We start from the raw sequence: 72,089 nt of genomic DNA, 5'->3' as shown, positions 1-72,089 counted from the left end.
CTCAGGTAGAAGCACTGAGATATCAAATCACATCCTATCGGAAGGGTCTCGGGTTTGGTATTGGAAGAAATGAGATTTCAAATCTCAGGCTGTGGGAATGGTCTAGGCTAGGGTATGGTATTGGAAGGGGTGAAAAATCACATTTCATGTTACAGGAAGGGTCACAAGTTTGGAATGGGAAGGAGTTGGATTTCACATATACTACGGGAAGGGCCTCAGGTTTGGTATTAGAAGCATAGAGATATCACATCTCATGTTATAGGAAGGGTCTCGATTGGAATGGGAAGGAGTTGGATATCACATCTCATGTTATAGGGAGGGTCTCAGTTTTCATATTAGAAGCATTGAGATATCACATATGCTATTGGAAGGGTCTCAGTATTGGAATGGGAAGGAGTTGGATATCACATCTCATGTTATAGGGAGGGTCTCAGTTTTGATATTAGAAGCATTGAGATATCACATATGCTATTGGAAGGGTCTCAGTATTGGAATTGGAAGGAGTTGGATATCACATATGCTAAAGGAAAGGTCTCAGGTTTGGAATGGGAAGGAGTTGGATATCACGTCTCATGTTATAGGAAGGGTCTCAGGTTTGGAATGGGAAGGAGTTGAATATCACATCTCATGCTAAAGGAAGGGTCATCAGGTTCGGTATAAGCATTGAGATATCACATCTCTGCTATCGGAAGGGTCTCAGGATAGGAATGGGAAGGACTTAGAATTCACATCTCATACTATAGGGAGGGACTCAGTTTTGATATTAGAAGCATTGAGCTATCACATCTCATGCTATCGGAAGGGTCTCAGGATTGGAATGGGATGGAGTTGGATATCACATCTCAAGCTATCTCAGGATTGGAATGAGAAGGAGTTTGATATTTCATCTCAAGCTATAGGAAGGGTCTCAGGTTTGGAAAGGGAAGGATTTGGATTTCACATCTCATGTTATAGGATGGTTCTCATGTTTGGTTTTAGAAGCATTGAGATATCACATCTCATGCTATCGGAAGGGTCTCAGGTTTGGAAAGGGAAGGATTTGGATTTCACATGTTATAGGATCGTTCTCAGGTTTGGGTTTAGAAGCATTAAATTATAACATCTCATGCTATAGCAAGGGTCTCAGGTTTGGAATGGGAAGGAGTTGGATATCACATCTCTGCTATCTGAAGGGTCTCAGGATTGGAATGGGAAGGAGTTGGATATCCCATCTCGTTATAGGAAGGGTCTCAGGTTTGGTATTAGAAGCAATGAGATATCACATCTCATGCTATAGGAAGGGTCTAAGGTTTGGAAGGGGACGGATTTGGGTATCACATCTCATGTTATAGGACCGGTCTCAGGTTTGGTATTTGAAGCATTGAGATATCAAGTCTCATGGTATAGGACGGGTCTCAGAATTGGAATGAGAAGGAGTTGGATATCACATCTCAAGCTATAGGAAGGGTCTCATGATTGGAATGGGAAGGAGTTGGATATCACATCTCATGTTATAGGAAGGGTCTCAGGATTGGAATGGGAAGGACTTGGATATCACATCTCATTCTATAGGAAGGCTCTCAGGGTTGGAAGGGGAAGGAGTTGGATATCACATTTCATGTTAGAGGTAGGATCTCAGGTTTGGTTTTAGAGGCATTGAGATATCACATCTCATGCCATCAGAAGGGTCTCAGGATTGGAATGGGAAGGAGTTGGATATCAAATCTCATGCTAAAGGGATGGTCTAAGGTTTGGAAGGGGAGGGATTTGGACATCATATCTCATGTTATTGGAAGGATCTCAGGTTTGGTATTAGAAGCATTGAGATATCACATCTCATGCTATCGGAAGGGTCTTAGGTTTGGTATAAGCATTGAGATATCACATCTCTGCTATCGGAAGGGTCTCAGGATTGGAATGGGAAGGATTTGGATATCACAATTCATGTTATAGGAAGGGTCTCAGGTTTGGTATTAGAAGCATTGAGATATCACATCTCATGCTATAGGAAGGGTCTCAGGATTGGAATGGGAAGGACTTGGATATAACATCTCATGTTATAGGAAGGGTCTCAGGTTTGGTATTAGAAGCATTGAGATATCACATCTCATGCTATAGGAAGGGTCTCAGGAATGGAATGGGAAGGACTTGGATATCACATCTCATGATAAAGGAAGGGTCTAAGGTTTGGAAGGGGAAGGATTTGGATATCACATCTCATGTTATTGGACCGGTCTCAGGTTTGGTATTAGAAGCATTGAGATATCAAGTCTCATGGTATAGGACGGGAGTTTGATATCACATCTCATGCCATGGTATGGGTCTCAGGTTTTGTAGAAGCATTTGGATATCACATCTCATGCTATCGGAAGGGTATCAGGATTGGATTTGGAAGGAGTTGGATATCCCATCTCATGCTATAGGAAGGGTCTCAGGTTGGAATAGAAGGAGTTGGATATCACATCTCATGTTATAGGAAGGGTCTCAGGATTGGAATGGGAAGGACTTGGATATCACATCTCATGCTGTAGGAAGGGTCTCAGGTTTGGAAAAGGAAGGAGTTGGATATCACATTTCATGTTAGAGGTAGGATCTCAGGTTTGGTATTAGAGGCATTGAGATATCACATCTCATGCTATCAGAAGGGTATCAGGATTGGAATGGGAAGGAGTTGGATATCACATCTCATGCTAAAGGGAGGGTCTCAGGTTTGGAATGGGAAGGATTTGGATATCACATCTCATGTTATAGGAAGGGCCTTAGGTTTGGTATTAGAAGCATTGAGATATCACATCTCATGCTATAGGAAGGGTCTCGGGATTGGAATGGGAAGGAGTTGGATATCACATCTCATGTTATAGGAAGGATCTCAGGTTTGGTATTAGAAGTATTGAGATATCACATCTCATGCTATAGGAAGGGTCTCAGGATTGGAATGGGAAGGATTTGGATATCACATCTCATGCTATGGGAAGGGTCTCAGGTTTGGTATAAGCATTGAAATATCACATCTCTGCTATCGGAAGGGTCTCAGGATTGGAATGGGAGGAGCTGGATATCACATCTCATGCTAAAGGAAGGGTCTCAGGTTTGGAATGGGAAGGATTTGGATATCACATCTCATGTTATAGGAAGGACCTTAGGTTTGGTATTAGAAGCATTGAGATATCACATCTCATGCTATAGGAAGGGTCTCGGGATTGGAATGGGAAGGAGTTGGATATCACATCTCATGTTATTGGAAGGATCTCAGGTTTGGTATTAGAAGCATTGAGATATCACATCTCATGCTATCGGAAGGGTCTTAGGTTTGGTATAAGCATTGAGATATCACATCTCTGCTATCGGAAGGGTCTCAGGATTGGAATGGGAAGGATTTGGATATCATAATTCATGTTATAGGAAGGGTCTCAGGTTTGGTATTAGAAGCATTGAGATATCACATCTCATGCTATAGGAAGGGTCTCAGGATTGGAATGGGAAGGACTTGGATATCACAGCTCATGTTATAGGAAGGGTCTCAGGTTTGGTATTAGAAGCATTGAGATATCACATCTCATGCTATAGGAAGGGTCTCAGGAATGGAATGGGAAGGACTTGGATATCACATCTCATGATAAAGGAAGGGTCTAAGGTTTGGAAGGGGAAGGATTTGGATATCACATCTCATGTTATTGGACCGGTCTCAGGTTTGGTATTAGAAGCATTGAGATATCAAGTCTCATGGTATAGGACGGGAGTTTGATATCACATCTCATGCCATGGTATGGGTCTCAGGTTTTGTAGAAGCATTGGTATATCACATCTCATGCTATCGGAAGGGTATCACGATTGGATTTGGAAGGAGTTGGATATCCCATCTCATGCTATAGGAAGGGTCTCAGGTTGGAATAGAAGGAGTTGGATATCACATCTCATGTTATATGAAGGGTCTCAGGATTGGAATGGGAAGGACTTGGATATCACATCTCATGCTGTAGGAAGGGTCTCAGGTTTGGAAAAGGAAGGAGTTGGATATCACATTTCATGTTAGAGGTAGGATCTCAGGTTTGGTATTAGAGGCATTGAGATATCAGATCTCATGCTATCAGAAGGGTATCAGGATTGGAATGGGAAGGAGTTGGATATCACATCTCATGCTAAAGGGAGGGTCTCAGGTTTGGAATGGGAAGGATTTGGATATCACATCTCATGTTATAGGAAGGACCTTAGGTTTGGTATTAGAAGCATTGAGATATCACATCTCATGCTATAGGAAGGGTCTCAGGATTGGAATGGGGAGGAGTTGGATATCACATCTCATGCTATGGGAAGGGTCTCAGGTTTGGTATAAGCATTGAAATATCACATCTCTGCTATCGGAAGGGTCTCAGGATTGGAATGGGAGGAGCTATATATCACATCTCATGCTAAAGGAAGGGTCTCAGGTTTGGAAGGGGAAGGATTTGGATATCACATCTCATGTTATAGGACGGGTCTCAGGTTTGGTATTAGAAGCATTGTGATATCACATCTCATGCTATAGGATGTGTCTCAGGATTGGAATGGGAAGGAGTTGGATATCACATCTCATGCTATAGGAAGGGTCTCAGGTTTGGAATGGGAAGGAGTTGGATATCAGATCTCGTTATAGGAAGGGTCTCAGGTTTGGAATGGGAAGGAGTTGGATATGACATCTCTTGTTATAGGGAGGGTCTCAGGATTTGAATGGTAAGGAGTTGGATATCACATCTCATGCTATAGGAAGGGTCTCAGGTTGGAATGGGAAGGAGTTGGATATCACATCTCATGTTATATACAGGAAGGGTCTCAGGATTGGAATGGGAAGGATTTGGATATCACATCTCTTGCTATAGGAAGGGTCTCAGGTTTTTTATTAGAAACATTGAGATATCACATCTCATGCTATAGGAAGGGTTTTAGGATTGGAATGGGAAGTATTTGGATATCACATCTCATGCTAAAGGAAGGGTCTCAGGTTTGGAAGGGGAAGGATTTGGATATCACATCTCATCCAATAGGAAGGGTCTCAGGTTTGGAATGGGAAGGAATTGGATATCACATCTCATGTTATAGGAAGGGTCTCAGGTTTTTTATTAGAAACATTGAGATATCACATCTCATGTTATAGGACGGTTCCCAGGTTTGGTATTAGAAGCATTGAGATATCACATCTCATGGTATAGGAAGGGTCTCAGGGTTGGAATGGGAAGGAGTTGGATATCACATCTCATCCAATAGGAAGGGTCTCAGGTTTGGAATGGGAAGGAATTGGATATCACATCTCATGTTATAGGAAGGATCTCAGGTTTGGTATTAGAAGCATTGAGATATCACATCTCATGCTATAGGAAGGGTCTCAGGATTTGAATGGCAAGGAGTTGGATATCACATCTCATGCCATAGGAAGGGTCTCAGGTTTGGTATAAGCATTGAGATATCACATCTCTGCTATCGGAAGGTTCTCAGGATTGGATTGGGAAGGAGTTGGATATCCCTTCCCATGCTATAGGAAGTGTCTCAGGTTGGAATGGGAAGGAGTTGAATATCACATCTCATGTTATAGGAAGGGTCTCAGGATTGGAATGGGAAGGATTTGGATATCACATCTCTTGCTGTAGGAAGGGTCTCAGGATTGGAATGGGAAGGAATTGGATATCACATCTCATGTCATAGGAAGGATCTCAGGTTTGGTATTAGAAGCATTGATATATCACATCTCATACTGTGGAAACAGAGAAATTGACATGAGGCCGGGAAGCCCAAAAGGAAACACACCAACACAGGTTACAAAGGACATACAAAGCGCTTTATTTCAAAGTTACAAAGTTACCAAAGTCAATTGACATGCGAATAGCTATTCGGCCCTCTGACTAACACACGAACCTTCAACGTTAGGTTCGCACTGAAAGTGGGAGAGACCGTTCCTCGGGATGCTTGGGTTTTTATACATTTCGTACTGCATTGGCCAGCCCTCTTGCAAGTTAACCATTCTTGGAACCATGGCTAGGGTTCGTAGCCAGGTCGAACACACAATTTCCATATATTAGATCAGTTCCGCTGATACGGTTACATATTTACACGTGGGTTAAAGAAAGGACAGGGTCTTAGTTCATGACCCTAACAAGTAGCCTGCGGACATATTATTCATTCACGTGTGCGGAGGTCACCATGGCCGAAGTCTTACTCGAAATGTCATTCGGCCTCCATTTTGTGATTCAGGGTGACTTCCACACTGCAAGAGTACCTAAAATGGCGGCTAGATCCAAGATGGCGGCTTACACGATACATTAAGGTCAAGACCTTGCCGCGGAACCTATGTACATAGTATTCTTTAGACAGCTTGGCGTAGGCCAATATACATTTAAACAATGCGATTGGGGTCACAATATTATATCGATTTCCACAATGCTATAGGAATGGTCTCAGGATTGGAATGGGTAGGAGTTGGATATTACATTCTTGCTATAGTAAGGGTCTCATGTTTGGAATGGGAAGGAGTTGGATATCACATATGCTATAGGAAGTGTCTCAGGTTTGGAACGGGAAGGAGTTGGATATCACATCTCATGTTATAGGAAGGGTCTCAGGTTTGGTATAAGCATTGAGATATCACATCTCTGCTATCAGGAGTGGCTCAGGATTGGAATGGGAAGGAGTTGGATATCCCATCTCATGTTAAAGGACGGGTCTCTGGTTTGGTATTAGAATCATTGAGATATCACATCGCATGCTGTAGGAAGGGTCTAAGGATTGGAATGGGATGGACTTGGATATCACATCTCATGCTATAGGTAGGCTCTCAGGTTTGGTATAAGCATTGAGATATCACATCTCATGCTATAGGAAGGGTCTCAGGATTGGAATGGGAAGGATTTGGATATCACATCTCATGCTATAGGAAGGGTCTCAGATTTGGTATAAGCATTGAGATATCACATCTCATGCTATAGGAAGGGTCTCAGGATTGGAATGGGAAGGAGTTGTATATGACATCTCAAGCCTTAGGAAGGGTCTCAGGTTTGGTATAAGTATTGAGATATCACATCTCTGCTATCGGAAGGGTCTCAGGATTGGAATGGGAAGGAGTTGGATATCCCATCTCATGTTATAGGAAGGGTCTCAGGTTTGGTATTAGAAGCATTGAGATATCACATCTCATGCTATAGGAAGGGTCTCAGGATTGGAATGGGAAGGACTTGGATGTCACATCTCATGCTATAGGGAGGGTCTCAAGTTTGATATTAGAAGCATTGAGATAACAAATCTCATGATATCGGAAGGGTCTCAGGATTGGAATGGGAAGGAGTTGGATATCACATCTCATTATAAAGGAAGGGTCTAAGGTTTGGAAGGGGAAGGATTTGGATATCACATCTCATGTTATATGACGGGTCTCAGGTTTGGTATTAGAAGCATTGAGATATCAAGTCTCATGGTATAAGAAGGGTCTCAGAATTGGAATGGGAAGGAGTTGGATATCACATCTCAAGCTATAGGAAGCGTCTCAGGATTGGAATGGGAAGGAGTTTGATATCACATCTCATGCCATAGTATGGGTCTCAGGTTTGGTAGAAGCATTGGGATATCACATCTCATGCTATAGGAAGGGTCTCAGGATTGGAATGGGAAGAAGTTGGATATCACATCTCAAGCTATAGGAAGGGTCTCAGGTTTGGTATAAGCATTGAGATATCACATCTCATGCTATAGGAAGGGTCTCAGGGTTGGAATGGGAAGGAGTTGTATATGACATCTCATGCCATAGGAAGGGTCTCAGGTTTGGTATAAGCATTGAGATATCACATCACATGTTATAGGAAGGGTCTCAGGATTGGAATGGGAAGGACTTGGATATCACATCACATGCTATAGGAAGGGTCTCAGGATTGGAATGGGAAGGACTTGGATATCACATCTCATGCTATAGGCAGGGTCTCAGGTTTGGAAAGGGAAGGAGATGGATATCACATTTCATGTTAGAGGTAGGATCTCAGGTTTGGTATTAGAGGCAATGAGATATCACATCTCATGCTATCAGAAGGGTCTCAGGATTGGAATGGGAAGGAGTTGGATATCACATTTCATGCTAAAGGGAGGGTCTCAGGTTTGGAAGGGGAAGGATTTGGAAATCACATCTCATATTATAGGAAGGATCTCAGGTTTGGTATTAGAAGCATTGAGATATCACATCTCATGCCATCGGAAGGATCTCAGGTTTGGTATAAGAGGCATTGAGATATCACATCTCATGCTATCATAAGGGTCTCAGGATTGGAATGGGAAGGAGTTGGATATCACATCTCATGTTATAGGAAGGATCTCAGGTTTGGTATTAGAAGCATTGAGACATCACATCTCATGCTATAGGAAAGGTCTCAGGATTGGAATGGGAAGGAGTTGGATATCACATCTCATGCTATAGGAAGGGTCTCAGGTTTGGTATAAGCATTGAGATATCACATCTCATGCTATAGGAAGGGTTTCAGGATTGGAATGGGAAGGATTTGGATATCACATCTTATGCTATTGGAAGGGTCTCAGGTTTGGTATAAGCACTGAGATATCACATCTCATGCTATAGGAAGGGTCTCAGGATTGGAATGGGAAGAAGTTGGATATCACATCTCATGCTATAGGAAGGGTCTCAGGTTTGGTATAAGCATTGAGATATCACATCTCATGCTATAGGAAGGGTCTCAGGGTTGGAATGGGAAGGAGTTGTATATGACATCTCATGCCATAGGAAGGGTCTCAGGTTTGGTATAAGCATTGAGATATCACATCACATGCTATAGGAAGGGTCTCACGATTGGAATGGGAAGGACTTGGATATCACATCTCATGCTATAGGCAGGGTCTCAGGTTTGGAAAGGGAAGGAGATGGATATCACATTTCATGTTAGAGGTAGGATCTCAGGTTTGGTATTAGAGGCATTGAGATATCACATCTCATGCTATCAGAAGGGTCTCAGGGTTGGAATGGGAAGGAGTTGGATATCACATTTCATGCTAAAGGGAGGGTCTCAGGTTTGGAAGGGGAAGGATTTGGAAATCACATCTCATATTATAGGAAGGATCTCAGGTTTGGTATTAGAAGCATTGAGATATCACATCTCATGCTATCGGAAGGATCTCAGGTTTGGTATAAGAGGCATTGAGATATCACATCTCATGCTATCATAAGGGTCTCAGGATTGGAATGGGAAGGAGTTGGATATCACATCTCATGTTATAGGAAGGATCTCAGGTTTGGTATTAGAAGCATTGAGACATCACATCTCATGCTATAGGAAGGGTCTCAGGATTGGAATGGGAAGGAGTTGGATATCACATCTCATGCTATAGGAAGGGTCTCAGGTTTGGTATAAGCATTGAGATATCACATCTCATGCTATAGGAAGGGTCTCAGGATTGGAAAGGGAAGGATTTGGATATCACATCTTATGCTATAGGAAGGGTCTCAGGTTTGGTATAAGCATGGAGATATCACTTCTCATGCTATAGGAAGGGTCTCAGGATTGGAATGGGAAGGAGTTGGATATCACATCTCATGCTATAGGAAGGGTCTCAGATTTGGTATAAGCATTGAGATATCACATCTCATGCTATAGGAAGGGTCTCAGGATTGGAATGGGAAGGAGTTGTATATGACATCTCAGGCCATAGGAAGGGTCTCAGATTTGGTATAAGCATTGAGATATCACATCTCATGATATCGGAAGGGTCTCAGGATTGGAATGGGAAGGAGTTGGATATCACATTTCATGATAAAGGAAGGGTCTAAGGTTTGGAAGGGGAAGGATTTGGATATCACATCTCATGTTATAGGACGGGTCTCAGGTTTGGTATTAGAAGCATTGAGATATCAAGTCTCATGGTATAAGAAGGGTCTCAGGATTGGAATGGGAAGGAGTTTGATATCACATCTCATGCCATAGTATGGGTCTCAGGTTTGGTAGAAGCATTGGGATATCACATCTCATGCTATCGGAAGGGTATCAGTATTGGATTTGGAAGGAGTTGGATATCCCATCTCATGCTATAGGAAGGGTCTCAGGTTGGAATGGGAAGGAGTTGGATATCACATTTCATGTTATAGGAAGGGTCTCAGGATTGGAATGGGAAGGACTTGGATATCATATCTCATGCTATAGGAAGGCTCTCAGGTTTGGAAGGGGAAGGAGTTGGATATCACATTTCATGTTAGAGGAAGGATCTCAGGTTTGGTATTAGAGGCCTTGAGATATCACATCTCATGCTATAGGAAGGGTCTCAGGATTGGAATGGGAAGGAGTTGGATATCAGATCTCAAGCTATAGGAAGGGTCTCAGGTTTGGTATAAGCATTGATATATCACATCTCATGCTATAGGAAGGGTCTCCTGATTGGAATGGGAAGAAGTTGGATATCACATCTCATGCTATAGGAAGGGTCTCAGGTTTGGTATAAGCATTGAGATATCACATCTCATGCTATAGGAAGGGTCTCAGGATTGGAATGGGAAGGAGTTGTATATGCCATCTCATGCCATAGGAAGGGTCTCAGGTTTGGTATAAGCATTGAGATATCACATCACATGCTATAGGAAGGGTCTCAGGATTGGAATGGGAAGGACTTGGATATCACATATCATGCTATAGGCAGGGTCTCAGGTTTGAAAAGGGAAGGAGATGGATATCACATTTCATGTTAGAGGTAGGATCTCAGGTTTGGTATTAGAGGCATTGAGAAATCACATCTCATGCTATCAGAAGGGTCTCAGGATTGGAATGGGAAGGAGTTGGATATCACATCTCATGCTAAAGGGAGGGTCTCAGGTTTGGAAGGGGAAGGATTTGGAAATCACATCTCATATTATAGGAAGGATCTCAGGTTTGGTATTAGAAGCATTGAGATATCACATCTCATGCTAACGGAAGGATCTCAGGTTTGGTATAAGAGGCATTGAGATATGACATCTCATGCTATCATAAGGGTCTCAGGATTGGAATGGGAAGGAGTTGGATATCACATCTCATGTTATAGGAAGGATCTCAGGTTTGGTATTGGAAGCATTGAGACATCACATCTCATGCTATAGGAATGGTCTCAGGATTGGAATGGGTAGGAGTTGGATATTACATTCTTGCTATAGGAAGGGTCTCATGTTTGGAATGGGAAGGAGTTGGATATCACATATGCTATAGGAAGTGTCTCAGGTTTGGAACGGGAAGGAGTTGGATATCACATCTCATGTTATAGGAAGGGTCTCAGGTTTGGTATAAGCATTGAGATATCACATCTCTGCTATCAGGAGTGGCTCAGGATTGGAATGGGAAGGAGTTGGATATCCCATCTCATGTTAAAGGACGGGTCTCTGGTTTGGTATTAGAATCATTGAGATATCACATCGCATGCTGTAGGAAGGGTCTAAGGATTGGAATGGGATGGACTTGGATATCACATCTCATGCTATAGGTAGGCTCTCAGGTTTGGTATAAGCATTGAGATATCACATCTCATGCTATAGGAAGGGTCTCAGGATTGGAATGGGAAGGATTTGGATATCACATCTCATGCTATAGGAAGGGTCTCAGGTTTGGTATAAGCATGGAGATATCACTTCTCATGCTATAGGAAGGGTCTCAGGATTGGAATGGGAAGGTGTTGGATATCACATCTCATGCTATAGGAAGGGTCTCAGATTTGGTATAAGCATTGAGATATCACATCTCATGCTCTAGGAAGGGTCTCAGGATTGCAATGGGAAGGAGTTGTATATGACATCTCAGGCCTTAGGAAGGGTCTCAGGTTTGGTATAAGCATTGAGACATCACATCTCATGCTATCGGAAGGGTCTCAGGATTGGAATGGGAAGGAGTTGGATATCCCATCTCATGTTATAGGAAGGGTCTCAGGTTTGGTATTAGAAGCATTGAGATATCACATCTCATGCTATAGGAAGGGTCTCAGGATTGGAATGGCAAGGACTTGGATGTCACATCTCATGCTATAGGGAGGGTCTCAAGTTTGATATTAGAAGCATTGAGATAACAAATCTCATGATATCGGAAGGGTCTCAGGATTGGAATGGGAAGGAGTTGGATATCACATCTCATTATAAAGGAAGGGTCTAAGGTTTGGAAGGGGAAGGATTTGGATATCACATCTCATGTTATAGGACGGGTCTCAGGTTTGGTATTAGAAGCATTGAGATATCAAGTGTCATGGTATAAGAAGGGTCTCAGAATTGGAATGGGAAGGAGTTGGATATCACATCTCAAGCTATAGGAAGCGTCTCAGGATTAGAATGGGAAGGAGTTTGATATCACATCTCATGCCATAGTATGGGTCTCAGGTTTGGTAGAAGCATTGGGATATCACATCTCATGCTATCGGAAGGGTATCAGTATTGGATTTGGAAGGAGTTGGATATCCCATCTCATGCTATAGGAAGGGTCTCAGGTTAGAATGGGAAGGAGTTGGATATCACATTTCATGTTATAGGAAGGGTCTCAGGATTGGAATGGGAAGGACTTGGATATCATATCTCATGCTATAGGAAGGCTCTCAGGTTTGGAAGGGGAAGGAGTTGGATATCACATTTCATGTTAGAGGAAGGATCTCAGGTTTGGTATTAGAGGCCTTGAGATATCACATCTCATGCTATAGGAAGGGTCTCAGGATTGGAATGGGAAGGAGTTGGATATCACATCTCAAGCTATAGGAAGGGTCTCAGGTTTGGTATAAGCATTGAGATATCACATCTCATGCTATAGGAAGGGTCTCAGGATTGGAATGGGAAGACGTTGGATATCACATCTCATGCTATAGGAAGGGTCTCAGGTTTGGTATAAGCATTGAGATATCACATCTCATGCTATAGGAAGGGTCTCAGGGTTGGAATGGGAAGGAGTTGTATATGACATCTCATGCCATAGGAAGGGTCTCAGGTTTGGTATAAGCATTGAGATATCACATCACATGCTATAGGAAGGGTCTCAGGATTGGAATGGGAAGGACTTGGATATCACATCTCATGCTATAGGCAGGGTCTCAGGTTTGGAAAGGGAAGGAGATGGATATCACATTTCATGTTAGAGGTAGGATCTCAGGTTTGGTATTAGAGGCATTGAGATATCACATCTCATGCTATCAGAAGGGTCTCAGGATTGGAATGGGAAGGAGTTGGATATCAAATCTCATGCTAAAGGAATGGTATAAGGTTTGGAAGGGGAGGGATTTGGACATCATATCTCATGTTATTGGAAGGATCTCAGGTTTGGTATTAGAAGCATTGAGATATCACATCTCATGCTATCGGAAGGGTCTTAGGTTTGGTATAAGCATTGAGATATCACATCTCTGCTATCGGAAGGGTCTCAGGATTGGAATGGGAAGGATTTGGATATCACAATTCATGTTATAGGGAGGGTCTCAGTTTTCATATTAGAAGCATTGAGATATCACATCTCATGCTAACGGAAGGATCTCAGGTTTGGTATAAGAGGCATTGAGATATGACATCTCATGCTATCATAAGGGTCTCAGGATTGGAATGGGAAGGAGTTGGATATCACATCTCATGTTATAGGAAGGATCTCAGGTTTGGTATTGGAAGCATTGAGACATCACATCTCATGCTATAGGAATGGTCTCAGGATTGGAATGGGTAGGAGTTGGATATTACATTCTTGCTATAGGAAGGGTCTCATGTTTGGAATGGGAAGGAGTTGGATATCACATATGCTATAGGAAGTGTCTCAGGTTTGGAACGGGAAGGAGTTGGATATCACATCTCATGTTATAGGAAGGGTCTCAGGTTTGGTATAAGCATTGAGATATCACATCTCTGCTATCAGGAGTGGCTCAGGATTGGAATGGGAAGGAGTTGGATATCCCATCTCATGTTAAAGGACGGGTCTCTGGTTTGGTATTAGAATCATTGAGATATCACATCGCATGCTGTAGGAAGGGTCTAAGGATTGGAATGGGATGGACTTGGATATCACATCTCATGCTATAGGTAGGCTCTCAGGTTTGGTATAAGCATTGAGATATCACATCTCATGCTATAGGAAGGGTCTCAGGATTGGAATGGGAAGGATTTGGATATCACATCTCATGCTATAGGAAGGGTCTCAGGTTTGGTATAAGCATGGAGATATCACTTCTCATGCTTTAGGAAGGGTCTCAGGATTGGAATGGGAAGGTGTTGGATATCACATCTCATGCTATAGGAAGGGTCTCAGATTTGGTATAAGCATTGAGATATCACATCTCATGCTCTAGGAAGGGTCTCAGGATTGCAATGGGAAGGAGTTGTATATGACATCTCAGGCCTTAGGAAGGGTCTCAGGTTTGGTATAAGCATTGAGATATCACATCTCTGCTATCGGAAGGGTCTCAGGATTGGAATGGGAAGGAGTTGGATATCCCATCTCATGTTATAGGAAGGGTCTCAGGTTTGGTATTAGAAGCATTGAGATATCACATCTCATGCTATAGGAAGGGTCTCAGGATTGGAATGGCAAGGACTTGGATGTCACATCTCATGCTATAGGGAGGGTCTCAAGTTTGATATTAGAAGCATTGAGATAACAAATCTCATGATATCGGAAGGGTCTCAGGATTGGAATGGGAAGGAGTTGGATATCACATCTCATTATAAAGGAAGGGTCTAAGGTTTGGAAGGGGAAGGATTTGGATATCACATCTCATGTTATAGGACGGGTCTCAGGTTTGGTATTAGAAGCATTGAGATATCAAGTGTCATGGTATAAGAAGGGTCTCAGAATTGGAATGGGAAGGAGTTGGATATCACATCTCAAGCTATAGGAAGCGTCTCAGGATTAGAATGGGAAGGAGTTTGATATCACATCTCATGCCATAGTATGGGTCTCAGGTTTGGTAGAAGCATTGGGATATCACATCTCATGCTATCGGAAGGGTATCAGTATTGGATTTGGAAGGAGTTGGATATCCCATCTCATGCTATAGGAAGGGTCTCAGGTTAGAATGGGAAGGAGTTGGATATCACATTTCATGTTATAGGAAGGGTCTCAGGATTGGAATGGGAAGGACTTGGATATCATATCTCATGCTATAGGAAGGCTCTCAGGTTTGGAAGGGGAAGGAGTTGGATATCACATTTCATGTTAGAGGAAGGATCTCAGGTTTGGTATTAGAGGCCTTGAGATATCACATCTCATGCTATAGGAAGGGTCTCAGGATTGGAATGGGAAGGAGTTGGATATCACATCTCAAGCTATAGGAAGGGTCTCAGGTTTGGTATAAGCATTGAGATATCACATCTCATGCTATAGGAAGGGTCTCAGGATTGGAATGGGAAGACGTTGGATATCACATCTCATGCTATAGGAAGGGTCTCAGGTTTGGTATAAGCATTGAGATATCACATCTCATGCTATAGGAAGGGTCTCAGGGTTGGAATGGGAAGGAGTTGTATATGACATCTCATGCCATAGGAAGGGTCTCAGGTTTGGTATAAGCATTGAGATATCACATCACATGCTATAGGAAGGGTCTCAGGATTGGAATGGGAAGGACTTGGATATCACATCTCATGCTATAGGCAGGGTCTCAGGTTTGGAAAGGGAAGGAGATGGATATCACATTTCATGTTAGAGGTAGGATCTCAGGTTTGGTATTAGAGGCATTGAGATATCACATCTCATGCTATCAGAAGGGTCTCAGGATTGGAATGGGAAGGAGTTGGATATCAAATCTCATGCTAAAGGAATGGTATAAGGTTTGGAAGGGGAGGGATTTGGACATCATATCTCATGTTATTGGAAGGATCTCAGGTTTGGTATTAGAAGCATTGAGATATCACATCTCATGCTATCGGAAGGGTCTTAGGTTTGGTATAAGCATTGAGATATCACATCTCTGCTATCGGAAGGGTCTCAGGATTGGAATGGGAAGGATTTGGATATCACAATTCATGTTATAGGGAGGGTCTCAGTTTTCATATTAGAAGCATTGAGATATCACATATGCTATTGGAAGGGTCTCAGTATTGGAATGGGAAGGAGTTGGATATCACATCTCATGTTATAGGGATGGTCTCAGTTTTGATATTAGAAGCATTGAGATATCACATATGCTATTGGAAGGGTCTCAGTATTGGAATTGGAAGGAGTTGGATATCACATATGCTAAAGGAAAGGTCTCAGGTTTGGAATGGGAAGGAGTTGGATATCACGTCTCATGTTATAGGAAGGGTCTCAGGTTTGGAATGGGAAGGAGTTGAATATCACATCTCATGCTAAAGGAAGGGTCATCAGGTTCGGTATAAGCATTGAGATATCACATCTCTGCTATCGGAAGGGTCTCAGGATAGGAATGGGAAGGACGTAGATTTCACATCTCATACTATAGGGAGGGTCTCAGTTTTGATATTAGAAGCATTGAGCTATCACATCTCATGCTATCGGAAGGGTCTCAGGATTGGAATGGGATGGAGTTGGATATCACATCTCAAGCTATCTCAGGATTGTAATGGGAAGGAGTTTGATATCACATATCAAGCTATAGGAAGGGTCTCAGGTTTGGAAGGGGAAGGATTTGGATCTCACATCTCAAGCTATCTCAGGATTGGAATGGGAAGGAGTTTGATATTTCATCTCAAGCTATAGGAAGGGTCTCAGGTTTGGAAAGGGAAGGATTTGGATTTCACATCTCATGTTATAGGATGGTTCTCATGTTTGGTTTTAGAAGCATTGAGATATCACATCTCATGCTATGGGAAGGGTCTCAGGTTTGGAATGGGAAGGAGTTGGTTATCACATCTCATGCTAAAGGAAAGGTCTCAGGTCTGGAAGGGGAAGGATTTGGATCTCACACATCATGTTTTAGGACGGGTCTCAGGTTTGGTATTAGAAGCATTGAACTATCACATCTCATGGTATAGGAAGGGTCCCAGGATTGGAATGGGAAGGAGTTGGATATCACATTGAATGGGAAGGAGTTTGATATCACATCTCAAGCTATAGGAAGGGCCTCATGTTTGGAATGGGAATGATTTGGATTTCACATCTCATGTTATAGGATGCTTCTCATGTTTGGTTTTAGAAGCATTGAAATATCACATCTCATGCTATCTGAAGGGTCTCAGGTTTGGAATGGGAAGGAGTTTGATATCACATCACATGTTAGAGGTAGGATCTCAGGTTTGGTATTAGAGGCATTGAGATATGACATCTCATGCCATCAGAAGGGTCTCAGGATTGGAATGGGAAGGAGTTGGATATCACATCTCATGCTAAAGGGAGGGTCTAAGGTTTGGAAGGGGAAGGATTTGGACATCACATCTCATGTTATTGGAAGGATCTGAGGTTTGGTATTAGAAGCATTGAGATATCACATCTCATGCTATCGGAAGGGTCTCAGGTTTGGTATAAGCATTGAGATATCACATCTCTGCTATCGGAAGGGTCTCAGGATTGGAATGGGAAGGATTTGGATATCACATCTCATGTTATAGGAAGGGTCTCAGGTTTGGTATTAGAAGCATTGAGATATCACATCTCATGCTATATTAAGGGTCTCAGGAATGGAATGGGAAGGACTTGGATATCACATCTCATGATAAAGGAAGGGTCTAAGGTTTGGAAGGGGAAGGATTTGGATATCACATCTCATGTTATTGGACCGGTCTCAGATTTGGTATTAGAAGCATACTCCTCTGACTGCCCTCACAACTCCGAAGAAACCCAAGAAGGTAACTTGGACCGACGAGTGTGAGAAGGCCTTCAATGGCTTAAAAGACTCCTTGTGCCAGGCCCCTGTCCTTAGGGCCCCGGATTATCAAAGACCTTTTATCGTGCAGACGGATGCCTCTGACACTGGGATAGGAGCTGTACGATCACAAGTAGATGAGAAGGGTAAGGAACACCCTATCGGTTTTATTAGTCGCCAGCTTAAGGACAGAGAGCTCAGATGGTCCACGGTAGAGAAAGAATGTTTCTCTGTTGTGTGGGCCCTAAGGAAGCTGAGGCCCTACCTCTATGGGACCCACTTCACTGTGCAGACTGACCATAAGCCGTTAAAGTGGCTAATGAACATGAAGGGGGAGAATCCAAAGTTGCTTAGGTGGTCCATAAGTCTACAAGGCTTCGACTTCACTATTGAGCATAGGCCAGGTGTCCAACATAGCAATGCTGATGGGTTGTCCAGAATGTTTAACCGACCTGAACAAGAGACTCATCCAGGGGTGGATTAGTTCCCCCTGTCCATAGTCTGGGAGGGGCGAGTGTTAGGAAAGATTTCGTAATTGTAGGGAATTTTCCTTCCATGTGGCAACCCCTAAACTTTTTGCTATTGTTTTTAACCTTGTTCTTGACTTTGCCAGAGAAGTACAGCCTTCTGCCGCACTTCTCTGGGCTTTCGCTCCTTTCTTACGGGGAAACTGACATGCCCTTAAGGCAGTCAGTACCGGGGAACGCTGTTTCCCGTAGTTTCTTTTATCATGTTGCGGCTTTAGTGCAACATGACACAAGAGGGCACTGTAAGCTAAGTTACAGCTCTCTTGGGTCTCTAGCCTTCTACAGGCCCTAGATACTCTTTTAGGATGGTATTTGATCGGTGCAAGTCATTCAGGGACTGGAATGGTGGCAGCGATCGTTTTGTTTATTTTGAGCTCCTTTTGGCGTTCTGAGCACGTTTTCGCACTGAACCCAAAATGGTGGCCTGGCTCCCAAAATGGCCAGACCACGAGGCTCCTTTGTCCTGTCCACTGACCGTCTTGCTCCCTTCACCTTCCCCAGGTCGGGCGACCCGGGGCCTTCCTTATTTGGGCATGTACTTTCCCGCGAAACGTGGTTGCTTTCGCGGGCTTCTACATGTCGTTTGTGTGCCTCCAGGGTGGGGGCTGGGATGTCTGGTCCCAATACACATCCTGGGTGCCAGAGAGTCTAGGGTGGTGTGAATGCCTGGGACCACCGTGGTCCGTGATTGGTCCACGTATGGCATGTGTGTTGATGAGCGGATCTCCCATTTGCTCCCCTCCGTTTTGGCGCGAAGGGAACCGTGGATAAGAGGGAGCTGGAAACACCACTACCAGGTCGATCTCCTGAGTTCTCACGAACGAAGGTAAAACACTGAGCCTTGTCCAATCTGGCATTTACTAGCCTTTATGGTAAGTGTGCTTTCTGAAGAGCCTGGAGCACAATCCCGAGGTGTTTCACATGGTCTTCCCAGGTGGCACTGAAAACTGCTATATCGTCCAGATATGCAAGACAGAATTCGTCCAACCCATTCAAAACATGATGCACAAGCCTCTGGAAAGTGGCAGGTGCATTCTTCAACCCGAACGGCATTACCCGGAATTGGTAAAGGCCGTCTGGAGCAGAAAACGCTGTCTTCTCCTTGGCATGTTGTGCTAAAGCTATTTGCCAATAGCCAGCAGTGAGGTCTGTAAGGATATTTGGCGTGTTACAGTACACAGTACAGCAATACTGCACAAGTAGCACAATTTTTTTTGCAGCACCACCACCACAAGGGTGCGGTGCATTGCTATATGGGTTAGCAGATTAACAAGGAAAGACAGACTATTCAGTAAAAAACGATTTTAACATATAAGATGCAAATCTATTTTTACAGTTAAAAGCACACGTGTTCATTTAAAAATGCACACTATTTTTCACCTGAAATGCCTATATTGCTAGAGACACATTTGAAAATTAACAGCTAACCTATTAACCATTAACCTGACTAATAAAACCTTATTTTAATATAACCCACTAATAAAATGTGTTCTCTACTGCAGAATTAGGCATACTCTGAAAACCATTTAAATGAGTGTGCAGATTTTTTTTCTTCTCTTCTCTGCCTGATTATCCGTGTTGTTGTGCACAGTAACGGCAGGAAGGAGGAAGTCAGATTTGCAACAATTGCAAATGTATAAGCGAAGCTATTGTTGAAGAGTAGGAGGATGAGAGATGATGGATTTAATTGGGACACGTCATAAAGAGGGCTGAGAGGAAAGTTTTAGTGGGCAGTAGCAGGGAAAAAGACAGGCAGACATCTTTCTGCACTACTGGGGAGAAGACCTGGCTGTGGGGTCCTGACTGAATGCAAATTCCGGTGTCCTGCTGCAGTCGAGACTGGGAGAGCTGAAAGAAAAACCTTTCCACTGGCTGAGGCATTCCTATCTGAAAAAGCTGAGAATTCCAGGCAATGACCCCGGCTTGAGAAGGCAAGCGTTCCTTTTTGCTGGAGTTAATCCAAGAGAGCCACATTCACAAAGAGAACAACTGAAGAACACTCAGATAAGGTAATTACCTAAGCGTGGGAGCCGGGTGTGTGCACGAAATTATGCAGTCAGTGTAGGATTCCTGTGCGTGTCTTAATCAAATACCAATGTTGCAAGTTGAATTCTGTTCTCCGCCACGCTCTTTGCAGTGTGTCATAGAAAATGCTTTTACTGTACCATTTTATTTATTTCTGTAAAGAATGAGATCATGTCTAAATGCAACTTTTATAATACAGAAAATATTTGAAAACAGACGGGTGGTTTATTTTCTATTTACCATTACAATGCCAATGATGTGGGGAGATTTTTAAACAGTGCAATGGTCATTTTAAGACAGATGTGTGCATGTCAGAATCAGTATGAATAATTGTGAGTGACTGTAGTATAACTTGTTGGAGGTACATGAGCCAACGGGAAGAGAGACTCTCTGAACATAGCTCCCTACCGTATATAAGGTAGTGGAAATTACCACAAAACTACCACATATAGCTCTCTGTCGTAAATAAGTCAGTGAGTTTGCCCATGGTGGCGCACCAACACTATCACTGGAAAATGTGGTATCCCTAGAATGCAGGTCTGAGGTCTCTCTAGTGATCACACGAAAAATCTAAGCGAAGATAAGGGATTCTGGACATTGGGGCCACAAATAAAACAAGGGAATTATGCTCACCAAAATACCACCAACCACGTATACCAAATATGCAGGTCTGGGTGCTGAAATAATGCATGTCCATTGTATTATTGTTGCACATGGCCAAATCTGAATACAAAGAGTGATTATTGCTAAGTTATTTTTCGGCGGTAATAAAATACCGTCAGGCCCCAAATCTCCACAAAATACCCTACATATTTATGGTGCGTTGCAGGCCGGGAAAGTGATCACAGAATACCTACTGGGCGTGGCAAGCGTGTCTCACACTGCCATTTGCACATTAAAGGGAACCCATTTTATAATAGCAGTGTGCCACTAAAAACGAATTTCAGAATGTCACAAAGGGAAACCACATTCTCAGATCTAGTGCAATATTTAGAGGCAAAGTTATTTGCACATGGGAATTGGTCTTCGAACAGTACCTTAGAATGGAGTAACCGCATTCAGGGTGAGGTGCAGAAAGAAAAACTAGACAATATTTTTGCAGAAGGCAGCATAATTCAGGTCTGCCTTACAAGATTATTGAATGCAGCCGATAAAAGTGCAGAGAAAGACTGTTTAATACGGCTATGCGGCAAAATATGGTTTATTTTAAACAAGTCACTGCGAATGCAAGAGAATGATACTCAGCTAATTAACAGGTTAAAGACTGAATTAGATGGGGCAAGTAAAAATCAGGAAATGTTGAGAGCAGAATTGGATGTATGCCAAAAAGACATGCAATTAAAATGCAGAGACTTTGATACTCAGTTATCCAAAAGCAAGAAACAATTTGAAGATAGTGAGCAAGAATTGACACACTTAAAAGCCTTAGTGGATCACATTAGGCAGGATAAAGATGAGATTGTTTCAGAAATGCAGATTTTACAAAAAGAACATTGCGAAAAAGAAGGTGATCTCCAGGGTGTAGAACAAGAAATGATTAAAATGATTCAAGAAAGAGACAAAAGAAATAAAGAGTTCAATGAATGCCAAATGCAAATGTGTGACATGCAGGAGGCGATTAATAAAATGAGCGATGAAAATAATTATTTACAGAATGAAGCAACCAGACTCCTTAAAAAGTGTAAGGACTTAGAACAGCAAATGTGCATTCCCAGGTCCCAGGAGAGGCGGCAGGGTACCACATTCAATGGAGTGGAGGTGAATTCTAGCTCTGCCCAAAGAGCTAGTGCCCCAGTGACAGGGCCGGTGACTGAACTTGGTTGCAGCGCCCTTGGGGGATTTGATACTCCCATTGGGGGCAGCCACCAATCTCATACACCTGAAAACAGGATTGACTCACAAAATAGTGCAATTCCATGCATTGCAACAAGTAGCCCCATAAAAATAATGAAATCCATTAAAGCCCTGATCAAACCATTTAAAAAGGGAGGTGAATGCTGCATTGAGGATCACTTAGAAGCGGTGCATGACATTTTTAAAGCACTCCAGATACCTAAGGAACAGTACAGACAATATTTTCATTTAACTTTAGATGCCCCGACGGCCAGCATCATAAGGGGATTAAATGAACAGCAGAATATGACATGGCTGGAGTTTGAAAAAGAAATTAGGCGTCATTTTTCTCCTTTTCAGTCATTGCAGGAGGCAAAGAAAGTCGCGTACACTATTACTGCTGGACCTAATACATCACCTCGCCAATTTTTACAAGACTTAAAAAGAGCATTCTCTCGCTTTGATGTATCTTTTGACTCAAATTCCAATGAGTTTAAAACCGCATACTTCTATGGGCTACAGAAAGACATCATATCCCAATTGGTCCGTGAATTTGACCGTGACAAGTCCCTTGAATGGATTGTACATCAAAGCACCAAGCTATATGAGGTACTCTATTGTCAGGGTAGAGAAAGTGATAAAATGAAAGATACTAGGCCTAAATCTAAAGAACCCTCAGCCACAGTAATGGAAATCAGGTCAGCCAAAATGTCCCTTGAGTCTGCTCAAAGCCAAGGTAAAAATAATGTGACACCTGAACAAAGGGGTAATCAACAAAGATCGCCATTTCCTGTACCAATGTTCCAATCACATGATCCTAGTAATAGAGAGAGCTACATCAGCCCTAGATATTTAGGAGATAGACCCCGGGTAAGATACCGGTCTGATATGGCAGGTATGAACAATAACCAGAGATAAAATCAAGATCAAAGAAATGATGGTCCCTACCAGTCATTGGGGACACAGAGCAGATTTGATCCCAGCACCATGATATATGGTAATCAGGATAGGCCCCGATATGTGGATCGATTTACTGATAATGGAAATCAATATAGGGGCCAGTACCCACAATCTGAGAGACAGGACATGAGGCAAAACGTGAACTACAGTCCACGCCAGTACAATGATTCCCCACCAGGGGACTATAATCAAAGGATGGGTGCAACCCGCTCCCCTCCACAAATGAATCAAGAGTTCAGAAACCATCCCAACCGGTATCAATCACCTGAGAGGTATCAGAATAGATCCAATCAGGGGGAAAACAACCAATATCGACCTAGGCCACAGAAAGAGGATCCTAGAGAGGTGGAAAGGTTCCAATGCCTTGAGGCCCAAGTGAAAATGTTAGCTGAGCAAATAGGAAAGCTCTATACAGCGCAAAAACAACCTTCCAAAGAGGGGGCTGATGGCCATAGCAATGACCGGGGGGCTTCCGAAAAGTGACTAAGTACTCATGATAACTGCAGTGCCAAAATGACAGATTGCTCTGATATAACTTTGCATAACGACTCTGAGATGACTAATGGATTAAAAATGAAAGTACCAGTAAATGAAATTGTGATAGAAAGTGCAAATACTTCTAAAAAAGAGGTACGGTTTAACTTAGAGCTAAATAAAACAGTAAAGATTTGCACAAATGAAAAAGAAACATTAGGAATTCCAAAAGAACAAAGGGACAGATTTAAGAAAAATGACTCATGCATGGGGAATACCAGTGAACAGGGAGTAAGTGGGGATGCCATAGCTCCTTCCCTGGGCAAGCAAAACAATGACCAAACACAGACAGAAAAAGGAAATACTCACAAGGAGGGTACAAGTCAATCACCTGAAGAATTCTTTGAGCCACATATTTTTGAAGAGGCTGAAAGGGCTGGTATTACACTAAATGATCACAAATGCACAGAATTAAAAAATGACAAATTGCTGAATGATGTTGTTACACATGTTCAGTTGGAAGGTTGTAATGTGGTCTCTGATGTTACCCAGATGGATGGGCGAACGGTGGCCACACTCCAAAAAACCTCTGAACATGGAGAAATGAATAAAATACCTCGCACAGAAATGGGTAAAAAGGAGGGAAAAATGTCTTTTCATTTACCAATGTGCTTAGCCAAAAGTGAAAAAGACCTGAGAAAGGTGAGCCCTGAAATCAGTAAGAATTCACATTTCTTATGTGTATTAGAGGAAGTTGAGGACAGATATTATGCACCCATCACTGTAGAAGAAAAATGCCACACCTTTGCTATGATTGACACTGGCGCACAGGCCACAATTATGTCCAAGGAGCTGGTAAAGAGTATCAATGAAGGGAGGCCTCCACAGAGTCAGATCACAGTGAAGGCAAATCAAGGCCCAGTGCATAACTTTAATGGGGAGGAGGTGCCCATCATAGGTGTAACTGAGGTTGACATAAAAATAGGAAAGCACAGAATGAAACAAGAGGTATTGATCACATCTATTTGTGAAATTCCATTTCTGATGGGGACAGATTGCCTGAAAAGATTGTCTCCTCTCATAGATGGGGTGAATGGAGTGCTGTGGTCCTTAACCAAAAAACCATTGAGGCCTAAGAAACTAAAATCACAAAACAGCAATATAAAAGAATGTCACACCGTTGCCAAAACAAATGATGCTGTGGAGGTATATCTCCAGAATAGCTGCATACCTAGTGTCACTGTTATATTAATGTGTCAAGACAAAGATCAAAGCGACAATGAAAAACTACCTGTACAAATATACTTGGACCCAAGGAAAGATTGGCAGACTGCTATAGATGAGCACACATTACGTTTTTACTTAAAAGAGAATACATGCAAACAGAATATTGTTCCTAAAACAGATTCAGAAAAACACATTACCACTCTGGCAGAGATACACATGGAAGATGAGCAACCATGGGTTCACGTTGGTATAAATGATTATCTTAAAACAATAAAAGCCACTTTAGCGCTTGAACATGAAAGGAGTTTCATTAATGAGAAATTGTTGCAAAAAATTATGGAGAGGGAAGAAATCCCGAAATTTAGGATTAAAAACCAATATGTTTCTGGGTTGGACAGTCCAAACTTTGAAAACCGAATTACAGGCAGATGCATGCTTAAAATTAGCATTGGGCAGAAAACAATTTACCATAATGTATGGATAGTGAATGGAGCACAAAATGAATTTTACATGGGCAATGACATCATGCACAGAATGTGTATGGTGTTAGATTTCCTTAATCAAAAAATATGGTCACGCCTAGGTGGGCCGGCGCCTGAATTTGAAGACAAAAGAAGGGCTTATCATTGTGCACAACTAGTTCCTTATGCAGTCGAATTACAGATGAGGAAAAATACTATTGTTCCTGCATTTACAAAACAGTTTGCAATAACACTGAAATGCAAAAATGGACAGCAGATGAAAGGCTCTGATGCATTTGTATGCCTGAATGAATCCATAAAACAGCAAGGCCTGGATTATGAATACATTCCATTGGTAGACATTGGTGAAGGATCTGTAAAAATCATGGTAAATAATAAAGGTTGTCAGGACATTCATTTAGAGGAAAACTCCCCATTAGGAATGGCCATACAAAAATCACATTATACGGCAGATTTAAATAACATGGTGATTGGGAATATTCCTGAAAAATATGTAGATGCCAAGGGCGAGTTGCCAGAACACCTGGACTCTCAGCCCAAAGGAATATTTAAAATTCATTCTGTGTATCCTTATGATTCAAATGAGACAGTGTGCTGCCATCAAGAGGATTGCATAATATTTAATTTAAATGAAAATGAAACAGGAAATCAGCCCATTGAAGTGGAAGCTGATCAGCCAAAATATTTGAAAGTGGCAGCTCTACAAAAAGACACAGCCACACAGTTAGAGGAAAGCGCTGAGATTCCTTTACCAGAAGAGTTTCCAGAATTTTCCAGAATGGTAGAAGAGCAGATCTCCTTAGCGGATGCATGTGACAGCGATGAGGATTGACGCAATCTGAGGGAAATATTTATGGAGTTTAAGGATGTATTTGCAAAAGATGCTTATGATTGTGGTTTAACTGATTTACATGTGGCCACACTACCAGAAGGTTGTAGCAGAAATCCAGTGTTTGTACGCCAGTATAGACTACCGCTGGCATGTTTAGAATCATTGGCAGAGATTATTAAAAATTTGGAATCACGGGGAATAATTAGGCCCATTCATAGCACATCCAATACGCCTATTTTAGGTGTGTTAAAGCCAAATGGTCAATGGCGGCTGTGTGCAGACTTAAGAGAGTTAAATAAAAGAGTACCAGTATCTAGATGGCCACTACCATTCATTGATCAGGGCCTAGCTCAGATACATGGTTCAAATGTATTTACCACGTTAGATCTCACATCTGGATATTGGTGTGTGCCATTGGCAGAGGAGATACAACACCTATTTTCCTTTACATTTGACAGGACTCAATATGCCTGGCTTAGAGCTCCGTTCGGGTACATCAATAGTGGGAGTGAATTTGGCATATTTTTGAGAAAGGCCATGCCAGATGCAGCGGAAAGAGGAACAATAGTTTATGTGGATGATGTCTTGATAAAAAATGAAAACCTTAAAAGCCATTTTGATGAAATAAGACATGTGCTTGGCCAATTGCAGAAAGCAGGCGCCAAAGTATCTTTGCAAAAAGCACAATGGTGCAAGAAAAAAGTGAACTTTCTAGGGCATGAAGTGACTGAACATGGGCTAAATCCACAAAGGAAGAAAATAGAGGCCATACAAAGATTAAAAGATCCTAAAAATGTGAAAGGAGTAAAAAGTTTATTAGGGATGACAGGCTATAACAGAAAGTTCATTGAGAATTATGCAGAAATCACTCAACCATTGACTAAACTGCTTAAACTAAATACTCCCTGGAGATGGGAAAGAGAGCAGTCTGATGCAGTGGCTAGATTGAAGGAATGTCTTGTAAAGGCACCATGTTTAGCATACCCCATAAAGGACAGGGATTTCTTTATAGAAATAGGCTTTTCTGAACATTGTATGTCAGCAGTGTTATCACAAAAACACGATTTGAATCACAAAACCATTGCATATGCAAGTAAGGCATTTTCCCAAGTTGAAATGAAATTTAATGAATGCGAAAAGGCCCTATTAACCACTGTGTGGGCGCTACAACATTTCCGCCCCATTGTTCAGGGAGAAAAGGTGATTATTGAAACAAATCATCAACCTTTGCAATTTTTAGAGAGTAAAAGAATTAGATCAGGCAATCTAGCGCAATCCAGAATCACTTCATGGACACTGGCATTACAAGGTTTTCCCGTAGAAGTAAGATATGGACAAAATAAAAAGAGCCCAATTGCTCAAGGGTTAGCTGACTTACATGACTGTGCAGCTGAACAAATAACAAATGAAATGGATGTGGAAGCTAGTTTACAGGAATTTGAACAATCACCACACAAAGCTTTTGATGAAAAAACATGCAAGGATTTGCCAACTGTATATGTGGATGGTTGTGCTTTTCACATTGAAAATGACAGTAATAAACAATTAGTGGCAGGAATAGGAAATGTCTGGTTGAAATGTGAAGGCGTTCCTAGTATAGGGATGAGGATTGGAGATAGGAGCAGTCAGGTGGCGGAATTGGCAGCCATCTATAAAGCAATTGCTACTGCAGTTGATAAAAAGTTCAGTGAAATTGTCCTGGTGACTGATTCTGACTATGCACGGAATAGCTTTGTGGAGTATTTGCCTGGTTGGAAAGCAAGAGGCATGGTTACATACAACAAAAAGCCACTTAAACATGGAAAAATGATACAAGCCATAGACAAATTGGTGTCAGAAAATAATTTAACAATATACTGGAGAAAAATTCGTGGGCATTTAAAAACACCAGGAGAGGATAAGGAGGGAAATGATAAGGCAGACCATCTGGCTAAGATTGGGGCTGTGATGGGAGAATTGCTACCTATTGATTATTTAATGGGTGAAATACAAATTGATGCAGTCACACGTTCTAAAGCACCAAAGGAGGTAGATCAACCGGTGGTGCAGTGGAGTCATGACACGCCAGACCAAGATTTGATTGAGGCACAAAAGAATGATCAAATTTTGGGAATCTATTATAATCATTTGATAGATCCTGAACAAAATCCTTTAACAGAAAATGATTGTATGGGAAAAGAAGAGTTGAGGGTGTTATTAAAGAACAAAACACGAATTAGATTACAGGATGGACTCATGATTAGAGAGTCCATAACAGGGCAAATACAGTGGGTAGTACCCCTTTCATTCAGAGGACTAATGCTACACCATGCACACGATGCCATAACTGCAGGCCATAGAGGTTCACAAAAGACATTAGAAATACTAAAAGATTATGCTTACTGGCCACATATGTCCCAAGATGTGGAATTATATACTAGAGGATGTCTAGTATGCGCCCAATTTAAACCTGCTTCACCAATGCATAGAGCACCATTGATGAAAAGAGGCCTAACTCTCCCATGGTCAGATTTGCAAATAGACTATGTAGGTCCTTTAAAAAGGTCGAGCAGGGGACACCGCTATATTTTGAGTGTGGTATGTTTGATGTCAAAGTGGATTGAGTGCATTCCCGCACCAGATTGTAGTGCGCAAACAGCAGCCACATTGCTGGTGAACCATGTGTTCTCAAGGTTTGGGTTGCCACAAAGAATTGAGTCAGACAGAGGAAGTCATTTCACAAGTACTCTAATGAGTAAGGTATGGCAAATACTAGGTGTGAAAAGGAAACTACATATCGCATATCGGGCGGCGTCTTCAGGTACAGTTGAAAGAAGCAATAGGTCTGTTGTGGACATTTTAAAGAAATTTGTGGCAGAAGCAGGTTCCAGCTGGGATTTGCGTTTACCATTGGTTTTGATGGCAATCAGGTCGACTCCTGCCAAAGCAACAGGTGTTAGCCCCCATGAGGTCGTAACAGGTAGGAAAATGGTGTTACCACAACACCTACTATACAGAACACATGAGCAAACTCTAGTGAGTGCATCCACAGTTCATGAATATATTGATGAACTGAGGAGGCATTTGCAACATGCATTTGCTTTTGTGCAGAGAAATCTGGAAAGAGCTGCTGACAGTGCTAAGTCATATTATGACAAAAAGACATCAGTAAAGGAATACAATGTAGGGGATCAGGTGTACAAGTTTCATTTTGGAAAAAGTAAACAGAAAAATTCTAAATTTCTGGCAGCCTGGCAGGGGCCATTTCGAATTATAGATAAAGTCTCTCCTGTAGTGTATAAAATTTTGAAAAATGAAGGTGAAACAGCAATAGAGCAGTTTGTCCATGTAAATCAAATCAAACCATGCCATCCCAGACATGAGATCAGGCAGCTTGAGCATGTGGAAACGGATAGAGTCCCTTGAGAAAATAAATGGGTGTGATCAGGAGGCAGTGACAAAGAAGTTAAAAAAAAGTTGATTGTTATGATGGCACATAAACACTGTAATATATGTGAAAATATATAATATAAATAAATAAATAAATAAATAAATAAATAAATAAATAAATAAATAAATAAATAAATGCACATATAACGGAAGCTCGTGGTTGGTGTGCAGAGAGAAAGTGTATTAAATATTGAATGCTGTTTTATATGTGTTTGTTTTCTTTTAACTTGTGTTTAATTTCAGAAAAAAAAAAAAAAAAAAAACGAAGTATTTTTACCAAGCATGTTTTATTTTTGGCAAAAGGATGAAGTTAGTATGGTGCTATGTACTTAATCTGTTTATTTTCTATTTTGATTTAGACAATTAACATTATTTGGTCGGAGGTTCTGGGACCAGAGGCCACGGGAGACGATGGAGTCCTGGAGCCCGCGGGGACGGATTCCGGGAAAGCCCCAAAGAGGGGTGAAGACCAAGGCTACAAAGCGATCAGCATTGAAGATGATACCGATGACATGTTTAACGATGATGATATTTGGAGGGATCTTCAAGAATTCAGAAGCACAGGTTGTCATTGAACCTGGACCAGCATCTGGTATCGCGGTGGAAGAGGCACCAGGATTCATCATGAGTGATAGAAGGATGATTTTCCAAAATATATACATTCCATTAAATCCTGAGATTTTGATTGAAAAACACTTGAACAATACCGGAATTAAGATTGAACAGACTAAAGAGTGGCTGGAAATAAGAAAAGAGGACACTAAGCAGTCAATAAGAGATATATTAATGCAATTGGAAAAAACATTCGTGAATTAAGCAGACATTAAGAAGAAGAGAGGAAAGAGAGGTGCGGTGATGCTCGCGATATCAATGGTAATGTCTATAATTGGAGCAATAATAGGTACTACAATATCAACAGCCAATTCTATTTCGGTAGGAACACTGAGTACTAAAGCACAACAACTGAGTATTGACCTAGAAATAATACAAAAGACATTAGATGGAATTAGAGGGGGACTGGATGAACAAGTAAGATTCATAAATGAAACTGCAATCATTCTAAATGAACAAGCGGATGTGATGCAACGGGCGACTAAAATAATACTTAAGCATGACAGAACTTTAAATGAAATATTGAACATAATGAGTCCTGTTGATAGACTATTAACGAATTATATGAGAGAAGTTCAAACTGCAGTTTCACAATTGATTCAAGGACATATTCCCTTGTATTTTGTTTCGCAGGATATCATTCGTCAAATGATAGAAAGATTGACCAGGAGGGAAATTGACCTTATACAGATAAAAATTGCATTCGAAATGGGGAATGCAATGCCGTTATATGTGGACTTGGAAAGACTAGAGATCGGATTTTTGCTATGCATCCCATTTGTAGCCCCTGAACTTATTTATCAAACGAAGTGGGTACACAACGTGGGATTTTGGCAAGAGGACAAATTCATTAAGATTAAGACTCCAGAAGTGGTGGCATTTCAGTCATGGGAACCTGAAGTTTATTTAATACCAAACCTGGAAACATGTGTAACATTTAAAGAACAAAATTATATGTGTCCAGGTAAACCGTTTGTTCCTGATGCCACAGATGCTATTTGTGGATTGAAATCTGACCCAAGTATATCAGAGGGATGTGAAGTGATTATTAGTAATATGGGGAGTGAAGAAATGGCACAGGCTAAGATGGTCAGAGGTAAATGGTTGGTCAGCACCTGTTTAAAGAACATGACGGTAGTACATTTAAACCATGGAACATACGTGGTTAAACAGGTAAAATATAATGTTTTTTATTTACAGGTTCCAAAGGATGCAATTGTGTCAATTGGGGGATTAACATTGTTCCATGTAACAAATGATGTTTGGGAAAGCCAAGTGGAAAATATCGATTTTTTTCAAAGGGATACTTTTCCAATAGATCCAGATGTGGAATATTTATTGAATCATAAAGAAAGACATGTTATGAAAATGAATTTGCGAAAAAACAATATTACAATTAGTAATCTGGGCATAATCGAAGTGGAAAGATTTAATTGGGGAACCTGGGGGGAACGCTCAATAGTGGGTTTGGCTATCCTGGTGCTAATCATGGGTGGATGGTTGATTGTGCTATCAGTAAAAATGAAAATGTTACTGATTTTACTGACTACGTCAGGAAGAGAAAGATATCCCAATACACATGCATTTTAAGAGAAAAAGAAAGAACAAGTTGTTTTTAGGAATTGGCTTGGATTATAGCCAAGTTCTAAAAAAAAAAGGAGGGTATATGTAAGGATATTTGGCGTGTTACAGTACACAGTACAGCAATACTGCACAAGTAGCACAATTTTTTTTGCAGCACCACCACCACAAGGGTGCGGTGCATTGCTATATGGGTTAGCAGATTAACAAGGAAAGACAGACTATTCAGTAAAAAACGATTTTAACATATAAGATGCAAATCTATTTTTACAGTTAAAAGCACACGTGTTCATTTAAAAATGCACACTATTTTTCACCTGAAATGCCTATATTGCTAGAGACACATTTGAAAATTAACAGCTAACCTATTAACCATTAACCTGACTAATAAAACCTTATTTTAATATAACCCACTAATAAAATGTGTTCTCTACTGCAGAATTAGGCATACTCTGAAAACCATTTAAATGAGTGTGCAGATTTTTTTTCTTCTCTTCTCTGCCTGATTATCCGTGTTGTTGTGCACAGTAACGGCAGGAAGGAGGAAGTCAGATTTGCAACAATTGCAAATGTATAAGCGAAGCTATTGTTGAAGAGTAGGAGGATGAGAGATGATGGATTTCATTGGGACACGTCATAAAGAGGGCTGAGAGGAAAGTTTTAGTGGGCAGTAGCAGGGAAAAAGACAGGCAGACATCTTTCTGCACTACTGGGGAGAAGACCTGGCTGTGGGGTCCTGACTGAATGCAAATTCCGGTGTCCTGCTGCAGTCGAGACTGGGAGAGCTGAAAGAAAAACCTTTCCACTGGCTGAGGCATTCCTATCTGAAAAAGCTGAGAATTCCAGGCAATGACCCCGGCTTGAGAAGGCAAGCGTTCCTTTTTGCTGGAGTTAATCCAAGAGAGCCACATTCACAAAGAGAACAACTGAAGAACACTCAGATAAGGTAATTACCTAAGCGTGGGAGCCGGGTGTGTGCACGAAATTATGCAGTCAGTGTAGGATTCCTGTGCGTGTCTTAATCAAATACCAATGTTGCAAGTTGAATTCTGTTCTCCGCCACGCTCTTTGCAGTGTGTCATAGAAAATGCTTTTACTGTACCATTTTATTTATTTCTGTAAAGAATGAGATCATGTCTAAATGCAACTTTTATAATACAGAAAATATTTGAAAACAGACGGGTGGTTTATTTTCTATTTACCATTACAATGCCAATGATGTGGGGAGATTTTTAAACAGTGCAATGGTCATTTTAAGACAGATGTGTGCATGTCAGAATCAGTATGAATAATTGTGAGTGACTGTAGTATAACTTGTTGGAGGTACATGAGCCAACGGGAAGAGAGACTCTCTGAACATAGCTCCCTACCGTATATAAGGTAGTGGAAATTACCACAAAACTACCACATATAGCTCTCTGTCGTAAATAAGTCAGTGAGTTTGCCCATGGTGGCGCACCAACACTATCACTGGAAAATGTGGTATCCCTAGAATGCAGGTCTGAGGTCTCTCTAGTGATCACACGAAAAATCTAAGCGAAGATAAGGGATTCTGGACATTGGGGCCACAAATAAAACAAGGGAATTATGCTCACCAAAATACCACCAACCACGTATACCAAATATGCAGGTCTGGGTGCTGAAATAATGCATGTCCATTGTATTATTGTTGCACATGGCCAAATCTGAATACAAAGAGTGATTATTGCTAAGTTATTTTTCGGCGGTAATAAAATACCGTCAGGCCCCAAATCTCCACAAAATACCCTACAGGTCAAACGTGCTGAGGTACTTGGAGGCACCCAAAGTATCCACCAGCTCATCTGTTCGAGGCAAGGGGTGTGCATCTGTCTTGGTGACAGCATTCAGAGCCCTGTAATCCACGCAGAACCTCAATTCAGAAGTGCCTGCCTTTGGAACGAAAACCACAGGGCTGGACCAAGGACTACTAGAGGGTTCAATCACCCCAAGGTCTAACATCTTGTTGACCTCGGTCTTAATATAAGACCATACTTTGTCTGACATCCTGTATCCCCTACTTTTGGTAGGTACACTGTCTCCTGTGTCTATGTTATGTTTGCACCAAGGTGTCAAACCAGGCGACTGTGAAAACAGGGGGGAAAACTGCCTAAGCAAACTTTTCACCTCAGCCTGCTGATCAGAAGTCAGGTGAGGGGCCCCTCGGACACCCTCAAAGGAGCTATCTGAAGGACCGCTTTGGAACAGGTCGGGGAGAGGTTCAGACTCCTCTTCCTCAACATCTGAAGCCAGTAACAGTGCTGCGATTTCGACTCTTGGGACGAAAGCCTTCAGCCTATTCACGTGAAACACTTTTGGAGCCTGTCCAGGCCTTCCAAGGTCCACTAAATAGTTAACCTCACCCAGGGGCTCCACCACTGTGTAAGGGCCTGACCATTTGTCCTGTAAAACTCAAGGCCTTATGGGATTCATGATCAGGACTTGCTGACCAGGTGTAAAGTTGATGAGGGAAGCTTTCTGGTCGTACCAATGTTTCACCAGTGCTTGTCCTGCCTTCAATTTATCACTAGCCAAGCCCATCAGAAGTACCATCCGTTTTCTGAGCCCTAGCACATAATCAACTACGTTGGTAGTAACAGGGGGAGTGGGCATCTCCCATCCCTCTTTGACTATGGCTAAGGGTCCCCGTACAGGATGACCAAACAGAAGTTTGAAGGGGCTGAAGCCAACACCCTCCTGTGGAACCTCTCGGTAGGCAAACAGTAAGCATGGTAAAAGAAGATCCCATTGTCTTCTCTGAAGCTTCTCCAGAGCCCCAATCATGCTTTTTAACGTTTTGTTGAAACGTTCCACCAGACCATTGGTCTGGGGGTGGTATGCAGAAGAGAACTTGTAGGTGACCCCACATTCTTTCCACATAGCCTGCATATACTTCGACATAAAGTTGCTGCCACGATCTGACACAACTTCTTTAGGGAAGCCAACCCTAGTAGATATGTCAAGTAAAGCTTTTGCAACTGACTTGGCAGGTACAGTTTTCAATGGGATGGCCTCAGGATATCTGGTTGCATGGTCGACCAGCACCAGGATAAACCTATTGCCCGAGGATGTTTGCGGGTCAAGGGGACCAACGATGTCGATCCCTACCCTTTCAAATGGTACCCCCACAACTGGGAGCGGTACCAACGGAGCTTGGATTGTCGAGCCAACCTTACCAGATAACTGGCAGGAGGCACAACTCCTGCAGTGACTTTCTACTTGCAGCCCCATCTTGGGCCAGTAGAAGTGCATGGATAACCTTTGCTTGCTCCTCTTAATACCAAGGTGACCAGCAAGGAGCACTTCATGCGCCAACTGCAGGAGGAAGGGCCTAACAGCAAGGGGAACCACCAACCTCCTATGGTCTCCTTCTGTAGACTCTGTGGGCTCACTATACAGGAGTCCACCTTCCCAATACATCCTATGCGTCCCAGGAGGTTCACCCTCAAGCTGGGAGCAGGCCTGTCTCCTTAGGCCTTCCAGAGATGGGCACTCACGTTGGCCTTTACTGAATTGGTCCCTGTCAGGACCTCCTTCAACTTACAAGTCTTTTAGTTCAGGATGGTCGTTGGGGTCAAATACTTCAGGCATCGCCACCTCCTCGTCAGGCCCGGGCGATTGACCAACTTCCTCCACCGCAGTGGTAGGCGAGCTCGGGGGAATATTCTCTTTCCCTCGTCTTGACTTGTTGACTCCTTTCGCCTTGGGTTTCCCCTTCGGCTGGGGCGGCGTATTGGTCTTGGCCAATGCTGCCCGTGCTTGAGACCGTGTGTAGGGTCTTTCGGCAGTGTCTCCTACGAGCCCTAAAGCTCTGAGATCATTACCTAACAAGACCTTTCCCGGGACGTTTCTCTGAATGCTCACTGGAATCCTGACTGCTGTACCATTTAAAGTAAGATTTACAGGTATTACTGGGAACATACGGAGTGGGCCGTCAGCCAACTTAGTGGGCATCAGAGTAGCTCTGGCAACTTCCTCTGAGTCTACCAAGGTAGAATCCACTACAGTTCGACTGCACCCACTATCCCTAAGAGCTGGAGTATCTACTCCATTGATCAGCACACTGTCTTTAAAGTAGTGCTTGGTATTATCTGTAATCCTAGCATAAGCCTCTGCGACTTTAGGCTCCCAGGAACCCAGGGAAACTAAAACTACCTCAGCCTCTATCCCGCTGGGAAATGAGTCTGAGGAGAAGGATGCTCCTGTAATCTCTTCTTCCTCGTAGGAGGAGAAGGCCAGATTAGCGGAGTGGACCCCCAAAGGTCAAACCTTACACCGGGGATCCCCCTTCACGTGGTCAGTTGCTCCACAAGCAAAACAAGATCCATTGGGTCTGTTTACATAGGGAGGCTTATTGTAACCAGAGTTCTGTTTCGGAGGCTGACCTCCACTACCCTGTGAGTTCTCTTGTGTCTTACCCTTATTTTTCTTTTTGTGGCCCTTTTGAGAAGAAGATTTATCAGATTCTCCACCCTCCTTATCTTTGGACTTTTTCCCTTCCTCCTGCTTACCAGGATGAGTTTTGTCCTTATGGGACACTCGATGTGACACCCATAAGTCTGCTGCAATGGCCAGCTTCTTAGGATCTATCTCCTTCGAATCGGCCAAATGCTGCTTAAGCTCCGGGGAAGAAGATGCAAAAATGTGTTCCAGCATGACAAGATTTATCATGCCTTCGAAGGTAGAAACCTTATAACCTTCGACCCAGCCAGTTAAGTTTTTCAAGGATTCAGTGACATAAGATACCCAAGTACCACCTTCCTTTTTCTTATACTCTATGAATCGTTTCAAATATTGGGCCGGAGTCTTCCCAAACTTTAAAATGAGAGTTTGCTTTAACATTGCGAAATCAGCTTGCTCAGCCTTCGACATTTCCATAATGGCACTACAGCCAGAATGGGGCAGTCTGCTGAGTAACCAGGCAATCTTATCAGCATTGTCAACTTGTTGAACTTGGCATGCATACTCAAACGCATTCATCCAGTCCATAATGTCATTCCTTTCCTCATACACAATGACCAGATCTTTCGGAAACCGTGGATGAGAGGAGGCCCCAGACCCATGTCCAGGACCCTTGGACCCATTTGCAACCTGAAGCTTGGCCAGTTCCAACTGGTGATCCCTGTCTTTCTGTTTTTCTGACTGTTCGATTTTTAGTTTGGCTATGCTGAATTCAAGCTCCTTCTGCCTAAACCGCAGCTCTTGCTTCTTGAATTCAAGCATAGCCTCCCCATCAACACTGGCAGAGGAAACATTAGACATCTCATCCTCCCTGTCCTCGTGGTCGCGGTGGATCAGTGCAGCGGCAGAACCGTCGGTTCTACCAGTGAGAGCAGCCCCACCTCCTTCCGCACTGTCCTCAGAAGTTATAGCGTCAAGCTGCGCTTCTTGCCACGCCACGATTCTTTGGATCATATCCAATTTCGTGCCTTGAGAGGAAACACCTCTCTCCGCACACATTTTTTTCAATGTTTCTGATTTGGAAGCATTTAAAGTTAACAAGGTATTTGTTTCCATACTGTTAGATAGGACTATGGCTTTTTTAAAGTTATACTACAACAATTCACTACGTGTCCTGGTAGGAATAACTTGAAATGCCTTAGTTCGTGCGCAACACTGGATACCTTCAGTCGTATCCCACCGCTGTACACCAATTTGTTAAGACGGATTTCTGAACTCTGTCCTGGTGGCGCAGAAGTTCAGAAGGCCAACCTAATTACTTGGAACAGGGTAACCTCTGGACAAGCCAGACCAATCAAGGTAGCGATCGCGGCGGTCAAGACTAGGTCTCAAGAGGGGTGAGGGTGACTGAAAGCCTGCAATGAGCACACAAAGCAAGGACACTTACAAACTACTCCAAACAGGTGCTATATTAAAAATATATACACATTTATTCCAAGGCCTTTAAAACAATGACCGTAGCGAGAAATCACAATACAACTCTAGTAAACCAACACATACCATACCAATACAATATATATACAAATACAAACAAGTCTCAAGCGTTAGATGCACGAAATGTGTAGTCCACCTAAAAGGGAAGGAAAACAGGCAGTGCGAAATAATGCTTAGACCCAGTCCGCCTTCAGAGGCACCTAACTAAAAGGAAGTCCGAGCCCTACGAAGAGTCGAGCCTTGTGCTCAAAAGTACCTGCACACGCTGGTGCCAACGGGCAAAAGGGGAGTCTCTTCGAGGGAGATCAGGCAGTTCAGTTTAGTGCACAAACGAAGAACAACAGTGTTCCGCGACTCAAGCGCAGCCTCCACTGTGGGCAAAAGCAGAGCGCGAGTACGGAAAGGCGTGCTGTTTTGACACAGCGGGGAAAAGCTATAGGCTCCTGCAGGAGGGCGACCAGTTCCTAGCTATGCTACTCACCGGACCCCGATGCAAGCAGACCCAGGCTTCTCCGCGTCAGTTTCAGTCGCTGGCAGGTTCAGAAGAGCAGGGGACGTCTCGTCGTCGTGTTGAGTCTGCAGCAGCAGAGTTGAGTAAAAGACGTCCCAAACGAAGGAACCCGCACAGTTTGTTACCACAGCAGGGCAACGGAGCGGCCGTGTGTATCTGAGCCAAATGTACACTACTCACTTCAGACCTGGGAACGCCAAGTGTACGAATCGTGTGAGAGTGACAAGGACTCGATATACTACACAACCTGGTGGCGGTTACAGAGCAAGACTCCTGTGTAGGCTGGTCAGTCTGCTGGATGGCCCAGAGACGCTTCCGAAGGCTTACTAGCAGGAGATGGTGAAGATGCCGAGAATAGCTGTCCCCGCTATTCCAAGGGTCGAAGTACTAGTACAGGCCTTCTGGTTCGATCAAAGGTGAAAAGGGTTTCACAAGGCGACAGCAGTGCAGAGGAGCAGTCCTTCAGCGGGTCACCAGCGATTCCTCGGTTCAGCCTCTTGGTTGCAGGATACTTGGCTCCTGTATTCCTTCGTTCGTGAGAACTCAGGAGATCGACATGGTAGTGGTGTTTCCAGCCCCCTCTTATCCACGGTTCCCTTCGCGCCAAAACGGTGGGGACCCAATGGGAGATCCGCTCATCAACACTCACACCATTCGTGGACCTATCACGGACCACAGTGGTCCCAGGCATTCATACGGGACCAGACATCCCAGCCCACATACTGGAGGCACACACAAGACATGTAGAAGCCCGCGAAAGCATCCGTGTTTCGCGGGAAAGTACATGCCCAAATAAGGAAGGCCCCGGGTCGGCTCGACCTGGGGAAGGTGAAGGGAGTAAGACGGTCAGCGGACAGGACAAAGGAGCCTCGTGGTCTGGCCATTTTGGGAGCCAGGCCACCATTTTGGGTTAAGTGCGATAAACGTGCTTAGAACGCCAAAAGGAGCTCAAAACACAAGAAACGATCGCTGCCACCATTCCCGTCCGTGAATCACTTGCAACGATCAGTTACAATCCTGAAAGAGTATCTAGGGCCTGTAGAAGGCTAGAATCCCAAGAGAGCAGCAATTTAGCTTACAGTGCCCTCTTGTGTCATGTTGCACGAAAGCCGCAACATGATAAAAGAAACTACGGAAAACAGCGTTTCCCGGTACTGACTGTCTTAAGGGCATGTCAGTTTCCCCGTAAGAAAGGAGCGAAAGCCCAGAGGAGTGCGGCAGAAGGCTGCACTTCTCTGGCAAAGTCGAGAACAAGGTGAAAAACAACAGCAAAAAGTTTAGGGGTTGCCACATGGAAGGAAAATTACCTACAATTATTAAATCTTTCCTAACAGATATCACATCTCATGTTATAGGAAGAGTCTCAGGTTTGGTATAAGCATTGAGATATCACATCTCTGCAATCGGAAGTGTCTCAGGATTGGGATGGGAAGGAGTTGGATATCCCATCTCATGTTATAGGACGGGTCTCAGGATTGTTATTAGAATCATTGAGATATCATATTGCATGCTGTAGGAAGGGTCTAAGGATTGGAATGGGAAGGAGTTGTATATGACATCTCATGCCATAGGAAGGGTCTCAGGTTTGGTATAAGCATTGAGATATCACATCACATGCTATAGGAAGGGTCTCAGGATTGGAATGGGAAGGACTTGGATATCACATCTCATGCTATAGGCAGGGTCTCAGGTTTGGAAAGGGAAGGAGATGGATATCACATTTCATGTTAGAGGTAGGATCTCAGGTTTGGAATTAGAGGCATTGAGATATCACATCTCATGCTTTCTGAAGGGTCTCAGGATTGGAATGGGAAGGAGTTGGATATCACATCTCATGCTAAAGGGAGGGTCTCAGGTTTGGAAGGGGGAGGATTTGGAAATCACATCTCATGTTATAGGAAGGATCTCAGGTTTGGTATTAGAAGCATTGAGATATCACATCTCATGCTATCGGAAGTATCTCAGGTTTGGTATTAGAGGCATTGAGATATCACATCTCATGCTATCATAAGGGTCTCAGGATTGGAATGGGAAGGAGTTGGATATCACATCTCATGTTATAGGAAGGATCTCAGGTTTGGTATTAGAAGCATTGAGACATCACATCTCATGCTATAGGAAGGGTCTCAGGATTGGAATGGGAAGGAGTTGGATATCACATCTCATGCTATAGGAAGGGTCTCAGATTTGGTATAAGCATTGAGATATCACATCTCATGCTATAGGAAGGGTCTCAGGATTGGAATGGGAAGGAGTTGTATATGACATCTCAGGCAATAGGAAGGGTCTCAGGTTTGGTATAAGCATTGAGATATCACATCTCTGCTATCGGAAGGGTCTCAGGATTGGAATGGGAATGAGTTGGATATCCCATCTCATGTTATAGGAAGAGTCTCAGGTTTGGTATTAGAAGCATTGAGATATCCCATCTCATGCTATAGGAAGGGTCTCAGGTTGGAATGGGAAGGAGTTGGATATCACATTTCATGTTATAGGAAGGGTCTCAGGATTGGAATTGGAAGGACTTGGCTATCATATCTCATGCTTTAGGAAGGCTCTCAGGTTTGGAAGGGGAAGGAGTTGGATATCACATTTCATGTTAGAGGAACGATCTCAGGTTTGGTATTAGAGGCCTTGAGATATCACATCTCATGCTATAGGAAGGGTCTCAGGATTGGAATGGGAAGGAGTTGGATATCACATCTCAAGCTAAAGGGACGGTCTCAGGTTTGGTATAAGCATTGTGATATCACATCTCATGCTATAGGAAGGGTCTCAGGATTGGAATGGGAAGGAGTTGGATATCACATCTCATGTTATAGGAAAGATCTCAGGTTTGGTATTAGAAGCATTGCGACATCACATCTCATGTTATAGGAAGGGTCTCAGGATTGGAATGGGAAGAAGTTGGATATCACATCTCATGCTATAAGAAGGGTCTCAGGTTTGGTATAAGCATTGAGATATCACATCTCATGCTATAGGAAGGGTCTCAGGTTTGGAATGGGAAGGACTTAGATATCACATATCATGCTATAGGGAGGGTCTCAGTTTTGATATTAGAAGAATTGAGATATCACATCTCATGCTATCGGAAGTGTCTCAGGATTGGAATGGGAAGGAGCTGGATATCACATCTCATGCTAAAGGAAGGGTCTCAGGTTTGGAACGGGAAGGAGTTGGATATCACATCTCATGTTATAGGAAGGGTCTCAGGTTTGGTATAAGCATTGAGATATCACATCTCTGCTATGGGAAGTGTCTCAGGATTGTAATGGGAAGGACTTGGATATCACATCTCATGCTATAGATAGGCTCTCAGGTTTGGAAAGGGAAGGAGTTGGATATCACATTTCATGTTAGAGGAAGGATCTCAGGTTTGGTATTAGAGGCATTGAGATATCACATCTCAGGCTATAGGAAGGGTCTCAGGATTGGAATGGGAAGGAGTTGGATATCACATCTCATGCTAAAGGAAGGGTCTCAGGATTGGAATGGGAAGGAGTTGGATATCACATCTCATGCTATAGGAAGGGTCTCAGGTTTGGTATAAGCATTGAGATATCACATCTCGTGCTATAGGAAGGGTCTCAGGATTGGAATGGGAAGGAGTTGTATATGACATCTCATGCTATAGACAGGGTCTCAGGTTTGGAAAGGGAAGGAGATGGATATCACATTTCATGTTAGAGGAAGGATCTCAGGTTTGGTATTAGAGGCATTGAGATATCACATCTCAGGCTATAGGAAGGGTCTCAGGATTGGAATGGGAAGGAGTTGGATATCACATCTCATGCTATCAGAAGGGTCTCAGGATTGGAATGGGAAGGAGTTGGATATCACATCTTATGCTAAAGGGAGGGTCTCAGGTTTGGAAGGGGAAGGATTTGGAAATCACATCTCATGTTATAGGAAGGATCTCAGGTTTGGTATTAGAATCATTGAGATATCATATCTCATGCTATCATAAGGGTCTCAGGATTGGAATCGGAAGGAGTTGGATATCACATCTCATGTTATAGGAAGGATCTCAGGTTTGGTATTAGAAGCATTGAGACATCACATCTCATGCTATAGGAAGGGTCTCAGGATTGGAATGGGAAGGAGTTGGATATCACATCTCATGCTATAGGAAGGGTCTCAGATTTGGTATAAGCATTGAGATATCACATCTCATGCTATAGGAAGGGTCTCAGGATTGGAATGGGAAGCAGTTGGATATCACATCTCAGGCCATAGGAAGGGTCTCAGGTTTGGTATAAGCATTGAGATATCACATCTCTGCTATCGGAAGGGTCTCAGGATTGGAATGGGAAGGAGTTGGATATCCCATCTCATGCTATAGGCAGGGTCTCAGGTTTGGAAAGGGAAGGAGATGGATATCACATTTCATGTTAGAGGTAGGATCTCAGGTTTGGTATTAGAGGCATTGAAATATCACATCTCATGGTATCAAAAGGGTCTCAGGATTGGAATGGGAAGGAGTTGGATATCACATCTCATGCTAAAGGGAGGGTCTCAGGTTTGGAAGGGGAAGGATTTGGAAATCACATCTCATGTTATAGGAAGGATCTCAGGTTTGGTATTAGAAGCATTGAGATATCACATCTCATGCTATCGGAAGTATCTCAGGTTTGGTATTAGAGGCATTGAGATATCACATCTCATGCTATCATAAGGGTCTCAGGATTGGAATGGGAAGGAGTTGGATATCACATCTCATGTTATAGGAAGGATCTCAGGTTTGGTATTAGAAGCATTGAGACATCACATCGCATGCTATAGGAAGGGTCTCAGGATTGGAATGGGAAGGAGTTGGATATCACATCTCATGCTATAGGAAGGGTCTCAGATTTGGTATAAGCATTGAGATATCACATCTCATGCTATAGGAACGGTCTCAGGATTGGAATGGGAAGGAGTTGTATATGACATCTCAGGCCATAGGAAGGGTCTCAGGTTTGGTATAAGCATTGAGATATCACATCTCTGCTATCGGAAGGGTCTCAGGATTGGAATGGGAAGGAGTTGGATATCCCATCTCATGTTATAGGAAGGGTCTCAGGTTTGGTATTAGAAGCATTGAGACATCACATCTCATGTTATAGGAAGGGTCTCAGGATTGGAATGGGAAGAAGTTGGATATCACATCTCATGCTATAGGAAGGGTCTCAGGTTTGGTATAAGCATTGAGATATCACATCTCATGCTATAGGAAGGGTCTCAGGATTGGAATGGGAAGGAGTTGTATATGACATCTCATGCCATAAGAAGGGTCTCAGGTTTGGTATAAGCATTGAGATATCACATCACATGCTATAGGAAGGGTCTCAGGATTGGAATGGGAAGGACTTTTGATATCACATCTCATGCTATAGGCAGGGTCTCAGGTTTGGAAAGGGAAGGAGATGGATATCACATTTCATGTTAGAGGTAGGATCTCAGGTTTGGTATTAGAGGCATTGAAATATCACATCTCATGCTATCAGAAGGGTCTCAGGATTGGAATGGGAAGGAGTTGGATATCACATCTCATGCTAAAGGGAGTGTCTCAGGTTTGGAAGTGGAAGGATTTGGAAATCACATCTCATGTTATAGGAAGGATCTCAGGTTTGGTACTAGAAGCATTGAGATATCACATCTCATGCTATCAGAAGGATCTCAGGTTTGGTATTAGAAGCATTGAGACATCACATCTCATGCTATAGGAAGGGTCTCAGGATTGGAATGGGAAGGAGTTGGATATCACATCTCATGCTATAGGAAGGGTCTCGGATTTGGTATAAGCATTGAGATATCACATCTCATGCTATAGGAAGGGTCTCAGGATTGGAATGGGAAGGAGTTGTATATGACAAATCAGGCCATAGGAAGGGTCTCAGGTTTGGTATAAGCATTGAGATATCACATCTCTGCTATCGGAAGGGTCTCAGGATTGGAATGGGAAGGAGTTGGATATCCCATCTCATGTTATAGGAAGGGTCTCAGGTTTGGTATTAGAAGCATTGAGATATCACATCTCATGCTATAGGAAGAGTCTCAGGATTGGAATGGGGAGGACTTGGATGTCACATCTCATGCTATAGGGAGGGTCTCAAGTTTGATATTAGAAGCATTGAGATAACAAATCTCATGATATCGGAAGGGTCTCAGGATTGGAATGGGAAGGACTTGGATATCACATCTCATGCTAAAGGGAGGGTCTCAGGTTTGGAAGGGGAAGGATTTGGATATCACATCTCATGTTATAGGAAGGATCTCAGGTTTGGTATTAGAAGCATTGAGATATCACATCTCATGCTATCGGAAGGATCTCAGGTTTGGTATAGAAGCATTGAGATATCACATCTCATGCTATCAGAAGGGTCTCAGGATTGGAATGGGAAGGAGTTGGATATCAAATCTCATGCTAAAGGGAGGGTCTCAGGTTTGGAAGGGGAAGGATTTGGATATCACATCTCATGTTATCGGAAGGATCTCAGGTTTGGTATTAGAAGTAATGAGATATCACATCTCATGCTATAGGAAGGGTCTCAGGATTGGAATGGGAAGGAGTTGGTTATCACATCTCATGCTAAAGGAAGGGTCTCAGGTTTGGTAGAAGCATTGAGATATCACATCTCATGCTATAGGAAGGGTCTCAGGATTGGAATGGGAAGGACTTAGATATCACATATCATGCTATAGGGAGGGTCTCAGTTTTGATATTAGAAGCATTGAGATATCACATCTCATGCTATCGGAAGTGTCTCAGGATTGGAATGGGAAGGAGCTGGATATCACATCTCATGCTAAAGGAAGGGTCTCAGGTTTGGAACGGGAAGGAGTTGGATATCACATCTCATGTTATAGGAAGGGTCTCAGGTTTGGTATAAGCATTGAGATATCACATCTCTGCTATTGGAAGTGTCTCAGGATTGGAATGGGAAGGACTTGGATATCACATCTCATGCTATAGATAGGCTCTCAGGTTTGGAAAGGGAAGGAGTTGGATATCACATTTCATGTTAGAGGAAGGATCTCAGGTTTGGTATTAGAGGCATTGAGACATCACATCTCAGGCTATAGGAAGGGTCTCAGGATTGGAATGGGAAGGAGTTGGATATCACATCTCATGCTAAAGGAAGGGTCTCAGGATTGGAATGGGAAGGAGTTGGATATCACATCTCATGCTATAGGAAGGGTCTCAGGTTTGGTATAAGCATTGAGATATCACATCTCATGCTATAGGAAGGGTCTCAGGATTGGAATGGGAAGGAGTTGTATATTACATCTCATGCTATAGACAGGGTCTCAGGTTTGGAAAGGGAAGGAGATGGATATCACATTTCATGTTAGAGGTAGGATCTCAGGTTTGGAATTAGAGGCATTGAGATATCACATCTCATGCTATCAGAAGGGTCTCAGGATTGGAATGGGAAGGAGTTGGATATCACATCTCATGCTAAAGGGAGGGTCTCAGGTTTGGAAGGGGAAGGATTTGGAAATCACATCTCATGTTATAGGAAGGATCTCAGGTTTGGTATTAGAAGCATTGAGATATCACATCTCATGCTATCATAAGGGTCTCAGGATTGGAATCGGAAGGAGTTGGATATCACATCTCATGTTATAGGAAGGATCTCAGGTTTGGTATTAGAAGCATTGAGACATCACATCTCATGCTATAGGAAGGGTCTCAGGTTGGAATGGGAAGGAGTTGGATATCACATTTCATGTTATAGGAAGGGTCTCAGGATTGGAATTGGAAGGACTTGGCTATCATATCTCATGCTATAGGAACGCTCTCAGGTTTGGAAGGGGAAGGAGTTGGATATCACATTTCATGTTAGAGGAACGATCTCAGGTTTGGTATTAGAGGCCTTGAGATATCACATCTCATGCTATAGGAAGGGTCTCAGGATTGGAATGGGAAGGAGTTGGATATCACATCTCATGTTATAGGAAAGATCTCAGGTTTGGTATTAGAAGCATTGAGACATCACATCTCATGTTATAGGAAGGGTCTCAGGATTGGAATGGGAAGAAGTTGGATATCACATCTCATGCTATAGGAAGGGTCTCAGGTTTGGTATAAGCATTGCGATATCACATCTCATGCTATAGGAAGGGTCTCAGGATTGGAATGGGAAGGAGTTGTATATGACATCTCATGCCATAGGAAGGGTCTCAGGTTTGGTATAAGCATTGAGATATCACATCACATGCTATAGGAAGGGTCTCAGGATTGTAATGGGAAGGACTTGGATATCACATCTCATGCTATAGGCAGGGTCTCAGGTTTGGAAAGGGAAGGAGATGGATATCACATTTCATGTTAGAGGTAGGATCTCAGGTTTGGTATTAGAGGCATTGAAATATCACATCTCATGCTATCAGAAGGGTCTCAGGATTGGAATGGGAAGGAGTTGGATATCACATCTCATGCTAAAGGGAGGGTCTCAGGTTTGGAAGGGGAAGGATTTGGAAATCACATCTCATGTTATAGGAAGGATCTCAGGTTTGGTATTAGAAGCATTGAGATATCACATCTCATGCTATCGGAAGTATCTCAGGTTTGGTATTAGAGGCATTGAGATATCAAATCTCATGCTATCTTAAGGGTCACAGGATTGGAATGGGAAGGAGTTGGATATCACATCTCATGTTATAGGAAGGATCTCAGGTTTGGTATTAGAAGCATTGAGACATCACATCTCATGCTATAGGAAGGGTCTCAGGATTGGAATGGGAAGGAGTTGGATATCACATCTCATGCTATAGGAAGGGTCTCAGATTTGGTATAAGCATTGAGATATCACATCTCATGCTATAGGAACGGTCTCAGGATTGGAATGGGAAGGAGTTGTATATGACATCTCAGGCCATAGGAAGGGTCTCAGGTTTGGTATAAGCATTGAGATATCACATCTCTGCTATCGGAAGGGTCTCAGGATTGGAATGGGAAGGAGTTGGATATCCCTTCTCATGTTATAGGAAGGGTCTCAGGTTTGGTATTAGAAGCATTGAGACATCACATCTCATGTTATAGGAAGGGTCTCAGGATTGGAATGGGAAGAAGTTGGATATCACATCTCATGCTATAGGAAGGGTCTCAGGTTTGGTATAAGCATTGAGATATCACATCTCATGCTATAGGAAGGGTCTCAGGATTGGAATGGGAAGGAGTTGTATATGACATCTCATGCCATAGGAAGGGTCTCAGGTTTGGTATAAGCATTGAGATATCACATCACATGCTATAGGAAGGGTCTCAGGATTGGAATGGGAAGGACTTTTGATATCACATCTCATGCTATAGGCAGGGTCTCAGGTTTGGAAAGGGAAGGAGATGGATATGACATTTCATGTTAGAGGTAGGATCTCAGGTTTGGTATTAGAGGCATTGACATATCACATCTCATGCTATCAGAAGGGTCTCAGGATTGGAATGGGAAGGAGTTGGATATCACATCTCATGCTAAAGGGAGTGTCTCAGGTTTGGAAGTGGAAGGATTTGGAAATCACATCTCATGTTATAGGAAGGATCTCAGGTTTGGTACTAGAAGCATTGAGATATCACATCTCATGCTATCAGAAGGATCTCAGGTTTGGTATTAGAAGCATTGAGACATCACATCTCATGCTATAGGAAGGGTCTCAGGATTGGAATGGGAAGGAGTTGGATATCACATCTCATGCTATAGGAAGGGTCTCGGATTTGGTATAAGCATTGAGATATCACATCTCATGCTATAGGAAGGGTCTCAGGATTGGAATGGGAAGGAGTTGTATATGACAAATCAGGCCATAGGAAGGGTCTCAGGTTTGGTATAAGCATTGAGATATCACATCTCTGCTATCGGAAGGGTCTCAGGATTGGAATGGGAAGGAGTTGGATATCCCATCTCATGTTATAGGAAGGGTCTCAGGTTTGGTATTAGAAGCATTGAGATATCACATCTCATGCTATAGGAAGAGTCTCAGGATTGGAATGGGGAGGACTTGGATGTCACATCTCATGCTATAGGGAGGGTCTCAAGTTTGATATTAGAAGCATTGAGATAACAAATCTCATGATATCGGAAGGGTCTCAGGATTGGAATGGGAAGGAATTGGATATCACATCTCATGATAAAGGAAGGGTCTAAGGTTTGGAAGGGGAAGGATTTGGATATCACATCTCATGTTATAGGACGGGTCTCAGGTTTTGTATTAGAAGCATTGAGATATCAAGACTCATGGTATAGGAAGGGTCTCAGAATTGGAATGGGAAGGAGTTGGATATCACATCTCAAGCTATAGGTAGGGTCTCAGGATTGGAATGGGAAGGAGTTTGATATCACATCTCATGCCATAGTATGGGTCTCAGGTTTGGTAGAAGCATTGGGATATCACATCTCATGCTATCGGAAGGGTATCAGTATTGGATTTGGAAGGAATTGGATATCCCATCTCATGCTATAGGAAGGGTCTCAGGTTGGAATGGGAAGGAGTTGGATATCACATTTCATGTTATAGGAAGGGTCTCAGGATTGGATGGGAAGGACTTGGATATCATATCTCATGCTATAGGAAGGCTCTCAGGTTTGGAAGGGGAAGGAGTTGGATATCACATTTCATGTTAGAGGAAGAATCTCAGGTTTGGTATTAGAGGCCTTGAGATATCACATCTCATGCTATAGGAAGCGTCTCAGGATTAGAATGGGAAGGAGTTGGATATCACATCTCAAGCTATAGGAAGGGTCTCAGGTTTGGTATAAGCATTGAGATATCACATCTCTGCTATCGGAAGTGTCTCAGGATTGGAATGGGAAGGACTTGGATATCACATCTCATGCTATAGATAGGCTCTCAGGTTTGGAAAGGGAAGGAGTTGGATATCACATTTCATGTTAGAGGAAGGATCTCAGGTTTGGTATTAGAGGCATTGAGACATCACATCTCAGGCTATAGGAAGGGTCTCAGGATTGGAATGGGAAGGAGTTGGATATCACATCTCATGCTAAAGGAAGGGTCTCAGGATTGGAATGGGAAGGAGTTGGATATCACATCTCATGCTATAGGAAGGGTCTCAGGTTTGGTATAAGCATTGAGATATCACATCTCGTGCTATAGGAAGGGTCTCAGGATTGGAATGGGAAGGAGTTGTATATGACATCTCATGCTATAGACAGGGTCTCAGGTTTGGAAAGGGAAGGAGATGGATATCACATTTCATGTTAGAGGTAGGATCTCAGGTTTGAAATTAGAGGCATTGAGATATCACATCTCATGCTATCAGAAGGGTCTCAGGATTGGAATGTGAAGGAGTTGGATATCACATCTCATGCTAAAGGGAGGGTCTCAGGTTTGGAAGGGGAAGGATTTGGAAATCACATCTCATGTTATAGGAAGGATCTCAGGTTTGGTATTAGAAGCATTGAGATATCACATCTCATGCTATCATAAGGGTCTCAGGATTGGAATCGGAAGGAGTTGGATATCACATCTCATGTTATAGGAAGGATCTCAGGTTTGGTATTAGAAGCATTGAGACATCACATCTCATGCTATAGGAAGGGTCTCAGGATTGGAATGGGAAGGAGTTGGATATCACATCTCATGCTATAGGAAGGGTCTCAGATTTGGTATAAGCATTGAGATATCACATCTCATGCTATAGGAAGGGTCTCAGGATTGGAATGGGAAGCAGTTGGATATCACATCTCAGGCCATAGGAATGGTCTCAGGTTTGGTATAAGCATTGAGATATCACATCTCTGCTATCGGAAGGGTCTCAGGATTGGAATGGGAAGGAGTTGGATATCCCATCTCATGTTATAGGAAGAGTCTCAGGTTTGGTATTAGAAGCATTGAGATATCCCATCTCATGCTATAGGAAGGGTCTCAGGTTGGAATGGGAAGGAGTTGGATATCACATTTCATGTTATAGGAAGGGTCTCAGGATTGGAATTGGAAGGACTTGGCTATCATATCTCATGCTATAGGAAGGCTCTCAGGTTTGGAAGGGGAAGGAGTTGGATATCACATTTCATGTTAGAGGAACGATCTCAGGTTTGGTATTAGAGGCCTTGAGATATCACATCTCATGCTATAGGAAGGGTCTCAGGATTGGAATGGGAAGGAGTTGGATATCACATCTCATGTTATAGGAAAGATCTCAGGTTTGGTATTAGAAGCATTGAGACATCACATCTCATGTTATAGGAAGGGTCTCAGGATTGGAATGGGAAGAAGTTGGATATCACATCTCATGCTATAGGAAGGGTCTCAGGTTTGGTATAAGCATTGAGATATCACATCTCATGCTATAGGAAGGGTCTCAGGATTGGAATGGGAAGGAGTTGTATATGACATCTCATGCCATAGGAAGGGTCTCAGGTTTGGTATAAGCATTGAGATATCACATCACATGCTATAGGAAGGGTCTCAGGATTGTAATGGGAAGGACTTGGATATCACATCTCATGCTATAGGCAGGGTCTCAGGTTTGGAAAGGGAAGGAGATGGATATCACATTTCATGTTAGAGGTAGGATCTCAGGTTTGGTATTAGAGGCATTGAAATATCACATCTCATGCTATCAGAAGGGTCTCAGGATTGGAATGGGAAGGAGTTGGATATCACATCTCATGCTAAAGGGAGGGTCTCAGGTTTGGAAGGGGAAGGATTTGGAAATCACATCTCATGTTATAGGAAGGATCTCAGGTTTGGTATTAGAAGCATTGAGATATCACATCTCATGCTATCGGAAGTATCTCAGGTTTGGTATTAGAGGCATTGAGATATCACATCTCATGCTATCTTAAGGGTCTCAGGATTGGAATGGGAAGGAGTTGGATATCACATCTCATGTTATAGGAAGGATCTCAGGTTTGGTATTAGAAGCATTGAGACATCACATCTCATGCTATAGGAAGGGTCTCAGGATTGGAATGGGAAGGAGTTGGATATCACATCTCATGCTATAGGAAGGGTCTCAGATTTGGTATAAGCATTGAGATATCACATCTCATGCTATAGGAACGGTCTCAGGATTGGAATGGGAAGGAGTTGTATATGACATCTCAGGCCATAGGAAGGGTCTCAGGTTTGGTATAAGCATTGAGATATCACATCTCTGCTATCGGAAGGGTCTCAGGATTGGAATGGGAAGGAGTTGGATATCCCATCTCATGTTATAGGAAGGGTCTCAGGTTTGGTATTAGAAGCATTGAGACATCACATCTCATGTTATAGGAAGGGTCTCAGGATTGGAATGGGAAGAAGTTGGATATCACATCTCATGCTATAGGAAGGGTCTCAGGTTTGGTATAAGCATTGAGATATCACATCTCATGCTATAGGAAGGGTCTCAGGATTGGAATGGGAAGGAGTTGTATATGACATCTCATGCCATAGGAAGGGTCTCAGGTTTGGTATAAGCATTGAGATATCACATCACATGCTATAGGAAGGGTCTCAGGATTGGAATGGGAAGGACTTTTGATATCACATCTCATGCTATAGGCAGGGTCTCAGGTTTGGAAAGGGAAGGAGATGGATATCACATTTCATGTTAGAGGTAGGATCTCAGGTTTGGTATTAGAGGCATTGAAATATCACATCTCATGCTATCAGAAGGGTCTCAGGATTGGAATGGGAAGGAGTTGGATATCACATCTCATGCTAAAGGGAGTGTCTCAGGTTTGGAAGTGGAAGGATTTGGAAATCACATCTCATGTTATAGGAAGGATCTCAGGTTTGGTACTAGAAGCATTGAGATATCACATCTCATGCTATCAGAAGGATCTCAGGTTTGGTATTAGAAGCATTGAGACATCACATCTCATGCTATAGGAAGGGTCTCAGGATTGGAATGGGAAGGAGTTGGATATCACATCTCATGCTATAGGAAGGGTCTCGGATTTGGTATAAGCATTGAGATATCACATCTCATGCTATAGGAAGGGTCTCAGGATTGGAATGGGAAGGAGTTGTATATGACAAATCAGGCCATAGGAAGGGTCTCAGGTTTGGTATAAGCATTGAGATATCACATCTCTGCTATCGGAAGGGTCTCAGGATTGGAATGGGAAGGAGTTGGATATCCCATCTCATGTTATAGGAAGGGTCTCAGGTTTGGTATTAGAAGCATTGAGATATCACATCTCATGCTATAGGAAGAGTCTCAGGATTGGAATGGGGAGGACTTGGATGTCACATCTCATGCTATAGGGAGGGTCTCAAGTTTGATATTAGAAGCATTGAGATAACAAATCTCATGATATCGGAAGGGTCTCAGGATTGGAATGGGAAGGAATTGGATATCACATCTCATGATAAAGGAAGGGTCTAAGGTTTGGAAGGGGAAGGATTTGGATATCACATCTCATGTTATAGGACGGGTCTCAGGTTTTGTATTAGAAGCATTGAGATATCAAGACTCATGGTATAGGAAGGGTCTCAGAATTGGAATGGGAAGGAGTTGGATATCACATCTCAAGCTATAGGTAGGGTCTCAGGATTGGAATGGGAAGGAGTTTGATATCACATCTCATGCCATAGTATGGGTCTCAGGTTTGGTAGAAGCATTGGGATATCACATCTCATGCTATCGGAAGGGTATCAGTATTGGATTTGGAAGGAATTGGATATCCCATCTCATGCTATAGGAAGGGTCTCAGGTAGGAATGGGAAGGAGTTGGATATCACATTTCATGTTATAGGAAGGGTCTCAGGATTGGATGGGAAGGACTTGGATATCATATCTCATGCTATAGGAAGGCTCTCAGGTTTGGAAGGGGAAGGAGTTGGATATCACATTTCATGTTAGAGGAAGAATCTCAGGTTTGGTATTAGAGGGCTTGAGATATCACATCTCATGCTATAGGAAGGGTCTCAGGATTGGAATGGGAAGGAGTTGGATATCACATCTCAAGCTATAGGAAGGGTCTCAGGTTTGGTATAAGCATTGAGATATCACATCTCATGCTATAGGAAGGGTCTCAGGATTGGAATGGGAAGGAGTTGGATATCACATCTCATGTTATAGGAAAGATCTCAGGTTTGGTATTAGAAGCATTGAGACATCACATCTCATGTTATAGGAAGGGTCTCAGGAGTGGAATGGGAAGAAGTTGGATATCACATCTCATGCTATAGGAAGGGTCTCAGGTTTGGAAGGGGAAGGAGTTGGATATCCAATCTCATGTTATAGGACTGGTCTCGGGTTTGGTATTAGAAGCATTGAGATATCACATCGCATGCTATAGGAATGGTCTCAGGATTGGAATGGGAAGGAGTTGGATAATACATTCTTGCTATATGAAGGGTCTCATGTTTGGAATGGGAAGGAGTTGGATATCACATATGCTATAGGAAGGGTCTCAGGTTTGGACCGGGAAGGAGTTGGATATCACATCTCATGTTATAGGAAGGGTCTCAGGTTTGGTATAAGCATTGAGATATCACATCTCTGCTATCGGAAGTGTCTCAGGATTGGAACAGGAAGGAGTTGGATATCCCATCTCATGTTATAGGATGGGTCTCAGGTTTGTTATTAGAATCATTGAGATATCATATTGCATGCTGTAGGAAGGGTCTAAGGATTGGAATGGGAAGGACTTGGATATCACATCTCATGCTATAGGTAGGCTCTCAGGTTTGGAAAGGGAAGGAGTTGGATATCACATTTCATGTTAGAGGAAGGATCTCAGGTTTGGTATTAGAGGCATTGAGATATCACATCTCATGCTATAGGAAGGGTCTCAGGATGGGAATGGGAAGGAGTTGGATATCACATCTCATGCTATAGGAAGGGTCTCAGGTTTGGTATAAGCATCGAGATATCACAACTCAAGCTATAGGAAGGGTCTCGGGATTAGAATGGGAAGGAGTTGGATATCACATCTCATGTTATAGGAAGGATCTCAGGTTTGGTATTAGAAGCATTGAGACATCACATCTCATGCTATAGGAAGGGTCTCAGGATTGGAATGGGAAGGAGTTGGATATCACATCTCATGCTATAGGAAGGGTCTCAAGTTTGATATTAGAAGCATTGAGATATCACATCTCATGCTATAGGAAGGGTCTCAGGATTGGAATGGGAAGGAGTTGGATATCACATCTCAAGCTTTAGGAAGGGTCTCAGGTTTGGTATAAGCATTGAGATAGCACATCTCATGCTATAGGAAGGGTCTCAGGATTGGAATGGGAAGGAGTTGGATATTACATCTCATGTTATAGGAAAGATCTCAGGTTTGGTATTAGAAGCATTGAGACATCACATTTCATGTTATAGGAAGGGTCTCAGGATTGGAATGGGAAGAAGTTGGATATCACATCTCATGCTATAGGAAGGGTCTCAGGTTTGGAAGGGGAAGGAGTTGGATATCCAATCTCATGTTATAGGACTGGTCTCAGGTTTGGTATTAGAAGCATTGAGATATCACATCACATGCTGTAGGAAGGTTCTCAGGTTTGGTATTAGAAGCATTGAGACATCACATCTCATGCTATAGGAAGGGTCTCAGGATTGGAATGGGAAGGAGTTGGATATCACATCTCATGTTATAGGAAGGATCTCAGGTTTGGTATTAGAAGCATTGAGACATCACATCTCATGCTATAGGAAGGGTCTCAGGATTGGAATGGGAAGGAGTTGGATATCACATCTCATGCTATAGGAAGGGTCTCAGATTTGGTATTAGCATTGAGATATCACATCTCATGCTATAGGAAGGGTCTCAGGATTGGATTGGGAAGGAGTTGTATATGACATCTCAGGCCATAGGAAGGGTCTCAGGATTGGTATAAGCATTGAGATATCACATCTCTGCTATCGGAAGGGTCTCATGATTGGAATGGGAAGGAGTTGGATATCCCATCTCATGATAAAGGAAGGGTCTAAGGTTTGGAAGGGGAAAGATTTGGATATCACATCTCATGTTATAGGCGGGTCTCAATTTTGATATTAGAAGCATTGAGATAACAAATCTCATGATATCGGAAGGGTCTCAGGATTGGAATGGGAAGGAGTTGGATATCACATCTCATGATAAAGGAAGGGTCTCAGGTTTGGTATTAGAAGCATTGAGATATCAAGTCTCATGGTATAGGAAGGGTCTCAGAATTGGAATGGGAAGGATTTCGGATATCACATCTCAAGCTATAGGAAGAGTCTCAGGATTGGAATGGGAAGGAGTTTGATATCACATCTCATGTTATAGGACGGTTCTCAGGTTTGGTATTAGAAGCATTGAGATATCAAGTCTCATGGTATAGGAAGGGTCTCAGAATTGGAATGGGAAGGATTTCGGATATCACATCTCAAGCTATAGGAAGAGTCTCAGGATTGGAATGGGAAGGAGTTTGATATCACATCTCATGCCATAGTATGGTTCTCAGGTTTGGTAGAAGCATTGGGATATCACATCTCATGCTATTGGAAGGGTATCAGTATTGGATTTGGAAGGAGTTGGATATCCCATCTCATGCTATGGGAAGGGTCTCAGGTTGGAATGGGAAGGAGTTGGATATCACATTTCATGTTATAGGAAGGGTCTCAGGATTGGAATGGGAAGGAGTTGGATATCACATCTCAAGCTTTAGGAAGGGTCTCAGGTTTGGTATAAGCATTGAGATAGCACATCTCATGCTATAGGAAGGGTCTCAGGATTGGAATGGGAAGGAGTTGGATATCACATCTCATGTTATAGGAAAGATCTCAGGTTTGGTATTAGAAGCATTGAGACATCACATCTCATGTTATAGGAAGGGTCTCAGGATTGGAATGGGAAGAAGTTGGATATCACATCTCATGCTATAGGAAGGGTCTCAGGTTTGGAAGGGGAAGGAGTTGGATATCCAATCTCATGTTATAGGACTGGTCTCAGGTTTGGTATTAGAAGCATTGAGATATCACATCGCATGCTGTAGGAAGGTTCTCAGGTTTGGAATGGGGAGGAATTGGATATCACATCTCATGTCATAGGAAGGATCTCAGGTTTGGTATTAGAAGCATTGAGATATCACATCTCATGCTATAGGAATGGTCTCAGGATTGGAATGGGAAGGAGTTGGATATTACATTCTTGCTATAGGAAGGGTCTCATGTTTGGAATGGGAAGGAGTTGGATATCACATATGCTATAGGAAGGGTCTCAGGTTTGAAACGGGAAGGAGTTGGATATCACATCTCATGTTATAGGAAGGGTCTCAGGTTTGAAACGGGAAGGAGTTGGATATCACATCTCATGTTATAGGACGGGTCTCAGGTTTGTTATTAGAATCATTGAGATATCATATTGCATGCTGTAGGAAGGGTCTAAGGATTGGAATGGGAAGGACTTGGATATCACATCTCATGCTATAGGTAGGCTCTCAGGTTTGGAAAGGGAAGGAGTTCGATATCACATTTCATGTTAGAGGAAGGATCTCAGGTTTGGTATTAGAGGCATTGAGATATCACATATTATGCTATAGGAAGGGTCTCAGGATTGGAATGGGAAGGAGTTGGATATCACATCTCAAGCTTTAGGAAGGGTCTCAGGTTTGGTATAAGCATTGAGATAGCACATCTCATGCTATAGGAAGGGTCTCAGGATTGGAATGGGAAGGAGTTGGATATTACATCTCATGTTATAGGAAAGATCTCAGGTTTGGTATTAGAAGCATTGAGACATCACATCTCATGTTATAGGAAGGGTCTCAGGATTGGAATGGGAAGAAGTTGGATATCACATCTCATGCTATAGGAAGGGTCTCAGGTTTGGAAGGGGAAGGAGTTGGATATCCAATCTCATGTTATAGGACTGGTCTCAGGTTTGGTATTAGAAGCATTGAGATATCACATCGCATGCTGTAGGAAGGTTCTCAGGTTTGGTATTAGAAGCATTGAGACATCACATCTCATGCTATAGGAAGGGTCTCAGGATTGGAATGGGAAGGAGTTGGATATCACATCTCATGTTATAGGAAGGATCTCAGGTTTGGTATTAGAAGCATTGAGACATCACATCTCATGCTATAGGAAGGGCCTTAGGATTGGAATGGGAAGGAGTTGGATATCACATCTCATGCTATAGGAAGGGTCTCAGATTTGGTATAAGCATCGAGATATCACATCTCTGCTATTGGAAGGGTCTCAGGATTGGAATGGGAAGGAGTTGGATATCCCATCTCATGTTATAGGAAGAGTCTCAGGTTTGGTATTAGAAGCATTGAGATATCACATCTCATGCTATAGGAAGTGTCTCAGGATTGGAATGGGAAGGACTTGGGTATCACATCTCATGCTATAGGGAGGGTCTCAAGTTTGATATTAGAAGCATTGAGATATCACATCTCATGCTATAGGAATGGTCTCAGGATTGGAATGGGAAGGCGTTGGATATCACATCTCATTCTATAGGAAGGGTCTCAGGTTTGGTATAAGCAGTGAGATATCACATCTCATGCTATAGGAAGTGTCTCAGGATTGGAATGGGAAGGAGTTGGATATCACATCTCATGTTATAGGAAGGATCTCAGGTTTGGTATAAGCATTGAGATATCACATCTCTGCTATCGGAAGAGTCTCAGGATTGGAATGGGAAGGAGTTGGATATTCCCATCTCATGTTATAGGAAGGGTCTCAGAAGCATTGAGATATCCCATCTCATGATATAGGAAGGGTCCCAGGATGGAATGGGAAGGAGTAGGATATCACATTTCATGTTATAGGAAGGGTCTCAGGATTGGAATGGGAAGGATTTGGATATCATATCTCATGCTATAGGAAGGCTCTCAGGTTTGGAAGGGGAAAGAGTTGGATATCACATTTCATGTTAGAGGAAGGATCTCAGGTTTGGTATTAGAGGCCTTGAGATATCACATCTCATGCTATAGGAAGGGTCTCAGGATTGGAATGGGAAGGAGTTGGATATCACATCTCATGTTATAGGAAAGATCTCAGGTTTGGTATTAGAAGCATTGAGACATCACATCTCATGTTATAGGACTGGTCTCAGGTTTGGTATTAGAAGCATTGAGATATCACATCGCATGCTGTAGGAAGGTTCTCAGGTTTGGTATTAGAAGCATTGAGACATCACATCTCATGCTATAGGAAGGGTCTCAGGATTGGAATGGGAAGGAGTTGGATATCACATCTCATGTTATAGGAAGGATCTCAGGTTTGGTATTAGAAGCATTGAGACATCACATCTCATGCTATAGGAAGGGTCTCAGGATTGGAATGGGAAGGAGTTGGATATCACATCTCATGCTATAGGAAGGGTCTCAGATTTGGTATAAGCATTGAGATATCACATCTCATGCTATAGGAAGGGTCTCAGGATTGGATTGGGAAGGAGTTGTATATGACATCTCAGGCCATAGGAAGGGTCTCAGGATTGGTATAAGCATTGAGATATCACATCTCTGCTATCGGAAGGGTCTCAGGATTGGAATGGGAAGGAGTTGGATATCCCATCTCATGATAAAGGAAGGGTCTAAGGTTTGGAAGGGGAAAGATTTGGATATCACATCTCATGTTATAGGCGGGTCTCAATTTTGATATTAGAAGCATTGAGATAACAAATCTCATGATATCGGAAGGGTCTCAGGATTGGAATGGGAAGGAGTTGGATATCACATCTCATGATAAAGGAAGGGTCTCAGGTTTGGTATTAGAAGCATTGAGATATCAAGTCTCATGGTATAGGAAGGGTCTCAGAATTGGAATGGGAAGGATTTTGGATATCACATCTCAAGCTATAGGAAGAGTCTCAGGATTGGAATGGGAAGGAGTTTGATATCACATCTCATGTTATAGGACGGTTCTCAGGTTTGGTATTAGAAGCATTGAGATATCAAGTCTCATGGTATAGGAAGGGTCTCAGAATTGGAATGGGAAGGATTTCGGATATCACATCTCAAGCTATAGGAAGAGTCTCAGGATTGGAATGGGAAGGAGTTTGATATCACATCTCATGCCATAGTATGGTTCTCAGGTTTGGTAGAAGCATTGGGATATCACATCTCATGCTATTGGAAGGGTATCAGTATTGGATTTGGAAGGAGTTGGATATCCCATCTCATGCTATGGGAAGGGTCTCAGGTTGGAATGGGAAGGAGTTGGATATCACATTTCATGTTATAGGAAGGGTCTCAGGATTGGAATGGGAAGGAGTTGGATATCACATCTCAAGCTTTAGGAAGGGTCTCAGGTTTGGTATAAGCATTGAGATAGCACATCTCATGCTATAGGAAGGGTCTCAGGATTGGAATGGGAAGGAGTTGGATTTCACATCTCATGTTATAGGAAAGATCTCAGGTTTGGTATTAGAAGCATTGAGACATCACATCTCATGTTATAGGAAGGGTCTCAGGATTGGAATGGGAAGAAGTTGGATATCACATCTCATGCTATAGGAAGGGTCTCAGGTTTGGAAGGGGAAGGAGTTGGATATCCAATCTCATGTTATAGGACTGGTCTCAGGTTTGGTATTAGAAGCATTGAGATATCACATCGCATGCTGTAGGAAGGTTCTCAGGTTTGGAATGGGGAGGAATTGGATATCACATCTCATGTCATAGGAAGGATCTCAGGTTTGGTATTAGAAGCATTGAGATATCACATCTCATGCTATAGGAATGGTCTCAGGATTGGAATGGGAAGGAGTTGGATATTACATTCTTGCTATAGGAAGGGTCTCATGTTTGGAATGGGAAGGAGTTGGATATCACATATGCTATAGGAAGGGTCTCAGGTTTGAAACGGGAAGGAGTTGGATATCACATCTCATGTTATAGGAAGGGTCTCAGGTTTGAAACGGGAAGGAGTTGGATATCACATCTCATGTTATAGGACGGGTCTCAGGTTTGTTATTAGAATCATTGAGATATCATATTGCATGCTGTAGGAAGGGTCTAAGGATTGGAATGGGAAGGACTTGGATATCACATCTCATGCTATAGGTAGGCTCTCAGGTTTGGAAAGGGAAGGAGTTCGATATCACATTTCATGTTAGAGGAAGGATCTCAGGTTTGGTATTAGAGGCATTGAGATATCACATATTATGCTATAGGAAGGGTCTCAGGATTGAAATGGGAAGGAGTTGGATATCACATCTCAAGCTTTAGGAAGGGTCTCAGGTTTGGTATAAGCATTGAGATAGCACATCTCATGCTATAGGAAGGGTCTCAGGATTGGAATGGGAAGGAGTTGGATATTACATCTCATGTTATAGGAAAGATCTCAGGTTTGGTATTAGAAGCATTGAGACATCACATCTCATGTTATAGGAAGGGTCTCAGGATTGGAATGGGAAGAAGTTGGATATCACATCTCATGCTATAGGAAGGGTCTCAGGTTTGGAAGGGGAAGGAGTTGGATATCCAATCTCATGTTATAGGACTGGGCTCAGGTTTGGTATTAGAAGCATTGAGATATCACATCGCATGCTGTAGGAAGGTTCTCAGGTTTGGTATTAGAAGCATTGAGACATCACATCTCATGCTATAGGAAGGGTCTCAGGATTGGAATGGGAAGGAGTTGGATATCACATCTCATGTTATAGGAAGGATCTCAGGTTTGGTATTAGAAGCATTGAGACATCACATCTCATGCTATAGGAAGGGCCTTAGGATTGGAATGGGAAGGAGTTGGATATCACATCTCATGCTATAGGAAGGGTCTCAGATTTGGTATAAGCATCGAGATATCACATCTCTGCTATTGGAAGGGTCTCAGGATTGGAATGGGAAGGAGTTGGATATCCCATCTCATGTTATAGGAAGAGTCTCAGGTTTGGTATTAGAAGCATTGAGATATCACATCTCATGCTATAGGAAGTGTCTCAGGATTGGAATGGGAAGGACTTGGGTATCACATCTCATGCTATAGGGAGGGTCTCAAGTTTGATATTAGAAGCATTGAGATATCACATCTCATGCTATAGGAATGGTCTCAGGATTGGAATGGGAAGGCGTTGGATATCACATCTCATTCTATAGGAAGGGTCTCAGGTTTGGTATAAGCAGTGAGATATCACATCTCATGCTATAGGAAGTGTCTCAGGATTGGAATGGGAAGGAGTTGGATATCACATCTCATGTTATAGGAAGGATCTCAGGTTTGGTATAAGCATTGAGATATCACATCTCTGCTATCGGAAGAGTCTCAGGATTGGAATGGGAAGGAGTTGGATATTCCCATCTCATGTTATAGGAAGGGTCTCAGGTTTGGTATTAGAAGCATTGAGATATCCCATCTCATGATATAGGAAGGGTCCCAGGATGGAATGGGAAGGAGTAGGATATCACATTTCATGTTATAGGAAGGGTCTCAGGATTGGAATGGGAAGGATTTGGATATCATATCTCATGCTATAGGAAGGCTCTCAGGTTTGGAAGGGGAAAGAGTTGGATATCACATTTCATGTTAGAGGAAGGATCTCAGGTTTGGTATTAGAGGCCTTGAGATATCACATCTCATGCTATAGGAAGGGTCTCAGGATTGGAATGGGAAGGAGTTGGATATCACATCTCATGTTATAGGAAAGATCTCCGGTTTGGTATTAGAAGCATTGAGACATCACATCTCATGTTATAGGAAGGGTCTCAGGATTGGAATGGGAAGAAGTTGGATATCACATCTCATGCTATAGGAAGGGTCTCAGGTTTGGTATAAGCATTGAGATATCACGTCTCATGCTATAGGAAGGGTCTCAAGATTGGAATGGGAAGGAGTTGTATATGACATCTCATGCCATAGGAAGGGTCTCAGGTTTGGTATAAGCATTGAGATATCACATCACATGCTATAGGAAGGGTCTCAGGATTGGAATGGGAAGGACTTGGATATCACATCTCATGCTATAGGCAGGGTCTCAGGTTTGGAAAGGGAAGGAGATGGATATCACATTTCATGTTAGAGGTAGGATCTCAGGTTTGGAATTAGAGGCATTGAGATATCACATCTCATGCTATCAGAAGGGTCTCAGGATTGGAATGGGAAGGAGTTGGATATCACATCTCATGCTAAAGGGAGGGTCTCAGGTTTGGAAGGGGGAGGATTTGGAAATCACATCTCATGTTATAGGAAGGATCTCAGGTTTGGTATTAGAAGCATTGAGATATCACATCTCATGCTATCGGAAGTATCTCAGGTTTGGTATTAGAGGCATTGAGATATCACATCTCATGCTATCATAAGGGTCTCAGGATTGGAATGGGAAGGAGTTGGATATCACATCTCATGTTATAGGAAGGATCTCAGGTTTGGTATTAGAAGCATTGAGACATCACATCTCATGCTATAGGAAGGGTCTCAGGATTGGAATGGGAAGGAGTTGGATATCACATCTCATGCTATAGGAAGGGTCTCAGATTTGGTATAAGCATTGAGATATCACATCTCATGCTATAGGAAGGGTCTCAGGATTGGAATGGGAAGGAGTTGTATATGACATCTCAGGCCATAGGAAGGGTCTCAGGTTTGGTATAAGCATTGAGATATCACATCTCTGCTATCGGAAGGGTCTCAGGATTGGAATGGGAATGAGTTGGATATCCCATCTCATGTTATAGGAAGAGTCTCAGGTTTGGTATTAGAAGCATTGAGATATCCCATCTCATGCTATAGGAAGGGTCTCAGGTTGGAATGGGAAGGAGTTGGATATCACATTTCATGTTATAGGAAGGGTCTCAGGATTGGAATTGGAAGGACTTGGCTATCATATCTCATGCTATAGGAAGGCTCTCAGGTTTGGAAGGGGAAAGAGTTGGATATCACATTTCATGTTAGAGGAAGGATCTCAGGTTTGGTATTAGAGGCCTTGAGATATCACATCTCATGCTATAGGAAGGGTCTCAGGGTTGGAATGGGAAGGAGTTGGATATCACATCTCATGCTATAGGAAGGGTCTCAGATTTGGTATAAGCATTGAGATATCACATCTCATGCTATAGGAAGTGTCTCAGGATTGGAATGGGAAGGAGTTGGATATCACATCTCATGTCATAGGAAGGATCTCAGGTTTGGTATAAGCATTGAGATATCACATCTCTGCTATCGGAAGGGTCTCAGGATTGGAATGGGAAGGAGTTGGATATTCCCATCTCATGTTATAGGAAGGGTCTCAGGTTTGGTATTAGAAGCATTGAGATATCCCATCTCATGATATAGGAAGGGTCCCAGGATGGAATGGGAAGGAGTAGGATATCACATTTCATGTTATAGGAAGGGTCTCAGGATTGGAATGGGAAGGATTTGGATATCATATCTCATGCTATAGGAAGGCTCTCAGGTTTGGAAGGGGAAAGAGTTGGATATCACATTTCATGTTAGAGGAAGGATCTCAGGTTTGGTATTAGAGGCCTTGAGATATCACATCTCATGCTATAGGAAGGGTCTCAGGATTGGAATGGGAAGGAGTTGGATATCACATCTCATGTTATAGGAAAGATCTCAGGTTTGGTATTAGAAGCATTGAGACATCACATCTCATGTTATAGGAAGGGTCTCAGGATTGGAATGGGAAGAAGTTGGATATCACATCTCATGCTATAGGAAGGGTCTCAGGTTTGGTATAAGCATTGAGATATCACATCTCATGCTATAGGAAGGGTCTCAGGATTGGAATGGGAATGAGTTGTATATGACATCTCATGCCATAGGAAGGGTCTCAGGTTTGGTATAAGCATTGAGATATCACATCACATGCTATAGGAAGGGTCTCAGGATTGGAATGGGAAGGACTTGGATATCACATCTCATGCTATAGGCAGGGTCTCAGGTTTGGAAAGGGAAGGAGATGGATATCACATTTCATGTTAGAGGTAGGATCTCAGGTTTGGAATTAGAGGCATTGAGATATCACATCTCATGCTATCAGAAGGGTCTCAGGATTGGAATGGGAAGGAGTTGGATATCACATCTCATGCTAAAGGGAGGGTCTCAGGTTTGGAAGGGGGAGGATTTGGAAATCACATCTCATGTTATAGGAAGGATCTCAGGTTTGGTATTAGAAGCATTGAGATATCACATCTCATGCTATCGGAAGTATCTCAGGTTTGGTATTAGAGGCATTGAGATATCACATCTCATGCTATCATAAGGGTCTCAGGATTGGAATGGGAAGGAGTTGGATATCACATCTCATGTTATATGAAGGATCTCAGGTTTGGTATTAGAAGCATTGAGACATCACATCTCATGCTATAGGAAGGGTCTCAGGATTGGAATGGGAAGGAGTTGGATATCACATCTCATGCTATAGGAAGGGTCTCAGATTTGGTATAAGCATTGAGATATCACATCTCATGCTATAGGAAGGGTCTCAGGATTGGAATGGGAAGGAGTTGTATATGACATCTCAGGCCATAGGAAGGGTCTCAGGTTTGGTATAAGCATTGAGATATCACATCTCTGCTATCAGAAGGGTCTCAGGATTGGAATGGGAATGAGTTGGATATCCCATCTCATGTTATAGGAAGAGTCTCAGGTTTGGTATTAGAAGCATTGAGATATCCCATCTCATGCTATAGGAAGGGTCTCAGGTTGGAATGGGAAGGAGTTGGATATCACATTTCATGTTATAGGAAGGGTCTCAGGATTGGAATTGGAAGGACTTGGCTATCATATCTCATGCTATAGGAAGGCTCTCAGGTTTGGAAGGGGAAGGAGTTGGATATCACATTTCATGTTAGAGGAACGATCTCAGGTTTGGTATTAGAGGCCTTGAGATATCACATCTCATGCTATAGGAAGGGTCTCAGGATTGGAATGGGAAGGAGTTGGATATCACATCTCAAGCTAAAGGGACGGTCTCAGGTTTGGTATAAGCATTGTGATATCACATCTCATGCTATAGGAAGGGTCTCAGGATTGGAATGGGAAGGAGTTGGATATCACATCTCATGTTATAGGAAAGATCTCAGGTTTGGTATTAGAAGCATTGCGACATCACATCTCATGTTATAGGAAGGGTCTCAGGATTGGAATGGGAAGAAGTTGGATATCACATCTCATGCTATAAGAAGGGTCTCAGGTTTGGTATAAGCATTGAGATATCACATCTCATGCTATAGGAAGGGTCTCAGGTTTGGAATGGGAAGGAGTTGTATATGACATCTCATGCCATAGGAAGGGTCTCAGGTTTGGTATAAGCATTGAGATATCACATCACATGCTATAGGAAGGGTCTCAGGATTGGAATGGAAAGGACTTGGATATCACATCTCATGCTATAGGCAGGGTCTCAGGTTTGGAAAGGGAAGGAGATGGATATCACATTTCATGTTCGAGGTAGGATCTCAGGTTTGGTATTAGAGGCATTGAAATATCACATCTCATGCTATCAGAAGGGTCTCAGGATTGGAATGGGAAGGAGTTGGATATCACATCTCATGCTAAAGGGAGGGTCTCAGGTTTGGAAGGGGAAGGATTTGGAAATCACATCTCATGTTATAGGAAGGATCTCAGGTTTGGTATTAGAAGCATTGAGATATCACATCTCATGCTATCGTAAGTATCTCAGGTTTGGTATTAGAGGTATTGAGATATCACATCTCATGCTATCATAAGGGTCTCAGGATTGGAATGGGAAGGAGTTGGATATCACATCTCATGTTATAGGAAGGCTCTCTGGTTTGCAAGGGGAAGGAGTTGGATATCACATTTCATGTTAGAGGAACGATCTCAGGTTTGGTATTAGAGGCCTTGAGATATCACATCTCATGTTATAGGAAGTGTCTCAGGATTGGAATGGGAAGGAGTTGGATATCACATCTCAAGCTATAGGAACGGTCTCAGGTTTGGTATAAGCATTGTGATATCACATCTCATGCTATAGGAAGGGTCTCAGGATTGGAATGGGAAGGAGTTGGATATCACATCTCATGTTATAGGAAAGATCTCAGGTTTGGTATTAGAAGCATTGCGACATCACATCTCATGTTATAGGAAGGGTCTCAGGATTGGAATGGGAAGAAGTTGGATATCACATCTCATGCTATAGGAAGGGTCTCAGGTTTGGTATAAGCATTGAGATATCACATCTCATGCTATAGGAAGGGTCTCAGGATTGGAATGGGAAGGAGTTGTATATGACATCTCATGCCATAGGAAGGGTCTCAGGTTTGATATAAGCATTGAGATATCACATCACATGCTATAGGAAGGGTCTCAGGATTGGAATGGAAAGGACTTGGATATCAAATCTCATGCTATAGGCAGGGTCCCAGGTTTGGAAAGGGAAGGAGATGGATATCACATTTCATGTTAGAGGTAGGATCTCAGGTTTGGTATTAGAGGCATTGAAATATCACATCTCATGCTATCAGATGGGTCTCAGGATTGGAATGGGAAGGAGTTGGATATCACATCTCATGCTAAAGGGAGGGTCTCAGGTTTGGAAGGGGAAGGATTTGGAAATCACATCTCATGTTATAGGAAGGATCTCAGGTTTGGTATTAGAAGCATTGAGATATCACATCTCATGCTATCGGAAGTATCTCAGGTTTGGTATTAGAGGCATTGAGATATTACATCTCATGCTATCATAAGGGTCTCAGGATTGGAATGGGAAGGAGTTGGATATCACATCTCATGTTATAGGAAGGATCTCAGGTTTGGTATTAGAAGCATTGAGACATCACATCTCATGCTATAGGAAGGGTCTATGGATTGGAATGGGAAGGAGTTGGATATCACATCTCATGCTATAGGAAGGGTCTCAGATTTGGTATAAGCATTGAGATATCACATCTCATGCTATAGGAAGGGTCTCAGGATTGGAATGGGAAGGAGTTGTATATGACATCTCAGGCCATAGGAAGGGTCTCAGGTTTGGTAAAAGCATTGAGATATCACATCTCTGCTATCGGAAGGGTCTCAGGATTGGAATGGGAAGGAGTTGGATATCCCATCTCATGTTATAGGAAGGGTCTCAGGTTTGGTATTAGAAGCATTGAGACATCACATCTCATGTTATAGGAAGGGTCTCAGGATTGGAATGGGAAGAAGTTGGATATCACATCTCATGCTATAGGAAGGGTCTCAGGTTTGGTATAAGCATTGAGATATCACATCTCATGCTATAGGAAGGGTCTCAGGATTGGAATGGGAAGGAGTTGTATATGACATCTCATGCCATAGGAAGGGTCTCAGGTTTGGACTAAGCATTGAGATATCACATCACATGCTATAGGAAGGGTCTCAGGATTGGAATGGGAAGGACTTGGATATCACATCTCATGCTATAGGCAGGGTCTCAGGTTTGGAAAGGGAAGGAGATGGATATCACATTTCATGTTAGAGGTAGGATCTCAGGTTTGGTATTAGAGGCATTGAAATATCACATCTCATGCTATCAGAAGGGTCTCAGGATTGGAATGGGAAGGAGTTGGATATCACATCTCATGCTAAAGGTAGGGTCTCAGGTTTGGAAGTGGAAGGATTTGGAAATCACATCTCATGTTATAGGAAGGATCTCAGGTTTGGTATTAGAAGCATTGAGATATCACATCTCATGCTATCAGAAGTATCTCAGGTTTGGTATTAGAGGCATTGAGATATCACATCTCATGCTATCATAAGGGTCTCAGGATTGGAATGGGAAGGAGTTGGATATCACATCTCATGTTATAGGAAGGATCTCAGGTTTGGTATTAGAAGAATTGAGACATCACATCTCATGCTATAGGAAGGGTCTCAGGATTGGAATGGGAAGAAGTTGGATATCACATCTCATGCTATAGGAAGGGTCTCAGATTTGGTATAAGCATTGAGATATCACATCTAATGCTATAGGAAGGGTCTCAGGATTGGAATGGGAAGGAGTTGCATATGACATCTCAGGCCATAGGAAGGCTCTCAGGTTTGGTATAAGCATTGAGATATCACATCTCTGCTATCGGAAGGGTCTCAGGATTGGAATGGGAAGGAGTTGGATATCCCAAATCATGTTATAGGAAGGGTCTCAGGTTTGGTATTAGAAGCATTGAGATATCACATCTCATGCTATAGGAAGGGTCTCAGGATTGGAATGGGGAGGACTTGGATGTCACATCTCATGTTATAGGAAGGCTCTCAGGTTTGGAAGGGGAAGGAGTTGGATATCACATTTCATGTTAGAGGAACGATCTCAGGTTTGGTATTAGAGGCCTTGAGATATCACATCTCATGCTATAGGAAGGGTCTCAGGATTGGAATGGGAAGGAGTTGGATATCACATCTCAAGCTATAGGAACGGTCTCAGGTTTGGTATAAGCATTGTGATATCACATCTCATGCTATAGGAAGGGTCTCAGGATTGGAATGGGAAGGAGTTGGATATCACATCTCATGTTATAGGAAAGATCTCAGGTTTGGTATTAGAAGCATTGCGACATCACATCTCATGTTATAGGAAGGGTCTCAGGATTGGAATGGGAAGAAGTTGGATATCACATCTCATGCTATAGGAAGGGTCTCAGGTTTGGTATAAGCATTGAGATATCACATCTCATGCTATAGGAAGGGTGTCAGGATTGGAATGGGAAGGAGTTGTATATGACATCTCATGCCATAGGAAGGGTCTCAGGTTTGGTATAAGCATTGAGATATCACATCACATGCTATAGGAAGGGTCTCAGGATTGGAATGGAAAGGACTTGGATATCACATCTCATGCTATAGGCAGGGTCTCAGGTTTGGAAAGGGAAGGAGATGGATATCACATTTCATGTTAGAGGTAGGATCTCAGGTTTGGTATTAGAGGCATTGAAATATCACATCTCATGCTATCAGATGGGTCTCAGGATTGGAATGGGAAGGAGTTGGATATCACATCTCATGCTAAAGGGAGGGTCTCAGGTTTGGAAGGGGAAGGATTTGGAAATCACATCTCATGTTATAGGAAGGATCTCAGGTTTGGTATTAGAAGCATTGAGATATCACATCTCATGCTATCGGAAGTATCTCAGGTTTGGTATTAGAGGCATTGAGATATCACATCTCATGCTATCATAAGGGTCTCAGGATTGGAATGGGAAGGAGTTGGATATCACATCTCATGTTATAGGAAGGATCTCAGGTTTGGTATTAGAAGCATTGAGACATCACATCTCATGCTATAGGAAGGGTCTCAGGATTGGAATGGGAAGGAGTTGGATATCACATCTCATGCTATAGGAAGGGTCTCAGATTTGGTATAAGCATTGAGATATCACATCACATGCTATAGGAAGGGTCTCAGGATTGGAATGGGAAGGACTTGGATATCACATCTCATGCTATAGGCAGGGTCTCAGGTTTGGAAAGGGAAGGAGATGGATATCACATTTCATGTTAGAGGAAGGATCTCAGGTTTGGTATTAGAGGCATTGAAATATCACATCTCATGCTATCAGAAGGGTCTCAGGATTGGAATGGGAAGGAGTTGGATATCACATCTCATGCTAAAGGGAGGGTCTCAGGTTTGGAAGTGGAAGGATTTGGAAATCACATCTCATGTTATAGGAAGGATCTCAGGTTTGGTAATGGAAGCATTGAGATATCACATCTCATGCTATCATAAGGGTCTCAGGATTGGAATGGGAAGGAGTTGGATATCACATCTCATGTTATAGGAAGGATCTCAGGTTTGGTATTAGAAGAATTGAGACATCACATCTCATGCTATAGGAAGGGTCTCAGGATTGGAATGGGAAGAAGTTGGATATCACATCTCATGCTATAGGAAGGGTCTCAGATTTGGTATAAGCATTGAGATATCACATCTAATGCTATAGGAAGGGTCTCAGGATTGGAATGGGAAGGAGTTGCATATGACATCTCAGGCCATAGGAAGGGTCTCAGGTTTGGTATAAGCATTGAGATATCACATCTCTGCTATCGGAAGGGTCTCAGGATTGGAATGGGAAGGAGTTGGATATCCCAAATCATGTTATAGGAAGGGTCTCAGGTTTGGTATTAGAAGCATTGAGATATCACATCTCATGCTATAGGAAGGGTCTAGGGATTGGAATGGGGAGGACTTGGATGTCACATCTCATGTTATAGGAAGGCTCTCAGGTTTGGAAGGGGAAGGAGTTGGATATCACATTTCATGTTAGAGGAACGATCTCAGGTTTGGTATTAGAGGCCTTGAGATATCACATCTCATGCTATAGGAAGGGTCTCAGGATTGGAATGGGAAGGAGTTGGATATCACATCTCAAGCTATAGGAACGGTCTCAGGTTTGGTATAAGCATTGTGATATCACATCTCATGCTATAGGAAGTGTCTCAGGATTGGAATGGGAAGGAGTTGGATATCACATCTCATGTTATAGGAAAGATCTCAGGTTTGGTATTAGAAGCATTGCGACATCACATCTCATGTTATAGGAAGGGTCTCAGGATTGGAATGGGAAGAAGTTGGATATCACATCTCATGCTATAGGAAGGGTCTCAGGTTTGGTATAAGCATTGAGATATCACATCTCATGCTATAGGAAGGGTCTCAGGATTGGAATGGGGAGGACTTGGATGTCACATCTCATGTTATAGGGAGGGTCTCAAGTTTGATATTAGAAGCATTGAGATAACAAATCTCATGATATCGGTAGGGTCTCAGGATTGGAATGGGAAGGAATTGGATATCACATCTCATGATAAAGGAAGGGTCTAAGGTTTGGAAGGGGAAGGATTTGGATATCACATCTCATGTTATAGGACGGGTCTCAGGTTTGGTATTAGAAGCATTGAGATATCAAGTCTCATGGTATAGGAAGGGTCTCAGAATTGGAATGGGAAGGAGTTGGATATCACATCTCAAGCTATAGGTAGGGTCTCAGGATTGGAATAGTAAGGAGTTTGATATCACATCTCATGCCATAGTATGGGTCTCAGGTTTGGTAGAAGCATTGGGATATCACATCTCATGCTATCGGAAGGGTATCAGTATTGGATTTGGAAGGAGTTGGATATCCCATCTCATGCTATAGGAAGGGTCTCAGGTTGGAATGGGAAGGAATTGGATATCACATTTCATGTTATAGGAAGGCTCTCAGGTTTGGAAGGGGAAGGAGTTGGATATCACATTTCATGTTAGAGGAAGGATCTCAGGTTTGGTATTAGAGGCCTTGAGATATCACATCTCATGCTATAGGAAGGGTCTCAGGATTGGAATGGGAAGGAGTTGGATATCACATCTCAAGCTATAGGAAGGGTCTCAGGTTTGGTATAAGCATTGAGATATCACATCTCATGCTATAGGAAGGGTCTCAGGATTGGAATGGGAAGGAGTTGGATATCACATCTCATGTTATAGGAAAGATCTCAGGTTTGGTATTAGAAGCATTGAGACATCACATCTCATGTTATAGGAAGGGTCTCAGGATTGGAATGGGAAGAAGTTGGATATCACATCTCATGCTGTAGGAAGAGTCTCAGGTTTGGAAGGGGAAGGAGTTGGATATCCAATCTCATGTTATAGGACTGGTCTCGGGTTTGGTATTAGAAGCATTGAGATATCACATCGCATGCTGTAGGAAGGTTCTCAGGTTTGGAATGGGGAGGAATTGGATATCACATCTCATGTCATAGGAAGGATCTCAGGTTTGGTATTAGAAGCATTGAGATATCACATCTCATGCTATAGGAATGGTCTCAGGATTGGAATGGGAAGGAGTTGGATATTACACTCTTGCTATAGGAAGGGTCTCATGTTTGGAATGGGAAGGAGTTGGATATCACATATGCTATAGGAAGGGTCTCAGGTTTGGACCGGGAAGGAGTTGGATATCACATCTCATGTTATAGGAAGGGTCTCAGGTTTGGTATAAGCATTGAGATATCACATATCTGCTATCGGAAGTGTCTCAGGATTGGAATGGGAAGGAGTTGGATATCCCATCTCATGTTATAGGACGGGTCTCAGGTTTGTTATTAGAATCATTGAGATATCATATTGCATTCTGTAGGAAGGGTCTAAGGATTGGAATGGGAAGGACTTGGATATCACATCTCATGCTATAGGTAG

This window comes from Ambystoma mexicanum, unplaced genomic scaffold (assembly GCF_040938575.1).
Source record: "Ambystoma mexicanum isolate Mex_15411 unplaced genomic scaffold, UKY_AmexF1_1 Mex_scaf4, whole genome shotgun sequence".
Classification (NCBI taxonomy): Eukaryota; Metazoa; Chordata; class Amphibia; order Caudata; family Ambystomatidae; genus Ambystoma; species Ambystoma mexicanum.
This window is presented reverse-complemented; position numbering follows the sequence as displayed.